Below are 72,089 nucleotides of genomic sequence, written 5' to 3' on the forward strand. Positions count from 1 at the left end.
ATGTACTCCGGTGTTCATTGTAGCACTATTTGCAATAGCCAAGACATGGAAACAACCTAAATGTCCATCGACAGAGGAGGGGATCAAGAAGATGTGGTACATATACACAATGGAATATTACTCAGCCATTAAAAGGAAAGAAATAACGGCATTTGCAGCAACATGGATGGACCTAGAAATTATCATGCTGAGTACAGTCAGACAATGAGACACCAACATAAATGCTATCACTTACACGTGGAATCTAAAACAGGGACACAATGAACTTCTTTGCAGAATAGACAGTGACTCACAGATTTTGAAAAACTATGGTTTCTAAATGAGACAGGTTGGGGGCTGGAGGGATGCGCTGGGGGTTTGGGATGGAAATCCTATAAAATTGGGCTGTTTTGATCATTGTACAACTATAAATGTAATAAAATTCATTGAGTAATTAAAAAAATAGATTTCAAGTGCATGGAATGCAATTAATAAAAAGTCTTGGTTCATGGCATGCTTGCATCACTGTTCCCTGCATGGCCTTGCTTTACTTTGTTTTTTTGGCACAGTGTGCAACAGCTTGAAGTGGGATCTCCGTTTCCAGACCAGGGACTGAACCTGGGCTACAGCAGTGAAAGCGCCAAATCCTAACCACTAAACCACCAGGGAACTCCCCTTACTTTGTTACTTTTATTTGCCAATGAACACCTGCTGAAACCAATGCCCAACCAGGAAATTAACCATCACCACCATTTTCCCTTGACCTAAGGGCATCCTTTCTATCCTAAGCCTCTGCCTCTCACAGGGATTCCTCTTCTCCTAAATTTGGTGTTTGTCATTTTTTTTGCTTTTTAAAATGAATTTTACCAAATACATCATACACCTAAAAAATGTAGGGTTGGGTTTGCCTGGTGAACAAAATAGGTATCACATTATATTTCTTCCCTGGCCTGTTCGTTTTACTCAACATTGTTTCTGAGACATCCATGTGGTTAGCAAAACTGTCGTTCTTTATTTTCATCTCTGTGTTACAGTCCCCTGTGCGACTCTACCGAGTTCTATTCATGTTTTCTCCTGCCCACAGATATTTGGGTTGTCTTTATTTCTTTTTCTAAAACAAGCCTTCCTGCTATGAACATTCTCCTATTTCATATTACGCAGGTGCTAATGTTTCCTTTGGGTATATATCTAGCTGTGGTTCTTAAAGCATGAACAGTTTTACAAGATAATGAAGCATTATTTTCCAAAGTGGTTATATTAATTTACTCGTCAACCAGCAATGTGATCACATTGATTCCCATTCCCTTCAAACTTGATATGTTAGACTTCTTAACTAGTATTGGTAATTGTAAAATGGTAGCTCTGTGTGCTTTTCATGTACTTTTCCCTGACAATGAGGTTGAGCAGTGCTTCATGTTAATTCGCTCTATTTCCTTTTTTTGTGAAATGCCTATTTAAATCTTTTGTGCAGTTTTTTAATTAGGCTATTTTTCTTGTTTGTTTGTAGAAATCTTTATATATTCTGTATGGTAATTCTTTGTGTTGTAAGAATGTCTCCCATTTGTAGCTTTTATTTTCTTCATAGTATCTTTTGATGACACGTTTTGATGGCTCATTTTAATGTGTCTGAATTTGTTAATATCATCTTTTATGATGAGCATATTTCTATCTGGTTTAGAAAATTATTCCTTATCTTAATATCAGAAAGATATTCACTTACATTTTCTTCTAAAAGTTAAAGTTTGGCTTAGGTGTTTATTTATTTATTTATTTTTGGTCTTTTTTTTTTTTTTCTTTTTAGATCGACACCCACGGCACATGGAGGTTCCCAGGCTAGGGGTCTAATCAGAGCTGTAGCTGCCCGCCTACACCACAGCCACAGCAACTCGGATCCGAGCCTTGTGTGCAACCTACACCACAGCTCAAGGCGATGCCAGATCCTTAACCCACTGAGCAAGGCCAGTGATCAAACCTGCATCCTCACAGTCGTGTTCGTTAACCACTGAGCCATGACGGGAGCTCCCTGTTTTAGATATTCAAGCTCAGTGATTCTAAGCTGGACTTTTGTATGTGGTGTGAAGTAAGATCCGATCTGAATTTTTTTGGTTTCATTTGTTTTTAGTGTTTTTTTTCCCCACTTTTCTACTTTCAGTGTGTTTTAAAATTTCAAATATGAGCAGGTTTGATTCTGGGCTTTCTATTCTATCCACTGGTCAATTCATTGGTGCAGTACCACAAAATTTTAACTACCATAACTTTATAATAAGTCATTATATCTGCTAGGCTACGTTTTCCTCATTATTTTCCTTCTTCAGTAATATCCTGGCTATTGTTGGTATTTGGCTCTAAAATTTTAATTTTTCTATGTTTAAATTTTGCACATCTTCTGTTAGATTTCCTCCCCTATAACTTTTTGGCTTTTATGGTATGATAAATCAATAATATCAATATTTAAAATTTTTTTTCCTTGCGTATGGTATATAGAAATGGAAATGAATTTTTTATATTCATTATATGGAAGTCTTCTATTATGTCTAATTTTTTTTTCTTTTTTAGGGCCACACCTGAGGCATACGGAAGTTCCCAGGCTAGGGGTCGAATTGAAGCTATAGCAGCCAGCCACAGCCAGAGCAACACTGGATCCAAGCCGCATCTACCACCTATACCACAGCTCACAGCAATGCTGGATTCTTAACCCACTGAGCAGGGCCAGGGATGAAACCAGTGTTCTCATGGACACTAGTCGGGTTTGTAAGCTGCTGCCACAATGGAAACTCCCTAATCATTTATTTTTAGATTCTCTGGGGGAATTTCGATGTAGACAATCATATCATCTGCAAATAATGACAGTTCTTCCTTTCCTCAACAAATTTCAATAAATTTAAACACTTTCATCAAGTGTTTAAATTTATTTTTCTTGACTTACTGTGCTGTATAGGGTCTCTATAAAGTGCTAAACAGAAGTGATAAGAGTAGGTACCTTTGCTTTTTTTCCTGATTTTCAAAAGAAAACTTCCAATGTTTTCCTATTTAGCATGATTTCTGTTGTAGTGGTTTTTATTTAAGATTGGATTCTAATGAAATATTTGAAGTCTCCCACAACATTCAGTTTTCATTTCATTGTCCAGAACTTAGCCATTGCAATACTCATTGCTAAAAGGGAGTTGGGAAATACAGTCTGTTAGCAGGGCAAATGGAGTTCTGTTAATTTGAGATAGAAAGTTAGAATGGATATTTGGTTGGTAATGAGTTGGCCATATCTTCCAGGTGTTACCCAGAAACCAAGATGGGCCATGAGACTAGTGTCACTCAGATTTCTTGCTAGATTTAAAAATATCCTAGGCCTTTATGTGAAATTATAAAAACAAACAATAACATTACAAAAAAGCTGGAAGTTACTTCCTTAACCCTCAACCTCACATACTCCCTGATCTCATAGCTCCATGCTGGGCCAAACCCAAGATCTCTTGTCAGGGGTGAAGCATAGAAATCCCACTTAAAATATCATTTCTTTAAAGATGCTCAAAATGGAATTACCAAGACCAGAAAACATTTACAGTAGAATGCAAATGTAAAGTCTGAACCGGCTGTAATCTCCAGTGCCTTCTGTTGCCCCACCACCTCTGCATTTTTACATAACTGACTCTAGAGTGAGAAAATACTTTCCGTTTGGCAATTTCGGGACTCTAGGTCCATAATGTGAAATAGCCTAGCAGAAGATGGGCTCCTCAACTGCAGGGACATTATATCCATTACATTTGTATCCCCAGTATCTAGCAGATGTCCAGCACTTAGCAGACATGTAATCAATATTTGTTGGATGAAACTGTTTCCCAGAAAGTTATTAGCCATTTTGTGTTTCAATTTTAAATGTTATGCATTTACTTATTTAATCTATTTGAAATTTATCTGGGGGAATAATGTTGAGAATCTCACTTGCTTTTCCCCTTAACGTCTGATTTTCTCAGTGCTGGTTATTGAATGATGGTTCCATTATCCTTTGATTTCTGACATTTCCTTTTATTCTGAGTTTTTATTTACAAGATAGTATAAATAGCTATGGCTATCTATTTTACTGATGTGTAATTAATAAACTGCTTAATTATTCCTTTTAAAAGTCACAATTACTCCTCACCTCAAAACCTGCAAAGGGTCTTTATTTAACTAACGGTGAAAGCCCAACTCCTTACAGTGGCCTATGAATCCTTATGACCTGAACCTCAAAATACATCTCTGACCTCATCCCTCACTGCTTCCCCCCATGTAACCCCAGTCTGGCAACACTGGCCTCCTTACTCTTCCTCCTTGTGATTTTAAAGTTAACTTGGTGAAGCAGGAACGACAGGTCACGGAATCCCCCTTTCCTCCTCTTGGTGAGAAAACTTGGTGTGAGGTTTGGAAGGCAGCAATGCAGCAGCAGCCAGTGTCCCATGCAGGTGGGTGCAGGGTGCGCGTGGTCACTGACTGCTGGCTCATTTTGTGGACTCCACCAGTTGCTGCCAGATATCCTCCATCCTGAGTCCTGGGTCAGGCGCGTGCAACAATGAGGTGAAAGGCAAGGGTGCTTCTGCAGTTCACAGGCACTGTGGAAGCAGCCACTAGAGAGACAGGGTGGGTCCCAGTTTGGCTTCCCAGATTCCAGCAGTGCTCCTGTTTGTTGTCCCCCTCATTAAGTGGTCAGCTTTTCTTCCTGACCGCTCGTCCTGCTGGTCTACCATGACTTCATTTCTACCACCAGACACAGAGGTGATCTCTGCGCATAGGCTTTTTCACTGGGTCTCGAGACTGCATAAAGCCCAATTCTTTTAATTAATGCCTTATTCCATATCACTTACAGTGGTTCTGCCTTCCTGACCGATGTACTTAGGCACAGCAGACAGGTTTCCACCTCAGCATTCTTGCCCTGACTCTTCCCTCAGCCTGGACACTCTTCTCTTAGACAGCCTCATGACCAACACCTCAGTGCCCTTAAGTGTTCACTCCACCTTTTCAAAGAGGCTTGCCTTAACCATCTCTTTAAAATTCCACATTGAGAATTATGTCTAGATACTTATATCACAACAGAACAAAGGGTGGGAAAAAAATTAAAATAAAAAAATAAAAATATATATAAAATTCCAGTCTTGGAATTTCCATTGTGGCACAGCAGAAACTACTCTGACTAGTAACCATGAGGTTGCTGGTTTGATCCCTGGCCTCGCTCAGTGGGTTAAGGACCCAGAGTTGCCGTGAGTGTAGGTCAGTGGCTACAGCTCCGATTTGACCCCCAGCCTAGGAACCTTCATATTCCACAGGTGTGGCCCTAAAAACAAAAAATAAAGTAAAATTCTAATCTCTTCTCCATACCTCCCTCGGGCTCTTGAATCTTTGTCTCTTGTCTTTTTTCCTGTCACAAAAAATTTTTTGGTAACACACATTTTTTTTAATTTACTGAGAGTATGTGTATTCTTTGCTGTCTTTCTCTCCCACTAGAATGTAAGGACCACTAGGTGCTCTTCTAGGTTTTTTTGTTTGTTTGTTTTTTCTTTTTAGGGCTGCATCCGTGGCATATGGAAGTTCCCAGGCTAGGGGTCAAATCGGGGCTACAACGGCTGGCCTACACCACAGCCACAGCCATACAGGGTCCACACCACATCTGCGACCTACACCACAGCTCACACATGGCAATGCCAGATCCTTAATCCACTGAGAGAGGCCAGAGATTGAACCCTCGTGCTCATGGATACTAGTCAGGTTTGTTACTGCTGAGCCACAACAGGAACTCCCAGCTTTTGAATATTATTATATTCAGTTATCTTTCTAAGCTCATTAATTCTAGTACTTCTTAGATGATTTTGGATTTTTTTATGTGGACACATAAAATATTAATAATACTTTAGTGTCTTGCTTTCTAATATTTACAATTCTTTTCATGTCTTATTGTGTTGGCTAGGACCCCCAGTACAGTATTATTTCATTCTTATGCATTCCATTTCATATGCTCTCTCCATTCAAACCTCTATACCTCCTCTCTACTCTTTCTCAGTTGATGGCCTTGCTTATTTCACAGAGAAAACAAGTGTAATCAAAGAGAACTCCTCAGTCTAATTATCATCAGATCTACAAAAACCTTAAAATTGTTTTTTTCTTCTAATGAAATGGATGAACTGTGTTTGCTTCCACCAAGATCACCTCTTTGGGGGGCACCAGATCCCTTCCTCTCTCACATTCTTAAAGACCCAGTTCTGCAATCCTCCCTCCTCTTCTTGCATCATCAATTTTTTTATGTCCTAAAGTAATTCAATCCTCTGTTTAGAAACATGCTGTTATAAGCTTAAATCTTGAGCACACAAAAATGCCTTCTTTGACCCCACATCTTCCTTCAGCTTTTCCAATTTTCCACTCCCCATTATAGCAAAAAAAAGTCATCCATACCTGCTAGTCTCCACTCTCTCACCTCAAATCATTCCACTGGACTACTCAAGTCAGGCTGTTGTTCCCACAATTCCACTGAAATAGATCTTGTCAAGGACAATAGAGTCCACATTGTCAAATGCGATGGTTGGTTCTCAGTTATTTTACTTGATCTCAGCATTTGACAAAGCTGATTGTGTGAGTGTGTGTGTGTGTGTGTGTGTGTGTGTGTGAAATGTAAGTACATGGGGTTTGTGCATTTATTAATTTATTTTTTCAAAGAGGTAAAGCATTTAGCTACCTAATACAGATAATCCTCTACCTAAACCACTTTTTTTCTGTAATTTGCAACCCAGTGCATTCCATGCTGATTTATAAGTTATAGAATCTTCTTAAAAACCCCAATCCCTTCTTAATAACCCCTGTTATTAGACACAACAATGTACAGTTGGGTGGGGGGGACTAATTGAGAATCCATTGGGACTAGAATTGATGCTATTTCTGCTTTCAAGCTTGGCATACTTCAGTTCCCATTTATAAAATGAGTGAGTTATATCTCTAATGCAATAATTTTTAAAATCTCCAATTATTTCCTCTCAGATTGTGGGTAAAATCAGAAGCATGGACACAATCTGATTTAAAGTGGAATTATACAATAACTATTTTGGTTTGAGTTCCTGAAGAAGGGAAAATTTGTGTCACAACTATTTCCACATTTTGATGATTATTCTAGCACCTCTAGTCATTGTGCTAAGTGGAGGAAAACAAAGACAAAGATAGGGATAACCATATATTTCTCTACTAAGTCCTCCCTCCCCTCACTGACTAAAAATGTGGTTTGGCAAATAAGGAAAAAAGATTTCTGCTTCCCCAAAAAATGGAGTAGATATACTTAACCTTATTTCTCTTGCTAAGTACAAGTGAAACCTGGGACATTATATAAAAAACAAATCAGGGAGTTCCCGTCATGGCGCAGTGGTTAAAGAATCCGACTAGGAACCATGAGGTTGCGGGTTCGGTCCCTGCCTAAGAAATAGCTAAAAAGACAAAACAAACAAACAAACAAACAAAAAAAAAAAACAAATCAAGTTTCTGAAAGGTGAAAAGATGACAAAAGACTGGCTAGGGACCAAGGGACCCAAGGAACACAAGGAACTCACAGCTTAGTGGTGAGGTCTCTGGATTTTCTCTTTACTTCACAAAGCTAAGACTTGAGCTGAAGAAGCTGGCAATCTGAAAATACCAACAGGTGCAAACAGGAGGAGGGGGAAAAAAAGGCCCAGAGAAAAGCTGACTACAGCCAAAAGACAAGAAAAGGGCAGCCTAGCATAACAGGAAACTTTCAGACAATAACCACTCTACTCCAGCCAATCATTACAAAAATACGCATGGCCCCACCCACCTATACTCACACCAGCAAAGGCCTATGAGGAGCCTAGAGTTCCACGCATATCAGGCTATAAAGATTCAGTCTTCCCTTTCTCTCCTGGAGTGGAGTCAGAGGAGGCTTGCTAAAACAAATGCCAAGTAGATCCAAGGCTCACAATACCCAAAAAGTCCAGGATTAAAGTGAAAATCACTCATCATACCAAGAACCAGTCAGATGTCCAACTGAATGAAAAAAGACAACATAGATGACAATACTGAGATGACAGAGATGTTAGAGTTAGCGGACAAAGATTTTGAAGCAGTCATGATAGAAATGCTTCAAAAAGTCAGAGGAGTTCCTGTCGTGGTTTAGTGGTTAACGAATCCGACAAGGAACCATGAGGTTGAGGGTTTGATCCCTGGCCTCACTCAGTGGGTTAAGGATCTGGTGTTGCCCTGAGCTGTGGTGTAGGTCACAGACGTGGCTCAGATCTGGCGTTGCTGTGGCTGTGCTGTAGGCCGGCAGCTATAGCTCCGATTAGACCCCTAGTCTGGGAACCTCCACATGCCATGGGTGCAGCCCTAGAAGAGACAAAAAAAAGTCATTAGAAGCGAATTAAAAAACAGCAAAGAAACAGATCTCAGTAAATAAAGAGCCAAATGGAAATTTTACAACTGAAAAATACAATAACCAAAAACTCAATGGACAGACTCAACAGCAAGATAGAAGACACAGAGGAAATAATCAGTGATTTGCAAGACAGAATAGCTATTACCCAATTTCTAGAGAGAATATGGACTATAAAAAGGAAAATATGTCTTGAGGCCTGTGGGAGTATTAAAAAAAAATTAACATTTGTGTCATTAGGGTTCCACAAGTGGTAAGAAACAGGATGGGGCTGAAGAAAGTACTGGAATAGATAATGACTGAAAACTCAAATTTGGCAAATGATATAAGCCTATAGATTTAAAAAGCTGAGCAAATCTTTACCTCATATATCTTTTTGTCATTGTTTCATTTATTTTTCGGTGGCATCCACAGCAGTCAAAAGGTACCAGGCCACCAGAGATTGAACTTGCACCACAGTGATGATGACACCAGATCCTTAACTCACCAGACCACCATGGAACTCCTTTTCCCCCACTATTTTTAGTGTTTTGTATCTTTATTTTACATGTGCTTCACTTAACATATAGAAGATTTAAACAATAGGAGTTCCCGTTGTGTCGCAGTGGTTAACGAATCCGACTAGGAACCATGAGGTTGTGGGTTCGATCCCTGGCCTTGCTCAGTGGGTTAAGGATCTAGCGTTGCTGTGAGCTGTAGTGTAGGTCATAGACTCGGCTCGGATCCCGAGCTGTGGTGGCTCTGGCGTAGGCCAGCAGCAATAGCTCTGATTAGACTCCTAGCCTGGGAACCTCCCTATGCCGCAGGAGCAGCCCTATAAAAGGCAAAAAGACACACACAAAAAAGATTTAAACAATAACATTAATAACCTGATAGAGAGGGAAAACATAGAGCACAACACTCAATAGATAATAAATTCTTTTATTCTTTTTTAAAAATTTTTATTCAATTTTCTACCATACAGCAAGGAGACCCAGTCACACATACACATAAACATTCCTTTTTCTCACATTATCATGTTCCATCACAAGTGATTAGATATAGTTACCAGTGCTATACAGCAGGATCTCATTGCTTATCCATTCGAAAGGCAATAGTTTCCATCTATTAACTCCAAATTCCCTCCCCGTTCCAGAATATAAATTCTTTCAAGCACATGAAACAGTTACAAACTGTGAGCATAAACTAGGCCAAAAGCAAGCAAGTCAAAACCTATGTCAAAGGAGTGACTATTGCAGAGACCACATGTGATTACCTTAGAATTCAATTAAAAAAAAGGAAAAGAATTAGAGCTCAACATTACTAATTATTAGAGAAATGCAAATTAAAAGTACAATGAGGTACCACCTGACACCAGTCAGAATGGCCATCATTAACAAGCCTACAAATAACAAATGCTAGAGAGGGTGTGGAGAAAAGGGAACCCTCCTTCACTGTTGGTGGGAAGGTAAATTGGTATAACCACTATGGACAATGCTATGGAGGCACCTCAGAAAACTAAATATAGAACTATCATATGATCCAGCGACCCCACTCCTGGGCATATATCAAGACAAAGCTTTCATTGAAAAATATACAGGCACCCCACGTTTATTTCAGCACTATTCACAATAGCCAAGACATGGAAACAACCTAAATGTCCATTGACAGATGAATGGATTAAGAAGATGTGGTTACATATATACAATGGAATACTACTCAACCATCAAAAAGAACAAAATAATTCCATTTACAGCAATATGGATGCAACTGGAAACGCTCATACTAAGTGAAGTAAGTCAGAAAGAGAAAGATAAACACCACATGATATCCCTTTTATCTGGAATCTAATATAGAGCACAAATGAATCTATCTACAGAACAGAAACAGACTCACCGACATAGAGAACAGCTGGCAGATGCCAAGGGGGAGGGGGTGGAAATGGGACAGACTGGGAGTTTGGGGTTAGTAGATGCAAACTATTACATTTAGAATGCATAAGCAATGAGGACCTACTGTACAGCACAGGGAACTATATACAATTTCTTGGGATAGAACATGATGGAAGATAGTATGAGAAAAAATATACATATATATACATATATATATATATATATATATATATATATATGACTGGGTCACTAAGCTGTATGGCAGAAATTGAAACAACACTGTAAATCAATTTAGGAAGAATTAGAAAATCCCACACGTTTGGAAACATATTACCAGAGAATCCACGGATAAAAGAAGTCAGGTGGAAATTTTGAATACATCTAGCACTCAAATGATAAAAATACTACATTTTGAAAACTTGTGGGACAAAGCTAAAGCAGTGGATAGTAGAAAATATAAAATCTTAAATGTCTGTATTTAAAAAAACAGGTTGAAAAATTAATGAGTTAGGTACCCATTTCGAGTTAAGAAAAAATACCACCCAGCAAAAACAAACCCCAAATGAGTAGAAGGGAAGAGTTAATGAAGGCAAGAGCAGAAATTAAAGGAAACAAACCAGTAAGGATCAATAAAGTAAAAACCTGATCCTCTGAAAAGATGGATCAAATCAACAAATCTCTGACAATATGGATCCAAAAACGGAGGACACAAAAATAATAGGATGAAAGGATATAACAGTGGGTACTACAGATATTTGACATGTAATTAAGTTATTATGAACTTATGCTAATAAATTTGAAAACAGATGAAATGGAAATGTCTTTGAAAATAATACTGATTAAAGAAAAATTTGAAATCCTAATAGCCTTATAATCACAAATGTGACTGAGTGAGCAATTTAAAATAATCTTCCCACAAAGAAAATTCTAGCATATTAACTATAATTTTAAAAAAATGAATTCCAGGCTCCAATGATATTACTGGTAAATTCTATCAATATTCAAGGAATGAAAAATTCTAATCCTATACAAATTATTTCAGAGGATAGAATAAGGGCAAATAGTTTTCATTTTATAGGCCTGGGAAAAGACATTTGTGACAGGTATAACCAAAAGGGACAGTATCCAGAATATTAAAAAAACTATGATAAATCAGTAAGAGAAAAAGTAGAAACCACCAAAACCAGTAATTTCACAGAAAGAATATGAACATTAAGAAGTGATGTTTAACTTCACTCATAATCAGCGATATTAAAACTACTGTGAAATATTTCACACTCATCAAATTGGCAAAAATCAAAGTGAAGCACTTCCAAGTATTATGAAGACAAACAAGGGGCTCTCTCACCTACCAGTGAAGAGAATGTAAAGTGGTATAACCACTTGAAAAAGGGCATTTCCTAAATTGAACAGGCATATGAGCTATAACCGAGCAACTCCATTGTGTTACTAATGGCAAAAACTTCAAACAATCTCAAAGTCCGTCAATGGGTTGGATACACAAACTATGGTATATTTATACAATGAAACTGCATCAAGGAAGATGAATAAACCAAGCTAAATTCATCAACATGGATACATTTCAAAAATGTTGAAGATAGTAAGCAAAAAACACCATGATTTTATTTTTATAAATTTCAAAAGCAGACAATCAACACTACAAATTACCTAAAATATAAAATTGCGCCAGGAAGAGACTGGAACAATATTTAGAACTGCAGATCCAATTGGGGAAGGAGAGTAAGAGGACTTTGAGGGGCACTGGAATATTCTGTTTCTTGCTTGGACAGCTATACATTTTCATGTACTTTTGTATAGATGCTGTATTTCATAACAGAATTATTTTTGAATGGTATAGTAAGTTAAATGTCAAATCTGAATCCTTGGGGTTTCTAAATGTTACCTTGGAAGAAGGGTGTTTGTAGTTGTGGTTAAGAATCTTGAGTTCTCATCGTAGCTCAGCAGAAACAAATCTGACTAGGATCCATGAGGACTAAGGTTCAACCCCTGGCCTTGCTCAGTGGGTTAAGGATCCCAAGCTGCCATGAACTGTAGTGTAGTTCACAGACACAGCTCGGATCTGGTGTCGCGGTGGCTGTGGTGTAGGCCAGTAGCTACAGCTCTGATTGGACCTCTAGCCTGGGACCTTCCATATGCGGCCCTAAAATGGAAAAAGATAAAAAGGAAATTACTCTGGATCTTCAATGTCATCACAGTTTTCCTTCTGAGAGGAAGAGGGAGACTCCACATGGACACATAACAGAGGGCAAGGTGAAGACAGAGGCAGAGATTGGAGTGATGTGGCCACAAGTCAGGAAAGCTAGCAACCACCAGATCAAAGAGGCAAGGAGTGGATTGTTCCCCAGAGCCTCTGGAGGGAGTATGGCCCTGCTGACATCTTCATTTCGCAGATGAGAACGGATTTTGGACTTGTAGTCTCCAGAACTGTGAGAGAATAAATTTTTGTGTCAAGCCATCATGTTTGCAGTAATTTGTCATAGAAGCTTCAGGAAATGCATACAAATAGTGAAGAATGGGAGAGCTGCCTAGGAGGGGTTGCTAAGGAGACCCAGCAAAATCCCATTTTATAGTTAGATCAATCTGCATGGCTGAAGGTTTCTTCCCAGCAATATTCAAGAGTCTTAATGTAGAGAGAGAGAAAGCTGAAAGAATGGTCTGTGCTTGGGGTTCTGCTGGGCAAGGAAGTAACATTGGTATGAGAGTAGGGCAGCCATGCAGGCAAGAAAATGAAACCGGAAGAGAGATCCAGAATGTAGGGAGACACAGAGCCATCCTGATAAGATCAAAGAACAGATGCAGTGAGAATTACTAGAATGAGAGGATTATAAAGCTGGCTGGTTGTGGTAAGAGATTTCAGAGGAGGAGCAGTCAGGGTAAAGAGATCTAGTATGTGTTTATGGAGCTGAGTGAATAAAATGTAATGGAGACAAGGAAAAGCAGAGCACTCCTCAGGCCCTTGAGAATGACACTGTGATTAACGCCCTATTCACTCATCTGAGATCTCTCTACTAGGGTCGCATAGCTACCTGCTCAGTTCTGATGATAGATCAATACATGTTGTAAAAAGACTTCAACTTAATGTAAATTGATTTCTCTAGGTCTTAAAACAGTCTAGGAGTGGTCAGAGTAGATTTTACATTCTTCCTATGGGATAATGACTTGAGACTCCTTTCTGTAAATCATCAACAAATCTAGTTTTTCAGATCTGTCCAGAAGTAAAGGTACTTTTCATGAATAGGAAATGATGCTACTCAAACTTTAATATTCCCACAAAATCACTGGAGGAACGTGTAAAAATGCAGATTATGGTTCAGCAGGTCTGAGGGTACCTGAAATTCTGCATTTCTCCTCGCTCCAAAGTGATGCTGATGCTGCTAATCAGTGTACAAATTAGATTAAATATTTTCGTCTTTAAAAAGGCGATCCTTAAGTGCATGGCCCATTTGTAAGTGATCTTCCCATGAAGGAAATGAAGCTTCAGCAGAACCAATGACGAATTTGTCACTTCAGTCCCCTGGGATCATGATGATGGCTAAAGGTATGGTGAACGCCCAAAGACCATCAGGTTGTGACAGGGAATCGAACTATATCTTGGAAACATATGAGATTGTTCATACCCATTAGAATAAATGAATTTAGCAAGGCTGCAGCATATAAAATCAATATCGCAAAAATAAATTATACTTCTATGTAAAAATATTGACTACTTAGGGATAAATCTGGCAAAACATGTACAGAACCTATACAGTGAAAACTAGAAAACACTGCTGAGAAAAATTAAAGACTATATAAAATGGAGGGTCGTAGCATGAGCATGAGTTGGAAGACAATATTAAGATGTCAATTCTTCCTACATTGATCTACGAATCAATGTGATGCCAATCAAAATTCCAGTGGGCCATTTTTTTTTTTTTTGGTAGAAATTAACAGGCTGATGCTAAAATTCATAAGAAAATGCAGAAAATCTCAAACAGCCAAAATAACTGGGGAAAAAAAAAAGAAATGAAGTAGTCTGCAGCACTAAGACTGCCTGATTTCAAGACTTATTATAAAGCTACAGTAATCAAGCCTGTGGTATCTGCATCAGGAAAGACAAATGAATGGGTCAGTGGACCAAAATATAGTGATAATTTGATCCACATACATATGAACAACTTTTTTTTTTTTTTTTGCTTTTTTAGGGCCACACCCTCAGCCTCGCTGGATCCAAGCCATGTCTGCAATCTACACCACAGCTCACAGCAATGCTGGATCCTTAACCCACTGAGCAAGGCCAGGGATCAAACACAAGTCCTCATGGATACTAGTCGGGTTCATTAACTGCTGAGCCAGCTTATTTATTTATTTTTTATAACGGTACAAAGGCAATTTGGTGGAGAAAGCATGGCTTTTCAATAAACTTGGCTGGAATCAGTGGATGTCCATATGCCAAAAAATTAAAATTAAAAATTTTAAAACAAGGAACTTTGATCAATACCTTGCATCACTTATAAAAATCAACTCAAAAAGAACCATAGTCTAAAATCTAAAACTTCCACAGAAAAAAAGAGAAGGTATTTATAACTTTCGGTTATACAAAGATTTTATGAACATAACACCAAGAGCACAATCCGTGAGAAAAACGTAATACATTTGAATTCATCAAAATTAAAAACTGCTCTCTGAGTGACTGGGAATGAAACGACACATCCAATAATGTACTTCTATCTAGACTATCTAACGAACTCTCAAAGGTCAGTAAGAAAAACCAAACAGAAGCGGGCAAAAGTTCTGAATAGGTATTTCATCGAAGATCCACAAATGACAAATAAGCACAGGAAATGCAAATCAGAACCACAAAGAGCACAACTGAATGGCTAAAATTAAAGACTGACCATATCAAGCGCTGACAAAGATATGAAGTAAGTGAACTCTCACACACTGCTGATGGGAATTTAAAATAGCACAACATGGAGTTCTTTGTGGTTCAGTGGTAAACAAACCTGACTAGAATCCATGAGGATGTGGGTTCGATCCCTGGCCTTACTCAGGGGGTCGGGGATCTGGCATTATCCTGATCTGTGGTGTAGGTCGTAGATGTGGCTCGGATCCTGCATTGCTGTGGCTGTGGCTGAGGCCAGCGACTGAAGCTCCTATTTGACGCCTAGCCAGGTGCGGCCCTAAAAACCAAAAAAAAAAAAAAAAAATTGCAATATTTTGGGCAGTTAAATCAGGAGCTCATTAAAAAAAAAACAAACAAACCCAAAATCCACTTTGGGCAGTTTAAAAAGTTAAACATTTTCACCGTATTATTCTACTATCCCACCCACTCCTAGCTATTTACCCAAGGGAAGCAAATGTTCATACAAAGACTTTTATATGAATAGCAACTTTATTTGTATTGGCCCCAAACTGGAAATAGCCCAAATATCTACCAGGAGGTGAATGTATAAACCATATGTGGTACATCCACACAATGGAATAACATTCAGCTATAAAAAGGAACGAGCTGTTGATATATGCAATACAGATCTCAAAATAATTACGCTGAATGAAAGAAGTCCAAAAAGCAGCATACATATTGTATTAATCCAAACGCAAGGAAACGCAAACTAACAGTACCAATGATCACTGGTTGCTGGGAAGTATGTGGGATGAATGGGTGAGAGGGATGAGAAAATTTGAGGGTTCATTATTTTGATGTGGTGATAGTTTCATACATACTTATTACGTTGTATTCTTTATATATGTGTTGTTTATTGTACTGCAACTATATCTGAATAAAACTATTTTAAAAAATCTAACCAGCTGTATTTTTCAAACTTGACTAGCAAGCAAGGCTTCATTTGTAACTATTATTCTTGCACAAGCAAAATCCAAATCATAAGAAATAGACTCCCAGAGTTCCCCTTATGGCTCAGTAGTTAATGAACCCGACTAATATCCACGAGGATTCGGGTTCGATCCCTGACCTAGCTCAGTGGGTTAAGGATCCCGAGTGGCAGTGGCTGTGGTGCAGGCGGGCAGCTACAGCTCCGATTTGACCCTTAGCCTGGAAACCTCCATTTGCCATGGGTGCTACCCTGAAAAGACAAAAAACAAAAAACGAAACAAAACAAAAAGAAATAGACTCTGTATGACAATACTATAAAAATATAAGACTATTATCCTATTTTGATCAGTTTAATTTAACTGATAAAATTTCCCATTTGTTCTATTACATAAGAACTGTTGTTACTGATCAACTTTTACATATTACTAGAATGACCAATATACAATATGGTGTAAATTTGTGCTTAAGTTTACTACACTGAAACAATATTGCAGCTATTGTATTTTCAAGTAAGTATATATTTTTTATTTTTCTTGGATTCCAATGACAAGTACAATGTAACTCTAATTAGAGAAAGGTAATAGGAGAAAAAAAGGTTTATTCTAATTTCCAAACAGAATGAAGAAACAAAAACTATAATTTTTTGCAGATGATATAATTATCCACATAAAAAAGTAGGGCAACCTACAAATGACAAAATTACCAAGAGCCACAGAAAAACTGCCTTGCAGAAAATCAGCAGGTAAAAATCAGAGATGTCCCGTACTCCAGCAATAAAATAACTATTTAATTTAGAATATCATTCAAGTGTTACTAAGTACAATAGTAAGAAAGGCTACAGGAAACAAATGTAAACCTAAATCTTTATGCAAAAAATCAGAACTTTACTGAAGAACATAAAAGACACAAATGGAGCGATACACTCTGTTCATAAACACAAAGCCTTGATATTATAAATATGACAATTCTCCCTAATTGATCTACAAATTCAGTGTAACTCTTTTCAACTGAAACCCCAAAGGTTTTTAGGAACTTGACCAGGTGATCCTAAAATTCATACAAAAGGGTACAGGGGTCAAAAGAGCCAAGACGGCTGTAGGTAACAATAATGACAGTACTCTGGCATGTATCCTCTCAGACAGCAATTCTTCCTGTAAAGTTACAGATAATTAGGGCTAAATACAGTATTGGTATAGAACATAAAAAGCCATAGATAACATGGAAACGATATACAGCAGAGAGGACAAAGAGATAAGAGATGAACTTTTATATAAAGGATACTACGAAAATTGGCTGAGTATTGAAAATTACAAAAATGAGATCTCCCCCTCAAACTATATACAAAAATATACTCCCACTGGAGACCTAAAAGTGAAACAAAACTAACATATTCAGAAGCAAACAAGGTGAATAATCTTTATGACATTGAGAAGGACTTCTTAAAACACGAAAAGCACAAACCATGAAAGAAGATCGTTGCATCAGTATTAAGATAAACTTCTGTATAAGAAAAATCACAAAGTGAAAATACAAGCTATGGACAGCAAGAAATCTGCAACCTATGTAAACATTAATGGATTAGTATTTAGAATAGAGAGCACCTCAAATCAATAGGAAAAAGATCAACAAAATAGAAAAATTGGCAAACGATATGAACAAGCAATATAGAGTAGGAGAAACCTAGGTGGCCAGTAAATGCAGAAAAAGATCACCAATCTCAATAGCAATCTAAGAAACAAATTTAAAAACATCAAAGACACTACCTCAAACCCATCAGATTGGCAATAATCCAATAATATCAAGCACTGGCAAGAATACAGGGTATTGAGGACTCTTAGATACTGTTAGTGGGAGACTAAAGTGATACAAGCACCTTACTGAACAATTCTGTAATACCCAGCATACAACCGAAAATGTGAACATCTCACATTCCAACAGTTCTACTTCTAGTGGTATGTCCTTGAGAACCTTTCACACATTTTGCAAAAATATTTATTTCAGCGTCATTTGTAATAGTGAAAGGTGAGAAAAATCTACTTTAATAAGGAAAAGCCATTTTCCTTTAGTAAGGAAAATATTATCTGCAATCTTTTATTTCCTTAAAAAGACAAAACCAAATCTGATACAACAAAATGTTAACATCTGTTTACTTCAGTAGTGGAAACTCGACTATATATTACTTCTTATACTTATTTATCGTAAATGCTACATAATTTAAAAATTTTAAATTTAGTGTGAAACAAAGTATATAACAAGCAATACTGACCTTATTTATAGCAGGTTAAAGATTTCTTGCTTTGTTAATCAATTCCATTTTGCATTGCTCATGCCTTTAAGATGAAGGTTTCTTTGTAATATAACAATCAGTGCACTTTTTCTTTTAACTTCTTTATTAAGCCAGTTGCATAAAAGATATACATTCTCATATAGACAATTCTTGTCATGAACAAAAGCAACAAAAATAAGGCAATAGTGAGATATGCTTCACATATAAACAATCAAGTGGTAATAGGAAATCTGGCCCTGTACAACAAAAAGATTAGGAAGCAAAAGGTGAAAGAGTCCTGTGTTCAGAAGATACCCAAATGTGTGTGCAAAGACAGTGCACCCATAATAGAGCTCACTTAGATTCCTTGTTTACGATGCATAATTCCTTAATTATTCATTTGTAAAATAAGAGTAATAAACATGAAGAAAACATGAAATCTGAATTGCACTGATTTTCACAATATCAATATCAATGCTGAACTCAAAATAGCAACTTCATTGAAAGTAAATGTTTAAAATATTTCAAAAGTAAAAGGCAATCTTAATTTTTTTTTAACCCTATGAATAGGGCCTATAAAAAATGGAGATTATTTTATTCTACCTGCAAGGAGATTAGGTCTCCACTTGCACTGAGGGAGCATGAGCAACAAAGGGCAGCAAACAAATATCACTAGGAGTAATGCCTGCACATATCAAAATAGCTAGCTGAACCATGTTCTACTTATACAGCAAATCTATTAAATAACCAGCATAATGGAAGCATAAACCTCATGCGAGAGAATTACTAAATTAACTATACACATGTTAGAGGTTTCTAAACCCCAAACCCAAAACAATTTTAGTACACCTATCAAGTACTGTAGGTCATTTAGAAAAACAGAAATAAAACACACACGGTCTTTGTAATTAAAATTTTTTCATAACATATAAACAATGTTCAGATATAAACCATGAACTGTTTTTTTCTAAATATGATTTATGTAATCAAGACTTTCTTAAACAAAGAGAGGTCCTAGGAATATGATCTGTACAAACTTACAGTAGTGTATATTCCAATAGAGATATTATTCCTATTATGATATGACAATATAACTCTTTTCTGAGTGAAGATATATGTTAAGGCTTAAAGTGTAAACACTTTGGAAGGCAAACAACTTAGCGAAGAAATTACCGTTCATTTGAAAATGTGTATCATCTCATAATAGGCCCCTGAATTTTCAAATTCACATGTGAGAATACATTTACATCTTAAATTTCTAAGAAAGGCATAAGCTTTATGTAAAAAAGCAGTACAATTTTAATCCCACTAATTTATTGAAAAAGCCATTACTTTTATTAGAAACAAAAATGCTTCTCAAGATGTTGGCAACAGGTCATAGTATAGACATCTATTCATACAGAGTACTTCTTCTCCCTTCAACTATATTCCAGCTGGGGGAGGAACACCTCCTTGGCTATGGGAAGTAGAAGTATTTGATGGACTGTGTAAGCTGGTCTCCTTGTACACAAACCATGCATTTCCTCCCCAAAGTATCATATTCAGAAAGCCAAAGATCTAAGAAAGAGAAAAATAAACATGAAAATCTAGTACCTGCTTACAATTTCATCCCTATCTTAGTTTTCCTGTAAATACTTAATATTTCCAGGTAGTATACCATTATTTCATTTAAAGTTTAAACTACATATAAAGTGGAATAAAAAAGGAAGACTTTGCAGTTCAATGCCAGATTTGGATAGATAACTTACTCTCAATGAAATCTCTAAATGCATAACATGTACAATCATGACAAAAGAAATCTTATTTTTGTATGCTCATTACCAAAATGATGGAACTAAATTTGAGAAAAATAACTAAAACCTTCCTTTTATTACTTTGTAGCTTGAATATAGTGCTTGCAAGTAAAGAGGAACAAGAGAAATCCAGAGTTTCTTCTTTGGGGGTGGGGGGGGTCTTCACTTTTCTCCCATCTGAATGGTTAGAGGTGTCCTTTCTGCATCTTTTCCTACTTCCCTACTTTACGCCCTTACTACCATCTCCCTTGCTTCAACAGTGGCTGCCAGAAGAGAAAAGGAATCACAGAAGAACTTTACTTCGCAACTGCATTAGTCAATCTAAAAAAATTTAGCCTTCCTAAGTATAAATCTGACAAGATGAAAGTCTCAGAGATGAATAAATTGAAGACACCCTATTTTCAGGTGTGTGTGTGTTTTATATAAATGTAAGAATAATAATGACTCATGGGCTAAGAGTGGGGTAAAAAGCTTGAGACTACCATCAAATTACTGAAGGCCAACTGCTTTTCTCTTTTTGTATATTTGAATATAAAAACATTTCTGGAGTTTTCATTGTGGTGCAGTGGGAATGAATCCGAATAATATCCATAGGGATGTGGGTTCAATCCCTGGCCTCACTCAGTAGACTGGGGAATCTGGCGTTGCCATAAGCTCTGGTGTAGATTGCAAATGTGGCTCGGGCCCCACATTTCTGTGGCTGTGGCGTAAAACCTGCAGCTACAGCTCTGATTTGACCCCTATTCTGGGAACTTCCATATGCTGCAGGCGTGGCCTTAAAAAGACAAAAAAAAAAAAATCTGAAACTGTCCATCTCAGATCACTGTCAAAATATATGAAAAAAGAAAAAAAAATACTTTTAAATTACAAAATTATAGGAGTTTCCATAGTGGCTCAGTGGAAACAAATCTGACTAGTATCCATAAGGACGAAGTTCTACCCTTGGCCGCGCTCGGTGGGTTAAGGATCTGGCGTTCCTATGAGCTGTGGTATATATACAGGTTGCAGATGCACCTCACATCTGGCACTGCTGTGGCTGTGATATAGGCCAGCGGCTGCAGCTCCGATTTGACCTGCAGCCTGGGAACCTCCATATGTGGCAGGTGCAGCCCTAAAAAGACAAAAGACAAAAGACAAAAGACAAAAAAAAAAAAAAAACAAAAAAAAACAAAAATTTGGCCAAATTGCTTTATAAGGCAGGAACTGCCTTTATTCACCAGAAAAAATTTTCTTGAAAAGACACAAAACCTCCCTAAAAGTAATACCCTCATTATATTAATATTTAATAATATATCTGTACTTCAATAAAAAAATCAGACAAAATAATAGTTAAATTTACACAGACTAAAATTTTATGATTATTTAAGAAACTATAAAGGCAAAGGCATTATTTTCATAGACCCAGAGCAAATTAGATTAGATAAGGGGCTCTAAAGTCAGATCTGGTTCAAATCTTGGCTTTGCCAACTTATTAGTTGTGTCACCTTGGGTGAATTAACATATGAGCTACATTTTTTTCCTAGTTGTAGAATGAAGATAGCAATGTCACTTCTCACATTCCTCTTAGGATTGCTGGATAACATAAATAAAATATGAGTGTAATGACCTTAGCACACAGTCTTAATAAATGTTGGTGACTATAATTATTGCCTTGCAAGTCAAAGTCGTGCCTAGTCAATGTTAATAAAAATAAAGACTCAACCATGACCTTGTTCAAATCTGTTTACAAGCAATTTTCTTCACAAACTTTTCTTTGTTGTTATAAAGGTAAAGACTATATGATAACTAGGATTCTGACAAGCTTGGTAAAAATAAAACCAATGTATTCATCTAGAGATTTACTACAAAGCCTTGTTTCCTTAAATCACTGGTAAGGTTTTTCTACTAAGTGAAATAAAATATTTTATAAACACTGCATACATACCACAGATACATTTAGGGATCCCATACTAGTCACGGAGAGAAAATGACATGTCACTCCTTGTTGATTACAAGGCATAAGTTCCTGGACAATACTGGGACCAGTGGCTATTTTAATATCTGTAAGAGCCTTAGCCCAGGCTGAAGTGCTCACCAACCACAAAAAAGTGGCAACAAGAGTAACAACAAAGTCCTAAAGCAAAAATAAATATGTTAGCAATGAACAGTTAATTTAAAAATACAAAATTTCAAATCCATGGTGAAGAACTGAGATCATATTGAACCTTACTACACTGAGATACAGCTTTCATGACATACTTTATAAAATAGGTCACAGTCAACATAGCAAACATTGCTGTTTACTATTTCTAGGCCAGTGCAACAAGACCCAGCCATACCTGTAGGAGCCTAAGATTTTTGCACGGAGAAGCCAAAGTAGCCCTCACTACAATTTTAACTAAGCCTCTCCCTCCCAGGATCATTACACCCTGTTATCCTTCCATTATCTGTCTTAATCACCTCCTCTCTGATATCACCTCTCCTTCTAGCTCATTCCCCTTGGCACCCCAACCTTAAAAATCCTTTGACCCCACTTAGACCTACAATCTGATCTTCATTCCCCTTCTGAATTTATATTCTGAGGTCCTACATTATAATTCTTTGCATATACTCTCAACTCTCTTCTCTTGTTTTCTCATGCAGTTCTGACAAAACTCTTTAACTTTTGTTAAATATAATTCTCCATGATATGGATAATGAAATAGTGGAAAGCACACATCCAGGATGCCTTGTCGCTTTTAAAATTCACAACTACAAAATTTTTGGAATGCTTATTTTATATTAAGAAAAGAAAAGAACAAAATCTCTCAAGACACCCTGTCACTGCCAGTTCTCTACTAAAGCCTTTGCTACTTAATACATTTCCAAGGATAAAAGTGAAGTTTTTAATATTTTATTTTATTTATTATTATTATTTTTTGTTTTTTGGGGCTGCACCCATGGCATGTGGACATTTCCAGGCTGGGGGTCTAATAGGAGCTACAGCTGCCGGCCTATACCACAGCCACAACAATGCAGGATCCAAGTCACCTCTGCAACCTACACCACAGCTCACAGCAAGGCTGGCTGGATCCTTAACTCACTGAGCGAGGCCAGGGATTGAACCCACATTCTCATGGATACTAGTCAGGTTCGTTATTACTGAGCCACAATGGGAACTTCCATTAATATTTTAGAGAATTTCCTATTGAATTAATAAGATGGAAAAAGAAAAAAAAATTATTTCCCTTAATCTATTCTGCTGGGGAACTAGAATTTTGTCAACTAGTATTGACAATAAGCATCTATGTAACACTTTTAAAGTATACATTTGTATAGTATAAAGCATAAGTTCCACCTTTTTTGGTCTCCTTTACACTGACAACCAAAGTGGGAGCAATGTAAAATTTCTATCTTTAATGCAACCTCGTCTAACCACCCAGGTATGCTCAAGACTATGAGTTCTTACACATCTGCAGCAAAAATCTCTCCAAGTTCAGAAATGGGTTTTGAAGCTTATCATAGAATTGCTTTTTTAAATAAATGTAGTTAGTTTTAAATTACTTTTGCCAATGAGCTTTTTCAGTCATTTGTCAGATAAACACCAGTGATAACTTATGAAATATAGAAACTGTGCTGTATATAGCTTCTCCACCTGGTCAAAATGGCAATGAATAAACGGTCTGATTAGAAAATCAAAACAATGACTAATTTTACAAATATGGTGGTAACAGTGTATTTGCATTTTGCATTTGAGCTCTCCACTGTTACTGGTCCTCTTAAAAAATGTAGATCAAAGAGCAAAGAATAGAAACATTACAGCTTAAATATCTTGCACTGTGGGAGTACTCCTGTTTTGCTGCTCTCTGCTGTACTTTGTGCTACAGGTAAATGTTTTCTAAATATCTGTTAGAAATACAATGCCTTTTGGAAAACTGAAAGTAAGTACGAGGTTATCACATGTTAAACAAGTTCATTCTGGGCTAAAGTTCATAGCTTTGACCAACATATGTTAAATCCTCTTTATTTTCAGGTTTCTTCCTTTCAAATTTCTATTTAAAAAACACACTCTTTTTTTTTTTTTTGCTCTTTAGGGCTGCACCCACTGACTACGGAAGTTCCCAGGCCAGAGGTCGAATCAGCTGCCGGCCTACGCCACAGCCACTACAACGCAGGATCCAAGCCACATCTCTGACCTACACCACAGCTCACGGCAATGCCAGATCCTTAACCCACTGAGCGAGGCCAAGGATCAAACCTGTACCCTCATGGATCCTAGTCAGGTTTGTTACTGCTGAACCATGATGGGAGCTCCTGTTTTTTTCTGATTATGCTCTTTACGTCTACATCATTGACGGCTTTAAGGTATGACATTTTAGTATTTCAAAACCAGGTACTTTTCTGAAAATGATACACGAAATAACCTTGGGGTGAGGGGAGGTGAGAGAAATGTGGGTTTCTGAAGACAGTCTGTCTGACTCAGGTCTCCAGTTAGTTCAGTGTGAACAGTGCCATCTGGAATTCTGCAGTGTACAACCTGCAGCTGCCTGTGGCAGCCCTAATCCTACCAATAAGTTAGGATCTGATTCATAATAGATCTTTAGGATCTGAGATAGCCTATCTTTGTCTGGTTTCATTTTACGGTATTCATGATTCTCCATACAGCCTAGAACCCTTAAACTTCTGCTGCTTAACACACAAAAAAGTGCTTCATTTGTTTAAAAAGTAAAGTTGATTTTAAAATGTCACGATTGAAATGCTCCTAGAAATACCCTAGCAGAGAATTGAGAACATTGCTAAAAGAGCATACCTTCACTAACAAATAGTAATTAAAAAAAAAAAATCAATGTCATATTTGGCTATAGTTAAAAATTCAAGGGAGTTCCCATCATGGCTCAGTGGAAACGAATTCGACTAGTATCCATGAGGACGCAGGTTCAATCCCTGGCCTCACTCACTGGGTTAAGGATCCAGCATTGCCCCAAGCTGAGGTACAGGTCACAGACGTGGCTTGGATCCTGAGTTGCTATGGCTGTGGTGTAGGCTGGTGGCTGTGGCTCCGATTTGATGCCTAGCCTGGGAACCTCCATATGCTGCAAGTGCAGCCCTAAAAATCTTAGATCAAAAAAAAAAAAAAAAATTCAGGTACCACAAAAAGACTTTTTTACATTTATATGGTTAAAGGTAGAATTCAAAATTTAATTTAGAGGCCGAACTTTTATAAACAAGAAATATTCATCATATATTATATCAACAACAAAAAAACTATTTAAGAAACTAATTCTGGAGTTCCCACTGTGGCACAGTGACTGGGAACCATGAGGTTACAGGTTCAATCCCTGGTCTTGCTCAGTGCATCAAGGATATGGCATTGCCATGAGCTGTGGTATACGTTGCAGATATGGCTCAGATCTGGCATTGCTGTGACTGTGGTGTAGGTTGGTGGCTACAGATTAGATTAGACCTCTAGCCTGGGAACCTCCATACACCCACACGTGCGGCCCTAAAAAGACAAAAAAAAAAAGAAACTAATTCTGGGTTATTTTTCTATATGATCATGCTGAGGTGGAAAATTACTTTTGACTTTCTGAATGTCACAATCTGATCAGTTTTATAGTTCTATTAGGTAGAAAAGCCATCTCTGAAAATAGATTTGTATAAATAAGAATTTTTTTTTTTTTTTGCTTCTCTTCTACAAACAAATTAAGAGACAAACTAGCAAACTGTCTGTACCCAACTGCAGCCCTTGGGTGTCAAAAAGAGCCTTGAATGCTGCTTTCAAAAGTGTCATATTTTTAAAGCTTACTAAACAAAATATGAGAAATAAAAGGCTCATTGCTAGATTTAACTTAAAAATTTCCTGGGATAATGACAAAATGGCAAGAAACATCTTCATTCAGAACTTCAACTATAAAGAATTTTACCAACAGTAATATCTATATGATCACCATTGTTCTCTTTTAAATAAGGCTAGAAAAGTCTACAGAAGGTATAGATTACTAATATGTACTTTCTGTTGATTAAGCACTACAAATTTCAACAGTTGACTGATGTCCATCTTTTTGAAAGGCATCTTATCCAAGATAAATTTTATTAAAATGTCAGTTTGAGAATTTCTTCGCAGATATATGAAGGACAAAATATCATTTTATTACTTACTTACCATTTGCATTCTTATGATCCAGGCAGCAAAAATTAAAAATAAGTAAATAATTAAAACCTGGTTATTTTATCCGATAGTTTGGCATTCTCTTTAAAGTCACTTCACCAATAAGAAGCAGATGTCAGTAGTCGGTGTTTCCTCAACACATAAATGACCACTTTCCTGAAAACCCCTCTGTTGTTCCTTCGGGTCAGTAACACTGTGACTGACTGTGGAGTTGTTCTTTGGTAGTGGAGGACCACTTTAAAACCACAGCTTATCTCTGGATTGCCACCAATAATCCAGGGCAGATACTGCTAACTAAATCTCAGATAATATTTTTATTTCTAGCTCAGTAGACTCTGAAGCCAAGAAAGGTATTAGGACTTCAAATCCAAATCTTTAGTTGTCATCTCAAAGATTCAAAATTAGCTCATGAATGCTACTAATGACGAACTCTGTAGTTCTCATAGTCAGATTTTTTAATTAAAGAATTTGGAGGAGTTGCCATTGTGGCTCAGCAGAAATGAATCCGACTGGGAACCATGAGATTGTGGGTTCGATCCCTGGTCCTGCTCAGTGGGTTGAGGATCCGGTGTTGTCGTGAGCTGTGGTGTAGGTTGCAAACATGGCTTTGATCTGGCGTTGCTGTGGCTGTGGTGTAGGCTGGCAGCTCCAGCTCCGATTGGACCCCTAGCCTGGGAGCCTCCATGTGCAGCAAGTATGGCCCTAAAAAGACAAAAAAAAAAAAAAAAAAGAATTTGGAAACACAGATCAGGAGTCAGCAAACTTTGCGAAAACAGGGCCAGACAGTGATTTTTGTTTGTTTATTTTGGCTGTGCCCAAAGCATGTGGAAGCTCCCAGGCCAGGGATCCAACCAGCATCACAGCAGCAACCAGAGCCACTGTAGTGACAAGCCGGATCCTTAATCTGCTGGGTCACAAGAGAACTCCAATATTTTTTATCTCTGTCAAATTACTTAACTCTGCCACTAGAGCATGAAAGCGTAGACGATATGTAAACAATTGGGTATGGCTCTTTTCCAAAAAAACTTTGTTAAAAAAAAAAAAAAAAAGCAATCAGTCATGAAACTAGAGATTATAATACTAAGTGAGGTAAATCAGAAAGAGAAAGACAAATACCATATGAATCACTTATATGTGGAAGCTAAAATATGGCACAAATGAACCTATCTACAAAACAGAAGCAGACTCACAGACAGAGAACAGATTTGTGGTTGCCAAGGAGGAGAGGGGAGGGACTGGGAGTTCAGGGTAGTAGATGCAAACTGGATAAACAACACGGTCCTACTGTACAGCACAGGAACTACATCCAAACTCCCGGGATAGACCTGATAGAAAATAATTCAAAAAAAGGAGTGTGGAGTTCCCATTGTGGCACAACAGAAATGAAACCTACTAGGAACCATGAGGTTGCAGGTTTGATCTCTGGTCTTGTTCAGCAGGTTAAGGATCCGGCGTTGCCATGAGCTGTGGTGTAGGTTGCAGATGTGGCTCAGATCCTGCATTGCTGTGGCTGTGGCTGTGGCCAGTGCCTACAGCTCCGATTAGACCCCTTGCCTGGCAACCTCCATATGCTGCAGGTGTGGCCCTAAAAAGACCAAAAAAAAAAAAGAGTGTGTGTGTACATGTATATGACTGAGTCCCTTTGCTGTACAGCAAGAATTGGCACAACATTGTAAATTGACTACATTTTTAATTTACAAAAAGAAAAAAAATAACCTTAAAAAATGAAACAAAAAAACCCCAATGAGTCAGATTTGACTTGTGGGCAATAGTTTGCTGATTCCTGATATAGACTATTAAGTTCAATAAACACTGGAGAGGCATAAAGAGGGTCTCTGAGAAAAAAGATAAGAAATAGGAACACAGTTACGAGATTGCTAGCATGGTCAGCAATTCTTCTAATCAAAAGCATTAATTTCTACTTAATTTCTCTGCTACTTGCAACCTAATATGCTCTATCACATATATGACTTCTTTCCAGGTTAAAACAGAGTTAGAAACAAACATATAAACCTCTGTACTCTTGGGATTACAGAGAAGTGCTGTAAACAGGCTAAAAGAATTGGGCTAAACATGACAAGGAGAGGAGTTTCCTTCGTGGCTCAGGGGTTAACGAACTTGACTAGGATCCATGAGGATGTGGGTTCAATCCCTGGCCTGGCTCAGTGGGTGAAGGATCTGGTGTTGCCATGAGCTGTGGTGTATGTTGCAGACACGGCTCAGATCCCAAGTTGCTGTGGCTGTGGCTGTGGCTGTGGCGTAGGCCGGCAGCTGTAGCTCCATTTCGACCCCTAGCCTGGGAACCTCCATATGCCGTGGGTGCGACCCTAAAATGACAAAACAAAACAAAACATGACAAGGAGAGCAAGCTCAACCTCATGGCAAACACAGGTCAAAATATGTTGAATGCCGAGAATTTTTTATGCCAAGAATTTTTTTCCATTGTAAGAAAATCCATATTTAAATTCAAATATAATATATACTTATACAAATTATTTTTGTATAAAAAGAAAGTGATTACTTACAGCCATGGGAAGTTTTCGACTATCACGATACAGGTTCGTGTAACCAACATAGAGCAGAAGAGCAGCAATGCAGTATAGGAAGACAAAGACTGCAAAAGTAACATAGAATTGCGCAGAAGAAGAGTAATCTCCAATAAGGACATAACTTTTCCAATCTACTTCACACACATTACCACCTGGAGGTGCCTGAAATGATGCTTCATTCAACCTATTAAAAAAAGGCTCAAATAAATTTATGAATTACTTGGACTCTCCCAAGAGACAGAAATACAGAGGCAAAATATTGAAAAGACATTTCAAAAAAAAAAAATACTCCCCAAGTATATTAAAAACATATTGCTTTTTTGTAAAAAGGGAAAAATTCAAATAATTAAAATTTTCATAAGAAATGTGAATAAATTACAACTGGTAATTGGTATATGATAGATTAAACATAGACTAAATTAAACATTTTCACACCTAGATACTGTCTTCCTGTAATAAAAATTTAGCAGATTAAGAACGCTAATCTGGTTTACAATTCAAGACATGATATTCCATTCTTAGAGGCAGAGTCTGTGTAACTAGCACCATTATAACAATTCACATCTTAACCCGCATTAATTGGCTAACTCCACGATGTCTTTAATTTTCCCTATGCATAAATCAAAGAACACATCACTGAAGATGTTTTAACAGTTCCTTGTATAGGAACTTTATACGAAAAGGATTAAGACCAAGAGGCAATGATTGATTACCAAGTACTTGCTATCTGACATATCTTTAATGTAAGATATTGCTTAATAATCAGAATGACCTTAAAAGATTTAAACTTATTGCAAAGAAAAATTGAGTCCTAGAGAGCTCAAGAAAGTAGTTAGTAAGTGGCAAAAGATTCACACCCTGGCTTAAACAGGGCACATTCAATAAACTTTTCAATGCGTACTGAGGTCAAATGGAAGAACTCAGAAACAAAATATTCATTTTAATGAGAGTAAGAAAATAATGTTTTATGCTAAAGAAACATAGGAACTCTTCGTTTTATATAAATACATGTCTTAAAGCTCTATAACACACATTATTATTTAGGAGTTAGAAATACATGAGAAATTTGGATTTCCATTAGTTGTGTTTGCTTTCACAATATGACTTCTCAAATGAAGGTGATAGAGCAGTCTTTTAAAATTTCCAATCCACTATGGGATGACAGAATAAAGTTTCAAGGCAACATCAATCACATAAAAGTTTCTAAATGCTTACTGTCATTTGTGTGTGTGCGTATGTATGCATTTCATTACAGACCAGGAAAATAGTCTGTAGTTACTCGTACCACACGTTTAGTGACAATGATCACTACATACAAATGAGCATGCAATTAAAAAATTTCTGCCCTCTAAGATCAGTCAGTTGTTGGAAATTCAAAAGAGTTAAAAGAGTTGTTAAGCCATAAAAACAAACAAATAACTCACCTGAATGGATAACCAAAAGCAGCTGTAATTGTTTTATTATCAGGAACCTTAGAAGGACAAGACACTTGAAATTCTGTTTTGCCCTTAAAACCTCCACAGGTGGCAAAAGCAAAGATAGAAGCAATCTACACAAAATTAGACCAAAAAAAGAAAAAGAAAGAAACATTATTGTACCCAAACATATGTCATTAAAATCTTAAATACAGTGATTATTAAAAACTGACTAACATTCTTGGGAGAAAATAGTTTCAAATGATGCAACTGACAAGGGCTTAATCTCTAAAATATACAAATAACTTATACAACACAACAGCAAAAAAACTGACAACAGAGTTGAAAAATGGGCAGAAGACCTGAACAGACATTTCTCCAAAGAAGATACACATATGGCCAACAGGAACATGAAAAAATGCTCAACATTACTAATTATCAGAGAAATGCAAATCAAAACTACAGTGAAGTATCATCTCACACCAGTCAGAATGGCCATCATTAACAAGTCAACAAATAACAAAGGCTAGAGAGGGTGTGGAGAAAAGGGAACCCTCCTACACTGTTGGTGGGAATGTAACTTGGTACAACAACTATGGAGTTACCTCAGAAAACTAAATATAGAACTACCATATGATCCAGTAATCCCACTCCTGAGCATATAGCCAGACAAAGCTTTCCTTGAAAAAGACACATGCATCCCTATGTTTATTGCAACACTATTCACAATAGCCAAGATACGAAAACAAGCTAAACGTCCACTGACAGATGAATGGATTAAGACGATGTGGTACATACACACAATGGAATACTAGTCAGCCATAAAGGAGAACAAAATATTGCCATTTGCAGCAACATGGATGGAACTAGATAGAGACTCTCATACTATGTGGAGTAAGCCACAAACAGAAAGAGAAATACTGTGTGATATTACTTATATCTGGAATCTAATATATGGCACAAATGAACCTAACTACAGAAAAGAAACAAACTCATGGACATGGAGAACAGACTTGTGGTTGCCAAGGAGCAGGGAGTGGGATGGACTGGGAGCTTGGGGTTAGTAGATGCAAACTATTGCATCCGGAGTAGAAAGGCAATGAGACCCTGTTGTATAGCACAGAAAACTCTATCTAGCCACTTGTGTTGGAACATGATGGAGAATAATGCGAGAAAAAGAATGTATGTATATACATACGTATGTATGACTGGGTCACTTTGCTGTACAGCAGACATTGACGGAACATTGTAAATTAACTATAATAAAAAATTTTAAGGAATTCCCGTCGTGGCTCAGTGGTTAATGAATCTGACTAGCATCCTTAAGGATGCAGGTTCGATCCCTGGCCTTGCTCAGTGGGTTAAGGATCCAGCATTGCAGCGAGCTGTGGTGCAGGTCGAAGACGTGCCTCAGATCCCATGTTGCTGCGGCTGTGGCGTCGGCTGGTGGCTACAGCTCCGAACTTCCATATGCTGTGGGTGCAGCCCCTAGAAGACAAATAAATAAAAAATAAAAAACTAACATTCTTAGATTTCTTATTTGTCAATTAAGATGGTGAAAAACATTTTCCCCTGAGTATAATACAGAAATTAGTATTAACAGCCCATTTAACAATTCTCTTGCTCATACTACAGTGGCCCTACTATGCATTAGTACGAAATTCAAAGGAAGTCTTATATAGTACCAAAATCAAAAAGGGGGTGAACTGGAGATATTTTATTTAGAACTCAAGGGTTACTGTAAAGCCAAGAAACTCTAAGCAGAGATGTTATTTCATGAGCTTGCAAGGGCTCACTTGTGGTTATTTCCAGGTCTCAAAAAGTAATTGGAAATTTGTTTTCTAGATCATACCCATACTTTAATAAAGTAATGATGTTCTCTCAAATGCTATCCAAACAGTTTAAAAAAAAAAAAAGGGAAAGCATCTTTTTTTTGTCTTTTTTTTTGCTATTTCGTGGGCCGCTCTCGAGGCATATGGAGGTTCCCAGGCTAGGGGTCTAATCAGAGCTGTAGCTGCCAGCCTACGCCAGAGCCACAACAGTGCAGGATCCGAGCCACATCTGCGACCTACACCACAGCTCACGGCAACGCCGGATCATTAACCCACTGAGCAAGGGCAGGGATCGAACCCGCAACCTCATGGTTCCTAGTCGGATTCGTTAACCACTGCGCCACGATGGGAACTCCGGGAAAGCATCTTTATATTGATAGGGAATCAAACTGTAACACATTCACAAAAAGGAACATTATGCAGTCATTAAAATGTTGAAGAATATTTAATGATATTTAAAAAGGTTCATTACATACAAAATTTATTTAAATAATACATTGTGCATGAGTCTATACTTACGCACATACACAGAACAAAAACTAAAAATGCATCAAAATTTTAAGTGGTCACTTCTGAACAGAGACAAATGATAATTCCCTTTTCTATTTGTATCTTCTAAATTTTCTACAAAACAAACAAACAAAAAACAGATACAGCATAGGGACCAAGAGCTCAATCCTTCAGCAAATGCTGATGACTCTATTTATAAAGTACACTTAGAATCTGATCACTTTTTATCACCACCATTGCAACATCCTGATCCAAACCACTATTACTTCTTGCCTAAATTACATGCTAATAGCCTTCTAAAGTGACCCTCTTACTTCTGTCCCTGCCCCTGCTTCAATCTATTGTCAACACATCAGCCAGGGTAATCTTTTAAAAATATAAGTCGGAAAACTACCCTCTGCTCAAAATTCTCCAATGGCTTCTGAGTTCTCTCCAAATAAGATCAATGTTCATATAATGGCCTACACATCCTTTCCTCCCTTGATATATATATATATATATTTTTTTTTTTTGTCTTTTTGCCTTTGCTAGGGCCGCTTCCACGGCATATGGAGGTTCCCAGGCTAGGGGTCGAATCGGAGCCGTAGCCACCGGCCTACGCCAGAGCCACAGCAACGCAGGATCCGAGCCGCATCTGCAACCTTCACCACAGCTCACAGCAATGCCAGGTCCTTAACCCACTGAGCAAGGCCAGGGATCGAACCCGCAACCTCATGGTTCTTAGTCGGATTCGTTAACCACTGCACCACAACAGGAACTCCTCCTCCCTTGATATTTTTGATCTCATGGTGCTACTTGTCCCCTTGCCAAATCTCCTTATACAAATGGTCTCCTTCCTATTCCTTAAAGACATGAGAAAAATTCCTCCTATAGAACCTTTGCATTGACTATTCCTTTTGCCTGGAATACACAGTTAACTTAGTACTTCACAGCTCCCTGTTCCAATGTGACTTTATCATTGAGGTCATGCCTTTCCCTAAACACACTATATTAAATAACAGTGCCCCTCCCACCCTATCTGTTCTCTTTATTTGTACTGCTCTATTTTCCCCCCCATTTTAACTACCTGACAATACTTAATTATTTGTTTGTCCGTTTTTCCCTAGAGTGTAAACTAAAAGAGGGCAGGGGCTTTGTTTTGCTCAAGGTCACATACATCCAGCAAAGGTAAAATTCAAAGCAGATCTGGCATCAAAGACTACACTGTTCAACACTGATATAAGGCATCCCATGGATTAATCCAGGATCTTGAATCAGGCAATAATCAAGATCACAACTATCCATGGAATTTTTTTTTCTATGAAGACGATATATATAAAAGGGAATCTGGTTAGAGAAATGAAGAGTCTGATATAATGTCTGCACGTTTGAAATCTTCAGTTAAGAGTTAAAGAGGTAAGAATAGATACTATCTCAGCATAAATGTGCTTGAATACAGAGAGTTAAAACAGAAGGCCAGGAAGTGAATCTTAAGCATATATCCACATTTAGAATTAGAAAAAAGAAAAGAGGATACACAAATTGAACTAATGGAATACATTAAAGAGGCCAGAAATTAGGAGTTCCCATTGTGGCACAGCAGAAGAGAATTCAACTAGTATCCATGAGGATGTGGGTTCAATTCCTGGCCTCACTCAGTGGGTTAAGGATCTGGCATCACCATGAGCTGTGGTGTAGGTCACAGATGATGCTCGGATCCCGCACTGCTGTGGCTGTGGCTGCGGTGTAGGCTGGCAGCTGTGGCTTGGGTTTGACCTCTAGCCTGGGAACTTCTATATGCTGTGAGTGCAGCCCTAGAAAGCAAAAAAAAAAAAAAAAAAGAGGGGGAGGGGCAGAAACAGACATGGATATAGAGACAAATTATATCTAACAGAGCTGGCATTGCAGGTCACTAAGGAAAGGAGAGTGAATGTTGGTTTTAAAGATAGGTATACAAACTCCTCAATACTTTTCCCCTCAAGAGGTAGAGATTATTTCCCCCCCCCTTATATGTGGACTGGACATAGTGACTTGGTTCTAGCAAACAGAATATGGTAGAAGGAATGGAATGTCCTTTCTGATATTAGGTAAGAAAGAGTCTACAGTTTCTATCTTCATTTCTCACTCTCTTGAATCACCAGCTCTGGAGGAAGACAGCCACCATGTTGAGAGGATACTCAGGGAACTTATAGACTCTGGGGATGAGGAACCACATGAAGGACCTTGAAAGTATATTTGTCTGAAGCTTGCCAACAGTCATGTTCGTGATGTGGCGCAGGGCTTGAGACAACTGAAACTCAAGGCAACAGCTTGAATGAAACCTCACGGGAGATCCTGAGCTAGAATCACTCAGCTAAGCCACTCCCAGATTCCTGAACTACAGAAACTGTGAAATAATAAACTGTCTGTAGTTTAGTGTGATTTGTTATAATGATATACTTAATACAAGAAGGACTGCTCAATAAATGGTCCAGATGGGATAAAGTTTTAAATGTAAATAAAAAATGAGTCTTTAAAAATTTTAAAGACAATATAAAAGAAAACTTGTGATCACAGAGAAGGGAAGAATTTTTTAAGCTTAAAAAGAAAGCTAACCATTGGAGCTCTCGCTGTGGTGCAACTGGATCAGCAGCATCTTGGGAGCTCTGGGACACAGGTTCAATCCCCAGCCCAGCACAGTGGTTTAAGGTTCTGGTGCTGTAGCAGCAGCTTAGGTTGCAACTATGGCTCAGATCTGACCCCTGGCCCAGGAACTCCATATTAGAGGGGCAGCCAAAGAAAAAGTTGTTAACCATAGAGACTGTTAAACTCAACTACAGAAAAGGTGGGGTTTTTTTGTTTTGTTTTGGGTTTTTGTTTTTTTGTTTTTGGGTTTTAGGGCTGAACCTGCAGTATGTGGGAGTTTCCAGGCTAGGGGTCGAATTGGAGTTGTAGTTGCCGGCCTACCACAACAAAGCAACTAGGGATCATAGTTGAGTCTGCAACCTACACCAGAGCTCCCAGCAAATACCGGCTCCTTAACCACTGATCAAGGCCAGGGATCCAAACCACATCCTCAAGGATACTAGTCGGGTTCATAACCCACTGAGCCACAATGGGAACTCCCAAGAAAAAGGTTTTTAAAATCAAGGCAGCTTTTTACAAAATAAGCTAGAAACTAGGAGAAAGTATTTGCAATAATGTCGCAGAAGATTAGTATCTAAGAATCTTGCTCATTCACATTATATGACATCCCCAAGAATATTCAGAGTATCACTATTTATGTTATCAAAATATGAGGAGAGAAGGAAAACAGCAGGAAAGTAGATAAAATACAGTGGTATACAGCACTTAACAGTGGGAAGTTACACAGCAATAAAGATGTACAAATTACAGCTACCTACCTCAACAAGATGAATTGAAACCTAATGCTGAATGGAAAAAAAAAAAAGCTGCTTTAGACTACACTGGGTACACCATTCTTTTAATAGCTGTTACTCAGCTACACCATTTTCGCCACTATCTCTGTTCAGACCCTCACTATTTTCCCCTGGGACTAACACAACAGACTCTTACTTTCACTTCTAAAACTCATTCTCAATACCATTTGTCTTTTACATACTGTGGGTTCTAGAGCTGCAGTGTCCAGTAAGGTGCCAAAAGTCATATTTGGCTACTGAGCACTTTTAAAATGGCTAGTTAGTATAAAATATATAATGGTTTATGAAGATTTAGTATGAAAAAAAAGAATATAAAATAGCTCATCAATTACTGTTTTTTTGTGGGGTTTTTTTTTTTTTTTTTTTGGTCTCTTTCAGGGCCATACCCATGGCATATGGAGGTTTCCAGGCTGGGGGTCTCAGAGCTGTGGACACCAGCCTACGCCACAGCTAAAGCAACTCAGGATCTGAGTCACATGTGCAACCTATACCACAGCTCACGACAACACCCCAACCCACTGAGCGAGGCCAGGGATAGAACCCGAGTCCTCATGGATGCTAGTCAGGTTCGTTAACCACTGAGCCACTACGGGAATTCTTTTTTTTTTTCCCAATTACTGTTTATTGATTACTTGTTGAAAAAACATTTTGGATATCCTGGGTTAAGTAAAATGAATTATTAAAATTCATTTCACCCGTTTCTTTTCAATATTTTTACTGTGGTTAGCAGAACACTTAAAATTTCTGCATGGCCTGCACTGTGCATATAGTTTGTATACTATATAGTTTACAATGTGTTCCCATCAGAGCTGTTTAGAGTGATGTCACATTGATATGAAATAAAAATCTGGTCATGTCACTCTCCTGTTTAACAGGATTTCCCTCTATTGAAAGCTATTGCTTTCAGACCTAAGATAAAGATAAAAAAATTTTTCTTTTTAAGCCCAAGCTTCTTAATTTGGCATAAAATGCAGGGATATAGTAGCTACAATTTTATCTTCCTCGATTTACACACTATATGCCTTTCCGGGTCCCATACAACGTTGTCACAGTGCACTATATACTTACTGCTCCTGAAACACACCATGGATTTATGCCTTGGATATATGGGTTTATTCTGCCAGGATTTTTCCCCCTCCATCCCCACCCCAGTTCTCTAACAAGCTCATCCATTAAGGCCCTGCCCAATTCCCTGTGGTAGAACTATTCTGTCTTCTGAGCTTCATTTTTGGGCTCACTGCTTCTATTACAGGCATTTTTCTTGTGTACCTTGCCTTATTAAAAAAAAAAAAAAAAAAAAAAAAGCAAAAATAATAAAAACTAGTTTCCAGAGTTCCCATTGTGGCTCAGCAGTAATGAACATGACTAGTATCCATGAGGACACGGGTTCAATCCCTGGGTTCACTCAATGGGTTAAGGATCCGGCACTGCTGTGAGCTATGGTGTAGGTTGAAGACGTGGCTTGGATCTGGTGTCACTGTGGCTGTGGTGTAGGCCGGCAGCTACAGCTCCAATTGGACCCCTGGCTTGGGAACTTCCATTTGCCTCGAGTGCAGCACCACCCCCCACCAAAAAACACCTAGTTTTCCAAATTTTTTTTTTTTTTTTTGGTCTTTTCGCCTTTTCTAGTGCTGCTCCCGCAGCATATGGAGGTTCCCAGGCTAGGAGTTGAATCAGAGCTGTAGCCACCAGCCTACGTCAGAGTCACAGCAACTCGGGATCCGAGCCTCGTCTGCAACCTACACACAGCTCACGGCAACGTCGGATCCTTAACCCACTGAGCAAGGCCAGGGATCAAACCCACAACCTCATGGTTCCTAGTCGGAGTCATTAACCACTGAGCCACGACGGGAACACCTAGTTTTCCATTTAATACAAAAATTAGTACATAAACAGCATTCTGTACCACAGCTTACTGCTTTTAAGATTAATGCCTTTACCTCTTCCTTTGCATTTGCTCTTATTCAGGATTTTCAGTGCCTCCCTACCTAGCAGAAGGCCTGACAGATACCAAATGCTCACTAAATGACTGCTTAATTAAAGGGAAAAAATGTCCAATAATCTACAAATAAAACCAATTTTGAGTCTTACGTACCCACATTTTAGGTCTGTCTTTTTGTTATGAGGATAAGTAATGTCATGTTTGCTATCTTAGTCTTTATCTTACAGGAAGAAAGGAATACGGTACACACTTTTTAATAATGAAGTACAAACAATCTGAGGGTAAACTATCCAACCATGTTCCCTCTCCTTATATTCTTCTAATATTCTGATTCATATTACAAGTTATATACTGGCAGCCCATGGGTGAAACCTGGCCTGAAGACGGATTTGTAGTCTTCCAGGTATTCATGAAAAATGTGAATCTGTCGTCAATTTTTTTTTTTTTTTAGGGCCACACGTGCAGCATATGGAAGTTCCCCAGGTTAGGGGTCAAACTGTAGCTGCAGCTGCCAGCCTGCATCACAGCCACAGCAATGCATGATCCAAGCTGCACCTGTGACCTACACCACAGCTCACAACAATGCGGGATCCTTAACCCACTGAGCAAGGCCTGGGATTGAACCTACATTCTCATGTATGGTAGTCAAGATTCGTTTCTGCTGAGCCACGATGGGAACTCCTGTAGTCAATATTTTAATAATGGCAAAATGAACATAAAAAAAAATTTCAGATTTCTTGCTTGTCCTGCATTGGTGTGGGGAAACTAAAGATACTACATCAGACCCATATTCCTGAAAAGTAATAATCACAAAGAATTGTGACAGGTGACATCCAAGTATGTGCTTTGAAGATTACTGTCACTCTCTATTGTTGTAACAACCCTCAGGATGAGTGCTAGTTACCAGTAATCAGTGAACTTATACTATTTTTCTTTTTTCTTCCAAATAGCTTAACTCATTTACTCTATGAGGGGATCCTAGGAGCACTTCAGCTTGTACGCCTACTTTAAAATGAGGTGTATTGCTATGCTGATTTATCGCTCCTTGCCACCTGTGAAATTAATTTTCCCCTCTCTCTGTATCCTATAAAGAATGACTGAAGCTGCTAATATGAAATTCCACCTGTAGAATAACTAGGAAGAACCCAAGAATAAGATGATGGCGAGCTTCTGATCAGGTCAAAAAGGCTCCGTATTTATTATGACAAGTTCCACTTACCTCTCTGCCCACTGGGCCCATACTAGAGACACAAAAGATCCCTCACTAATTTAGAGATCTGTTAACTCTGGGGTTGATATCACAGCCTGGTTCTCTAGATTACTACTCTCTAAAATAGATGAGAGTGTTCAACTAATTGGTGTACAAGAAGGAAATATGGGAGTTCCCGTCGTGGTGCAGTGGTTAACGAATCTGACTAGGAACCATGAGGTCGCGGGTTCGGTCCCTGCCCTTGCTCAGTGGGTTGACGATCCGGCGTTGCCGTGAGCTGTGGTGTAGGTTGCAGACGCGGCTTGGATCCCACGTTGCTGTGGCTCTGGCGTAGGCCGGTGGCTACAGCTCCGATTCAACCCCTAGCCTGCGAACCTCCATATGCCGCGGGAGCGGCCCAAGAAATAGCAACAACAACAACAACAAAAAAAAGACAAAAGACAAAAAAAAGGAAGGAAATATGTCTATTGATACCTACTTTTAGACTTAAGGAACTAAAGCTTTATTCAAATTAACAGACTGCTGAAACCCATGCTGGACCTGTATGTCACAGTCAGATGGCAGTATAGTGTGCTGGGTATCCTAAAAGGTAAGGGAATCCCATACATGGAAGGACAGACAGGGAAACCTTCACCTATATCTTCCACTTTTAGAGTTCAGGCATTACAACGTCAGTGTGCCTAGCTATGTAAGTTTATGGAATAAATTATCTAGTTTTAATCAACTAAACTTCACAAAATGGACTGGTGGCTTAAAACTGTCTTCAGAGAGGAGTTCTCGTCGTGGCACAGCGCAAACATATCCGACTAGGAACCATGAGGTTGCAGTTTCAATCCCTGGCCTGGCTCAGTTAGGGATCCGGCGGTGCTGTGAGCTGTGGTGTAGGTCACTGACACAGCTTGGATTTGGCGTGACTGTGGCTGTGGCAAAGGCCACCAACCGTAGCTCCAATTAGACCTCTAGCCTAGGAACCTCCATATGCCATGGGCGCAGCCCTCTAAAAAAAAAAAAAAAAAGTCTTCAGAGAAACTACTGAGTGATGACACAAAAACTCATATCCTTTATTAATAAAAAAATAACAAAAAATATATATGTTGAAAACATCTTTATGTCACATTTATTCTTAAACAACTGTTAAAGTGAGTTGCTAAGAAACTCCAAGGTGTTAAGAAATCTCCAAGGAACCTAAATACACTTATTTTAAAATCATTTCAGACTGTTCTATTATTATTATGTCTTTTGAGGACAAATCAATATCCTAATTTATGATCTGATGGCTGTCTTGAAGTAAGTTTGTCACATCACAGAAAACTGATAGTATTTGTTTCCACTAACATATTTGAATTTTAGGCAAAAATTAGTTTTCCTTATGTGTTTTAGGATATTTCATATAGGCTCAACTTGAGAGTATGTTTTTTCCCCTTTTCTCTCTTGGTTTTAGTAGTTTTATAAATCATCTTTTTATAAGTTTTATGTCATTTCTACCAGGCCTTCTTAATCCTACTCCTACTCTTGGTCCTATTCTACTTACGACAGGACTCCCAAACTACAAGCAAGGAGAATGTTCAAGATACCACAAACCCAGACCTAAAGTAGGCAGACTGGTTGATTCAGGTCTTTGATAGGGGGCTATTTATCTCTCCTTCTACTTCTTTAAGTACTCTGCTCCATGGAAGCCATCAATCCAAACTATAGGTTAAAGCTTTTCCCCAGGTTTATTTCCCAGATCCAGGAACAGTCTTTCACCCACCCATATTTCTGGTCCATTACTGATCTTTGATGTTTAATCCTGTATTAGAAAAGCAATTCTCAACGTTTGGTCTGTGAACCCCTAAGAGTAGCCAAGACCCTTTCAGGGAGTCCATGAGGACAAAAAAATATTTCCATAATGTTATAAAAACGTTATTTGCTTTTCATAGTATGTTGACATTTGCACTAATTTGCGTAAAAGCATTGGTGGGTAAAACTGCTGGGCTTTAGTAAGAATCAGAAAAAGCATAAAACTGTTATTTCACTGCCATGTACTTGTATTAAAAAAAAAAAAAAAACCTGCCAGTGTCACTTAAGAATGTCTTTGATGAATCAGAAAAATTATTATTTTTATTAAATCCTGACCCTTGTGTCTTAACTTTCTGTGTGATGAAATAGAATTTGCAAATATTTTCACTGCTGAAAGGACAACATACTGACTGGAAGAAAATATCTGTAAACAATGAGACCAACGAGGACTTAATTTCCAAAATGTACAAACAGCTCAAGCAACTCACTAACATAAAAACAACCCAATCAAAAAATGGGCAGAAGACCTATATGAATATTTCTCCAAAGGTGTAGAGATAGCCAATAGGCACATGAAAAGATGCTCAATTTTGCTAATTATCAAAGAAATGCAAATCAAAACAACAATGAAGGGAGTTCCCCAGTGGCACAGCAGGTTAGGAATCCAACGTTGTCACTGCTGTGGCTTGGATTGCTGCAGTGGCATGGGTTCAATGTCTGGCCCAGGAACCTATCTATGCATGCCATGGGTGCAGCCAAAAACAAAGCAACACAGCAATGAAGTATCACCTCAGAATGGCCATCATTAAAAAGTTTATAAATAACAAATGCTAGAGAGGGTGTGGAGAAAAGGGAACCCTCTTACACTGTTGGTGAGAATGTAAATTGGTATGACTACTACGGAAAACAATATGGAGGTTCCTCAGAAAACTAAATAGAGAACTAACTACCACATGATCCAGCAATCCCAATCCTGGGCACATATCTAGAAAAAACTTTTTTTTTTTTTTGTCTTTTTGCCTTTTCTAGGGCCACTTCCACGGCATGTGGAGGTTCCCAGGCTAGGGGTCTAATCGGAGCCGTAGCCACCGGTCTATGCCAGAGCCACAGCAATGCAGGATCTGAGCTGCGTCTGCAACCTACACCATTGAGCCACGACAGGAACTCCTAGAAAAAACTCTTAATTCAAAAAGATACATGCACCCCAACATTCATATCAGCACTACAATAACCAAGACATGGAAACCACCTAAATGTCTATCAACAGATGAATAGATAAAGAAGATGTGGTTTATATATACAATGGAATAATACTCAGTCATAAAAAAGAATGAAATAATACCATTTGCAGCAACATAGATGGACCAAGAGATTATCATACTAAGTGAAATCAAAAAAAGACAAAAATTGTATCACTTATATGTGGATCTAAAATATGATATAAATGAACTTATTTACAAAACAGAAATAGACTCACAGATACAGAAAACAAACTCATGATTACCAAAGGGGAAAGGGGGGAAGGGAAGGATAAGTTAGCAGTTTGGGATTAGCAGATACAAATTACTACATATAAAATAAACACGGTTCTGGAGTTCCTGTCGTGGCTCAGTGGTTAACGAACCCGACTAGGAACCATGAGGTTGCAGGTTCGATCCCTAGCCTTGCTCAGTGGGTTAAGGATCCAGCATTGCTGTGAGCTGTGGTGTGGGTTGCAGACACGGCTCAGATCCCGAGTTGCTATGGCTCTGGCGTAGGCCGGTGGCTACGGCTCCGATTAGACCCCTAGCCTGGGAACCTCCACGTGCTGCGGGAGCAGCCCTAGAAAAGGCAAAAAACAAACAAACAAACAAACAAAGGTCCTACTGTAGAGCACAGGGAACTATATTCAATATTGTGTAATAAACCATAATAGAAAAGAACATATATAGAAAAGAACCATAATAGAAAAGAGCAAAATGATATATACACACCAGGAACTAACACAACAATGTAAATCAAATACCTAAAAAAAAAGATTTACTGTATACCCCAATACAACGGTTAACTCCAGGGAAAGCATTTAAACAACTATCAGAAACAGTAATGCCAGATCCAAGCCACATCTGCAACCTATACTGTAGCTTGAAGGAACACTGGATCCTTAACTCACTAAGCAAGGCCAGGGATTGAACCCACATCCTCATGAATACTAGTCGGGTTCTTAACCCACTGAGCCACAATGGGAACTCCATGTCAGATCTTCTTGAAAAAAGAATAAAATGAACTTTCACTTCAAGGAAAACTGGCAGCATCTGTTGCCATTGATGCAGTCAAACTTTCAAGTGATTAATTATTCTTATTTTAAAATAAGTGTCTTTAAAATGTCTTGGCTTAATTTTTTTTTTTCCTTTTTATGGCTACACCTGCCCCATATGGAAATTCCCAGGGTAAGGGCTGAATCAGAGCTACAGCTGCAGGCCTATGCCATAGCCATGGCAACACCAGATCCGAGTCGCATCTGTGACCTATGCTGCAGATGGTGGCAACGCCAGACCCTTAACTCACTGAGTGAGGTGAGAGATTGAACTCGCATCCTCAAGGAGAAAACACTGGGTCTTTAACCCACTGAGCCACATTGGGAACTCCTCAGCTTAAATTTCTAATACCGTAAATACTGTCAGATACAACCCACATAAACATAGTTCTTTGCAGTGCTCAACATTAAGGAGTATATAGGGGCTTCTGAGACCAAAGTGTTTGAGATCCATTGTATTAAACACTGCTCTATTATCTTAATTTTCCCTTCAATGTTTCATCAGAGATGGCTATTCGTATGTGTGAAGGGTGTATACATACGTGTTTGTGCACTCTAAAAGCACTGACAACATATATATGTTGTATATGAAAAAAAAACATCTAGTCTACTGCATGATAACGCTTAAATACTGAGAGGATTCCAGGTAGAAGAAACAGAGCAAAGGCACAGAGGAAGATAAGTCTATTACAAGCTTTACATGTATAAAGAGCCCTGGTAGATACAAAATGCCATTTGAAATCCTTTTCCCTTTTCCATAATAGGGGGAAAAAGTGAACACAAATGGAGAAATTAAGAGAAAAATAAGTTTCCTAAAAAGTAGTCTGTGCCATAGACTGATAGCCTAAAAATGTAAGAATTATGCAAATGGATGAAATAAACAACCATCACTAAGTATGCCTCATCTCCTGCACTATGCAATACTATTTGTATTTTCTGGGGTGCTCCCCTGGGCTATATTATGAACCACAAAATTAGAATAAAACATGGAACCTATCTGCAAAACTCTTATAATCTACTTGGGACGACTAAACTTTAAGTATTTTATAAACTACTATGTATTTCTGAAAGTTTCTTGTTTAAACAAATTGGTATGTGTAATGCTTAAATGGTTACAGGTTTTCTTATTCATTGTTTTTTTCACACTAATTTTCCTGGATAATAATTTACTCCAAAGCAATGTTTTTAAACGTTCTTTTGAATTTTCTCATTAATTATAAAATAAGAAAAAATTTCAACCTTGATAAATAAATCAAGAAAACCCTACTTGTTTTTACCTTCTAAGATCTTTTTTAAAACATGCATGTAACAACAACAACAAAAAAATACGCATGTAACAAGAAAAAAATTACTTTAGGTATCTTTCGTTTTTGTTTCTTGAGCTTGAAATTTTTGGTATAATCTTTTCATTAATTTCTTAAAAGACCAACAGAAACACAAAGGTAAGTCACTGGAAAGAGTAAGAACAAACTGTTTGAGTCCTGGATGCAGTCATCATAATCATGGGATAATGGGTAAATTACTTAATTTCTCTAAGCCTCAGTAACATGGAGACAACAACCAGTAACATGTATTATGGAGAGAAACATCCTCGCAGGTTGTCAGAAAATTAAACGGGAAAATACAGACAAAGCCTTAGCACATTTATTACACTAAATAAATATCTCCTGTTAATACTGAGAATAAGTTTGACCAGCACAGACAAAAATACTCAGATGGGAGTTCCCACCGTGGCACAGTGGGTTAAGAATCTGGTGTTGTCTTACTGCGGCTGCAGCTTGGATCTGATCCTGGGCCCAGGAACTTCCGTGTTGCTGCAGGTGCAGCAAAAGAAAAAAAAAAATTCAGATGGTTAACAATTCTAAAATTCAACCTAATTAGTCTATAATTTCTCATATACTTCCAAAGAGTATTTCTTCCACAATTTTGTGTGTGTGGAATTAGGAAAACATATAACTTAGATTTATTAAGAGCTGAACATTTAACCAGTGTCCACCCTAAGTAGTAAGAAAGTCTGGAACAGTGTTCAGTATTAAAAAGCAATCACTCACGATGACTGACTATAAAGTAAGAACCAAGTTAAAATTTATCAGAAAAATATTAAAGAACTGAAAAAAAACTGCTCTGATTAAATTAACCCCTGTCTTTTATTCGTGTGTTCAACTCCGACACATGGGGCATCTGCTCTTAACCAAATTTTATCTTGTAATCTTGATAGAATGTTAAAGGCAGGAAAACACACAGACAAATGAAAAATCTACAATATACCATTTCTAAAGTTTAAAATATGTAATAGAGAACTTAGTGATGTTGAAACACCAGGAGATATGTATGTCAGTCGTACAGGGCTCAAATTCTACCCACTGTCTGGATCTAGTCTTCCTGGAAACACAGTATTTCAGTCCTTTAAGAACCTACTACTGTTCGCATATATTATCATCATTCACATATTACATACTTAGTCATTCCAACAGCCCTGTGAAGTACCCATATAAGTACAACAAAAGTTCAACCTTTACTGAATACTTAATTACACAAGAGAACCAAGCAGTGTCACTGCCAGGCACTGTAACTAAGGGCTAGACAAAGATTAAACACACATGCACACAGAAATGTGGTGGCTGCAGTTTAGAAGCAAAGTAGAAATGCTTCTGCTCTGGCAATTCTATTTTTATTCTGTCAATAATAACCCCTTGAAATTTATATTATATCTTAGTCTAACATCGTCTAGAACCTTGCTGAAGATAAGCTGATTTGTGAAATTATTTTCGTAGTTAAATGGATAGTAAACACCTTTCTTCTAGGTTTTAGATTTGTTTGTAAACTTTTTTTTTTTTCGGTCTTTTTGCTATTTCTTGGGTCGCTCCCGAGGCATATGGAGGTTCCCAGGCTAGGGGTCGAATCGGAGCTGTAGCCACAGGCCTACGCCAGAGCCACAGCAACGCAGGATCCAAGCCGCGTCTGCAACCTACACCACAGCTCACGGCAACGCCAGATCGTTAACCCACTGAGCAAGGGCAGGGATCGAACCCGCAACCTCATGGTTCCTAGTCGGATTCATTAACCACTGCACCTTTGACGGGACTCCTGTAAACTTATTTATTGACTATTTTTAGAGGTAACACCATACATCTCAATGAATACCTTATGAAACTTGAACAATTCACTCAGAACACAATTTAAAATTTAAAAATTCTACTACAGGCCTTTCTCCTCTAGATGCCTGGTTTATCATTCATCCGCTCTCTGCCTATTTTTAACTTCCAACAATTCTATTCATGAGTCTCTTCTCTATAGCTCATATACACATTCAGTCTTTCCTACATTAAAATGGGTTACCGTCTCTCCCATCTTCAAAGAGTGATTTACTCTGTCTTCTCTTTCTTATCATACATCTATGTGGCCTATTACTATATGGCTCCTGATTTTACCAAAACTGCTCTTACTAAAGTCACCAGCAGCCTCTTCATTACCAAAATCAAGAGGTGCATTTTAGTAATTATTTTCCTTAACCCACTGCATCTAATATTGCTAAGTACTCTTTTCTTGAAGTATCTCTAATATTGATGCTAAGATGTTATTTCTTTCCATCTTCCTAACCACCCCTTTCTCCTTTGCTGCTAAACATCTGCTGAATTTCCAGCCCATACTTGTCTTTAAAATTCTAGATCCATGTATCTAACTGCCTACAGGATACTTCCACTTGTGTGATCTCAAGAGACCACAAACTCAATACATTCAAAACCTTACTGACCTTCCACCAAAAATCTGCTGCTTCTCCTCTGTCTTAGATAGATGGGCCACTACTAATTCAAGTCAGAAATATGGCAGTCATCTTTGAGCCCTCACTTTTCTTTACCCTCCAAACACAGTCTAATTTTTAAACCTTCCTTTTCTAGCCCCACTGCAATTAATTTTAGGCCTTCATAATGTTTCAAACAACAGATCGCCTGTCCTCCAGTTATGATCTTTCCTTTCCAATGCATCCCCTACATGGCTAACAAAATTTTTAAAAGGCAAAACTAATGATATTACACACTTGTTTATTTACTTTTGAATGTGTGTTCACCCCACACAGTAGGAATTCTGGGCTTAAATGGAAGCTGTCCAATAAACAACCTAAAATTCTATACCTGCACAAGTGCATTTCCCTCAGGAAAGGGCCCACATTATCAAAGGTTAACCCAAAGGGTGAAGAACAATTGTTCCATGAGATAAACTCCAAACTATTCTTCCAGCCCTTTGAAACCTTTCAGAAACATCTCAAACTCCTTCCTGGTGTATGTTCCAGTCAACCCCAATTACTTTAAATTCTCAAACAGGGCTATATGCTGCTTCAACTTTTCATATTACTGTACATAAGATTTTCTTTGACTGGAAAGTCATGCCCCACGCATTCCCCAAATACTCATCCTTCAAGTGTTCTTTCATCTATGAAATCCTCTCTAGCACCGCCAAGCAACTAATTTCTCCTTCCTTTCACCTATTACATTTTGCCTATACCTTTGCTATAATATCTACCATATGGCATATTCCTATTTGTTTTCAGGTCTTTCTTTCTTATTAGGTCATAAGGAAAAGACCGTTACCTTTGTATGCTAGTGCTTATTAGCACAGCACCGGTATATGATACATACTCAAATATTTGTTGAATAAATATTCTGTATATCATTAACAATGAATACTCTTTTCATAAAAGATTCTCCTGTGTAATAAGTTGTTCAAACTGAAAGGAGTATTTCTTTAAGCTTAAAAAGGATATTTTAAAAAATATATCAGACCAATGATCACTAATCAACTTATCACTAGTGTTTTAAAATATTAATGAAAAAAGTTAAGTCTATTTTAAAAAAAAGATTGACAAATAGCGGACATATCAACAACTGAAATATGAAAAACTAAAAGCAGAGCTACCACACAATCGAGCAATCCTACTCCTAGGCATCTATCTGGAAAAAATGAAAAATCTAATTCAAAAAGACAACTGCACCCCAATGTTCAAAGTAGCACTATTTAGAACAGCCAAGACATATAAGCAATCTTAAATGTCTACCAACAGATGAATGGATAAAGAAGATGCAGTACATATATACAATGGAGTATTACTGAGCCATAAAAAAGAATGAAATTATGCCATTTGTAACAACATGGATGGACCTAAAGATTATCATACAAAGTGAAGTTAGATGGTGAAAGACAAATATCATGATATCACTTGTATGTGGAATTTTAAAAAAAAAATATAAATGAATTTATTTGCAGAACAGAAACAGACTCACAGACTTTGAAAACAAACTTATGGTTACCAAAGAGGGCAGGTGTTGGGGGGGAAATGAATAGACTGGGGGTTTGGGACTGGCATATGTACATATGACTAGCAACATGGACCTATGGTATAGCACAGGGAACTCTACCCAATACTGTGATAATCTATATGGGAAAAGAATCTGAAAAAGAAGGGATATATATATATATGTATAACTGAATCACTCTGTTGGACAACAGAAATTACCCTGACATTGTAAATCAAAAATACTTGAATAAAACTTTAAAAAATGAAAAAGTGTAGTATATATGTATGTGTGTGTGTGTGTATACACACACACACATACATATACACACAATGTAATACTACTCAGCCATAAAAAGAATGAAATGCATTTACAGCAACATGGTGGACCTAGAGATTACCATACTAAGTGAAGGAAGCTGGAGAGAGAAAGACAAACATCCTGTATGGCTTACATGCGGAATCTTTTAAAAAAAAAAAAAAGGTATACATGAACTTATGTACAAAACAAACCCCACAGACACAGAAAATAATCTTACCATTTACCAAAGGGGAAAGAGAGGGAGAGGGATAAATTAGGAGTTGGGATTAACATATACATGCTAGTATATATAAAATAGATAACCAACAAGGATCTACTGGAGAGCACAGGGAACTCTACTCAATATTTTGTAATACCCTATAAAGAAAAAGAATCTGAAAAAAGACATATATATCTATGTACAACTGACTCACTCTGCTATACTCCTGAAACTAACACAACACTGTGGATCAACTATACCTCAATTAAAAAAAAAAAAAGATTGACAAATAATATAAGCAGAAATATAAACAACTGCCTTTTCATTTAAGTGAAATTTTAAATTAATTATAAATTTAATTATAGTCCTCAATGAGAATAAACTATAATGTATAAGATTTCTCTTAAACTTGATATTTGATTAGCCCAGTTTTGTTTTTCCTCCTGCAACTAAAATTTTTATAGAGTCAAATAAGCATTTCCTTTATATTTAAATCTGGACCTAGGTTTATAGAACCCTAAATATATATGTATGTGTGTCTTTAAAGTAAACATCTGTGAGAAATTAGCACAATTCGGTGTTCAGAAGACACCAAGTAAAAACTGGGGGGAAACATAGGAAACTTTGGGTAGGAAGGAGATCAGACTGAGTACCCAATTAGAAAAGTTGAGTTTCCGTGTTAAAGAAACATCCTCGGCAGGTTATTTAAAACGGGGAATCAGAAGTTCTTACCCTTCACCAGTTTATCACTAAAATATGGGGTTGAAGAGTTACGGACGTAAATACAGCTAGCTGTAAAAGCAACTTGCCTGCACGCTGTACAGACGCCAGCTGCCTATTAATACAGGCCTAAAAACCAGCCCTGGAACACGGGCTAGGCCACGAAGTCTGAAGGTAATGTGCAGTGCCTGGTGCATTCACTAACTCCTCCACAGTGACTGATCATTACCAAGGTCGAAGTAATAAATCTCCTTTAATGTTAATGATTGAGAGTGTTCCCTGACTGCAGGATGTTGCTGGGAAATACCCCAAATAAATGTGATGGCGATTCCTAACTTGTGTTTAAGTGGATCAGACTATCAACACGTTTTGTTCAAAGACCCTCTCCCCTACTCCCCTACCCCCGTCCGCTTCCCTGACCCACAGTTTACTTTTATCCATATTTAACTTAGAGGCAATCTTAAAAGCAAATTAACTGAGAGCTCGTCAAATCACTTTGGGAAGGCGCACCAGCTTTCGAAGGAGCGTGGCCTCAAGTTAGCCCAGGGCAGCAACACACAGGCTGACCCTTTCCACCCGGGTACAGAGGCACCGCCGGCCGCAAAGCGACTTCGGCCCGTCGGGTTTCGGTTAGACCGCAACAGGAAGTTTTCTCTTCCCTTGCGGGAAGCAGTGAAGCCAAAGAGAAATTTGAAGCACCACTCCCCCCGGGACACCGAGGTGAGCTTGGGTGTGGGAGGGCGGCTTCCCCCGGCCGGACGCAGCCGAGGCACCCGTGATTCGTCGCGACAGCATCGTCCCCGCCCCGCGCGGGCCCAGGCCGCGGCCACCGTCCCCTCCCCGTGCGTCCAGTCCCGACCCTTCCCGTCTCGTCCCGGGGACGACGGCAGCTTAGGGGTCCGCCCGGGCAGGGCGGCGTCTGGGATCCCGGGGCGCCGCCCCGCCCCCGCCACCTCCCAGCCGAGGGCGCTGGCCGGGCTGTAGTGGCAGCAGGAGCGGGCGCGGAGGCGCGATTCCCCGCCTCGCCGGCGCGGGCTGCACTCACCAATTCGAGGACTTTGATGAAGCCGAGCGGCTCCTTGAGCGGGTTGAGGTTGAGCTGGAAGGAGGACATCCTCTGAGGGAAGGAGGGAAAGAGAGTCAGGACGGCGGACAGGAGGAGGAGGGGGACGGTCGAGACCAGCAGCCAGGCCGCGAGGAAGGGCAGGCGGGGCGGGCTCGGGAGGCGGGCCTGGGAGGCGGACCTGGGAGGCGGACCTGGAGGCGGACCTGGGAGGCGGACCTGGGAGGCCGCGGGGCGGGGCGGCGGCGGTTGAGTCGCTGGCCGAAGCGCTGGGGCGGAGAGAAGGAGGGGCGGCCGCGGGAGGCGAGGGCGGGGCAGGGGCAGGGAAGGGGCGGTGCCTCCCTGGGCCTCACCTGGCCCAGCCGGCTGATCCTCTGGCGAACCAAGTAGATGTTGGACGCCATGCTGCTTGCGCCGCGCCCCCTTCTCTCAAGTCCTGCCCCCGGCGTTCGGGTTTCTGTCGCGCATGCGTGCCCCCACCCTGCGCCTGCGTAGCGGGGGCCGTTACCTCGCGCCCAGCCCAAGTTTCCGCTTCGTGGTTTCACCACCTCGCCGTACGAAGTTCTTTTCCTCCGGCTTACCGCCACAGTTCCCAACTTTTAGGTGGATTTAAAAAAATATTGACACAGATGAAGCCGCATTTCAAGGCTGGTGTTAGGGACCTGTTGTCAAACTGGTGGAAAGTTATTGCAGAACAATGGACTTTGAGCGACCGAAGTGTAGGGTATCTCTGTCAGAAGCGTCATTCACCAAATATTCTTATGGAAATTAACTTTGTCAAAGTCATCTTCGGAGTTAGGCTTGAGAGATGTAGGAGAAAGGTTATACCTACCAGAAAATGGCTTACCCACCTGTCCTACCCTGTCCATTAAGTTCTCCGCGTGGGAAGCTCTTGGAGTCTTTCTACGGAAGACTAATTCCTGCTTTCCCTTCAAGAGTCGCCTTGGGTGACACTTCCTGGCATCCAGTTATCCGAGCCCCGAAGTAATGATCTCCTTACTGCCTTCCCCCAAATCTAGGAAGATTGGAGAGCTGGAATGCTGGCGGCTTGGCGTGTATGGTAAGATGGCTAACACCATGTAGCAATACATGGAGAAGAAAGGAATTTAGCACAGTAGAATCTCCTACCAACGTCTGAGCAGTGACCTATGAATTAGCAGGTTCCTTGCGATTGAAGTCATTCCGCTCTTATTGACTGTCTTTCTAGGAAGCTAATCCTTTCTCATCTGAGACTGGTTTACCTACTTACTTGTTTTCCAGAGAGTGCAAAGAATGTATTTCAATTTTCTGGTCCACACTCTTACTCTTTTTATCCTGACTTCCACTTCTCAGTCCTCAGCACAGCCTTATTTATGTTCAGTGGGCACCTAGTGAATGATTGCAGATTTCTCTTTCTAAACAAAAAGGCATCAGAGATGCCCCTCAAGGCAGAATCAGTGGAAAGTAACATACATTGGTACCCAGTGCATCTGAGACCACTGGTAAGTGATAATCTAAGTTTTTCTGCTTACTCTTTTATTTATTTTTTTTAATTTTGTTTCTGCACCTTTTCTTCCTGCACCCCGGTTATGGGATCCCCAAGGTAGTGATCTCCTTAACAACTTCCTTGCTGCTCTTCTTTTTGTATCCTCTTTAGTCTGTTTTCCTAAACTCTTAACCCTGTTCTGTTGAGGCTTTTGGGTTGGCATCTGGGGGTGGATTGTGGATAGTAGTGCTACTTGCTTAGGCTTCATATTCACTGAGATTCAAATTAGACTTTCATGTTATTTCCAAATGAGATATACACCAACAGAGCAGAACATTATTCACTTTGCAACTTTATTAACTTAAAACTTGAAAACACACTGTTTTGAGGTAACCCAATTTTGGTATCTCTCCATTTTTTTTTTTTTTTTGAAGGTCTTAGAAACGAATTGACCAGGCCCTTTCTCAATTTCTGAGTTTAACTTTAGGTTTCCTCTCTTCTGCCTCTTTTTGCTTTCTCTCCTGCTTCTGGATCACACCCACCAGTGGAAGGTATAGTTGTTTCTCTTCAGGATACCATTAGTGCTAGAAGATGCACCTTGAAGGTTAAGAAGTTCTCTTTTCCTTGTCCATGTGCTACTAGATTTTAAAAGATAAGAGACCACTTAAGGAAGCAGAAGAAAAGTGTCTGGTCCCCTATCAGAACTCACTCACAGGCTCTGACTGGGCAGAAGAAAACAGGAGTGAGCTACTACTGTTACCCTCAGTTATGTATACCCCAGAGCTGCTTCTGCCAGTCAGCAGAGCTCAGAGGAGCTCCTCCTTTCCTGAGAAGGAGCTGGTAGTGGCTGGCAGAGTAAGTGAGATCTGATTAGGCAACCAGATTCTTGTGAATTTTTTGAATGCTGGAAAAACAAGAGTGTCTAAACAATAGCATCTCATCGAAGGCACAACTGTTCAAAATCTGGGAAGAACGTTCAGATGACTGTATCACATTGACTGCAGCATTACTCATTTTCTGATTTGCTCTAACAATCTGAAGAAAGAGCCAGAAGCACTCGGCACAACATGTTCTACTCTCTACCAGGGCCATCATGGAAAATAATGCTTGTAATGCAGAATTGCCCTATCTGAGGTAGTATAATTGAGCCCTATCTATGATAGTATAATTATGGCTAAGTTACCTACATAATTTGTTATTGTTTGACTATTTCTTTGCTATTTATAAAACATATGCCCAGTTATATTGGGATTTAAGGATATGCAAGAGGTCAGGAGAAAGCTTTGTTTAGGGAAATCATATCATTGGCTAACTATAACATTTTTTGGCATTTCTTGATGACAATACAGAGGTTTATTGGAAAGATGAGATTTTGTAACTCATTCTCAACAAATATTTGCCCTTTTTTTTTTTAAAAAAAAGATAGTGTTTAATTCCAAGATAGAGTTCAAAATCTGGGTTTTGCCTATGAACGCAGTTCTTTTCGTTTCACTGATGAATTCAACAATCATTTTAGAAAAATCAAAAAACACTCTATTTAAATTTTATGATAGACTGACTCAATGGACTCAGTAAATTAATCTCAAAATAATTAAAAGGAGGTCTTTCTATAATTTAATTTTTTTGGCTTTTCGTTTTGTTTTTGGCCAAGCCTGCCTGCAGCATGCAGAGGTTCCTGGGCCAGGGATCATAACTGAACCAAAGTAACAACCCAAGCCACCCAACCCAAGACAAAGCCAGATCCTTAACCTGCTGAGCCACCAGGGAACGCTGAGGTGTTTTTAATTTTAAAGATAATTTTAGACTTACAGAAAATTTGCAAAATACAGAGGGTTCCTGTATACATTTCAGTCAGTTTCCCCTCATGCTAACATCGTCTATAACCAAGATGCATTTGTCAAAACCAAAGTTAACATTGATATATTACTGTTGTCTAAACTACAGAATTTTGCAAACACCAGTTGCCCACTAATGTCTTTAATGCTTCAGGATCCAATCTGGAATACCACATTTAACCTAATGAGATCTTTTTGAAGGGGTGTTCAAGAGTGGAGGGAAATATGTAAGACAACATCATTTTCCATTCTGTTGAAAACTGAACAAAATGCATGAGAAGGTTTCAGTATATGACAAGTTGCCTTGACCCCAGTAGCCCCCTGGTCTGTGGTTGCTGCCTGGTTGTTTAGTACCTTCCCCACCTTGGCTCTCTTAGGTGTTGGTGTCCAAACTTGTGGCCACGACCTACTGCATATGACTGGTTCAGGAACATGCCTGAAGCCTGGTGTCCACTCTCACGGTCCTGGGCTCTCACCACCCATTGCACTAAGTATAAGTTTCTGGAGAGCAAGGGAACCCTCCTGTTGCTCTGCAGTCCCTGAAGTTGTGGTCAAATTCAGTGGTTAGCAGCAGGGCTGTGTTCTCAGACTCTGGCTTTAAACTCCTCCTCTACTTTGTGATTTTCAGCAAGGGGTTTAACTTACCTGAGTTTCCATTTTCTCATTTTTCCTTTTCCTATCTTTTCACTCTTATTTTGTAGAGAGGAAACAAAAGTTGTGGTGAGGTTTAAATTTTATAGTCTTGAGAGATCAAATAGAGGAACGCCTGGTACAGAGTTAGCACTTAGTAAATGTTACCTGTTGTTATCACTATGTTCCAGAAACAGTAGGTGGACCAGTCTCCCAACTGGGTGGTTAAGAAGCACACTCATGCTAGAGCAAAAGTCATTTTAGGAAATCAAACTTTTTTTTTTTATTAGCTAAGAGATTAGAGTTCTAAGGGAAACTATTTGGTTGATGAAATATAAAAGTTGGGACTAGAATTCTAGAAAGCAGAGAAATGCAGTTTTTCCCTCCTGAAAATCATGTAGGGCAAAGGTCACACAAATCCTCTCTAGATGGGTCCAATTTTAATCTCTTTGTAGCCGAAGGGAGCACAGTTCTTTTCAACTTTTTTTTTTTTTGGCTTTTTGGCATTTTCTGGGGCCGCTCCCGAGGCACATGGAGGTTCCCAGGCTAGGGGTCGAATCAGAGACATAGCCATTGGCCTACGCCAGAGCCACAGCAACGCAGGATCCGAGCCGCGTCTGCGACCTACACCACAGCTCATGGCAACGCTGGATCCTTAACCCACTGAGCAAGGCCAGGGATCAGACCCACAACCTCATGGTTCCTAGTTGGATTCGTCAACCACTGAGCCACGACGGGAACTCCATCTTTTCACCATTTTAAGTTTATTTCACGTTTAAGCAGTGAATAAACAGAAAAATTCTATTTTGTAGGGGCTAATTTCATAATAATCATGACAAGTACTGTAAACAGTTTTCTAAAGAAAAAAGATTTATCGTTTAATAACATAACCTAGAGTTATGACTGTTCATGGTTATTTTTCTCATGTGATCTTTGAGCTAAGAGAGGGTATAGGAATTATGATCCACATTTGCTGAGAGGGAAGCTCACAGGGTGGAAAGCCTGTTGTGAAAGGCCTCATAGAAGAAGTGATGCAGCACTGAAGCTTAAGGGATGGGAAGGGGTTCAGCAGGTAGATGAGGGGGTTCCCTGCAGAAGTGGAACAGAAGGTAGGGCATGGTGACAGAGGAGAGGGGTGTTCTCTTGGGGCACCATGTGCCTCAGTATGTCTGATGCCCTTGGTAAGGGAGCAGCATGGAGGTAGGGGATTTATATGTCAGGCTAGGAGTTTATTCTCTGGCAGTGAGTTGCTGGGGTGCAAAGGAGGGAAACACAATCAGATTTCAGTTTAGGAAGATCACTATGGCAAAAGTATAGAAGATGAACTCAAAAGATCTTTAGTGGCCAGGTTCAAGAGAGCTGATGGTTTCATGAGCACTCAGGTCCCAGATGTGGTGATAATAAGCAAGAGTAGACAGGCTGCTGGCACCAGTAGCGCAATACTACCTGCATAAAGGCACAAGATTTAGATGCAGAAACCACTGGTTCCCACCCTGGCTTTGTCAGATCTAAGAATTTTCCTCTACTGTCACCATTTGATTTCCTTGGCCTTACTTCTGTCTAATGGGAGTATTTGTAAGGCACCAACTTTGCATATGTTGATCCACATCGATAGAGTACTGCTGACAACAAATCAGGACTTGGGAATGGAGGCAAATGTGAAGATGTCATAGGCTGGTCCCAGAATCATACCCCGAGGTGGAGTGGTGAGCAGGACCCCTAAGCTGTGGAGCACAGTGGTTATGGAGATTTTAGAGTCCAATTCTGAGCCATTTTCATCATAATTATATATCTGAAAAACCTCCATGTTTTATTATTATCTCCCTAGAAAGCAGAGTGCACCAAAGATTTATACAGAGATTTCAAGTTTAATATTGTATTTTACCCACTGCTCTCTCTTGAAATCAGGTTAAGAAACAGCCCCCAAAAGTCCACTAGCTGTGTATGGATGGTTTGTTTGTTTTGTTTGCAAGCGCAGAGTACTGACTTCCTGCCAGGGAGAGAACAGGGTGTGATAGACGTGGGGCCCGTAAACTGAGCAGATGGAGTGCTTTGTTTTTAGCATGCTGGACAGGCTCTCCTGGGGATCTGAACTTCCTGTAGCTAACATAGGAAACCCAAAGTAGTACCTGGGGCCCTCCCCTCCTGATTCTGATTTTTGTATTAGGACCACCATGACCTTCTGACAACATTGTAGCACTTATTAAGAGAGAACAGATGACAGAATGACCACTTTCAATATTGACCAGTCACATGCCCAGGAAGTCTGTTATCTTACCAGCAACAAAAACCAGTTTTCTCACATGTTACAAAAGGGGAAATAAAGGCCCAAGTAGGGGCTGAGCGGGAAAATTCTGATGCCAGTAGAATAATGGCATTGCAAGTTTGTTTATAATTTGTCTTGGAGGCAGAAGAAAGTATTTTATACAGTAGCTTGTTTTCTAGAAAGGTAACTGTAAATGGCATTTTTGCGGCATGTGGAAGTTCCCAGGCTAGTGGTCGAATTGGAGCTGTAGCTGCCGGCCTACAATGCCTCAGACACAGCAATGTGGGGTTCGAGCCATGTCTTCGACCTACATCACAGCCCAGGGTAACACCAGATCCCCAATCCACTGAGCAAGGCCAGGGATTGAACCCACATCCTTATGGATACTAGTCGGATTCATTACACTGTGCCACAACAGGAACTCGCGGAATTTTACTTTAAATACACTTTAGGAGTTGGCTTTTTAAGGGATTCTTTTGGAGACCTCTTTGTGATAATTCTTTATGGTTCATAGGTTTGTATTTTTGATGCTTTTCATCCATCCCAGTTTTTTAAAGCAACAATCATTTTAATTTTCTTACAAGCTAAATAAATTGCTCTTTGCTCTCTGAAACAATTTTTTTGATCTTTGTTACTTTCCTTGAGGAAAAACAAGGTTTTTTTGTTTGTTTTTAGTTAAACATTTTTGCTTCCTTGTCTTCATTTCTTTTTATTTCCTAGAGTGACCAAATGATGAGAAGACTAGGAATTTATTGATTTTTGACTTCATTATCAAGGCACAATCCTGAGAAAATTAGGAAAGCCCCAGCCACCCCACCCTGGAGAATTACTGTATTAAATGGTCTATTACAGCATAACATTATCTGATTATTTTTCTCTTGTCAGTGAGAAAAAATGTGTGTTTTAATGGGAGTATAGGAAAGAAGGAGTAATCTTGGAATCTGGGGCACCCAGGCGGATGGTCTTAACAAAAGGAAAAAGTTCCAAGCTGCCAAGAAGTTGCAGAAGGGATTCTGAATATCTGGGAAGTATGTTGGAGAAGCTACTCTGTGTTGAAGAAAAGGAAAATGGGAAGGGAGAAATAAAGCAAACTTGGATTCCTGCACAATTTAGTTTAGGAAAGACTGAATTTTCTTAGCATATTTAATTTCAGTGGTTGCCAGTCATTTGAGAAGAAAGAGAGACCCAAAAAGAGACCTCTTCCTTCCAATAATTGTTGATCATTCATAGGGACCAGGGACTTTGCTAATTTTCAGCCATACAAAGCGTAACAAGAAATTCTTGTCCTCAAAGAGTTTACACTCTAAAAGAAAGAGGCCAAAGGGAGAAAAAAAAGATAAAATAGATTTCCAAGTTGTGGTATATGCAATGAATGACACAAAATATACACTTTTTATATTTTTTGTTTTCTGTTTTCTACAATTTAACTGCCCTGTAAAATCCGTGGTAAAATGACAGCCATCTCCATAATTTATATAATCAACTACTGTTGGCTTAGATCCTATGTAAGAAATTCTAGGAGTTCCCGTCCTGGCTCGGTGGAAACAAATCCATCTAGGAACCATGAGGTTGCGGGTTCGATCCCTGGCCTCGCTCAGTGGGTTGAGGATCTGGCGTTGCCGTGAGCTGTGGTGTAGTTTGCAGATGTGGTGTATGTTGCTGTGGCTATGGCATAGGTCAGCAACTTTCACTCTGATTAGATCCCTAGCCTGGGAACCTCCATATGCCACGGGTGTGGCCCTAAATTAAAGCAAAAAAAAAAAAAAAAAAAAATCCTACATAGGATTTCTAGTGATTGATTACCTTATGACAATCTTCAGAATCTTTTTATTTATTTATTATTATTTATTTTATTTTATTTTATTTTCCCACTGTACAGCAAGGGTATCAAGTTATCCTTACATGTATACATTACAATTACATTTTTTTCCCCCATCCTTTGTTCTGTTGCAACATGAGTATCTAGACAAAGTTCTCAATGCTACTCAGCAGGATCTCCTTGTAAATCTATTCTAAGTTCTGTCTGCAGAATCTTTTGAAATTCTGTAGACCTAGCGTATTAAACACTGAGGAGGTCTTCAGAGCCAATTCTAGTAACTAAGTCAGTGAGGTTGACTGCTGCCTGTGAGGTTTCTGTTAAGATCTCCTTTCTGTTTGCTAGCCCTACCTCCAACACAATGCCCATCCACTGGCTACATATCCAGAAATTCCAGGGTTGAGAATTTTAAGAGACTGGCCTAAGAGGAAAACAGCAAGAGGTGATTAGTCATAGAGCTGCTAGTGACAAGAAAGAGAGGAATAAGGAATATACACAGAGCCCACCCCCCAAAAAAAAAACAAACAAGAAAACTGGCTGAAAATATTCCATGTAGGAGAGTGAACTCACAGCATTTCCAGATCACAGTAGTAACCCACGTAAACAGGCAGGGTGGGGAAGAGAATTTATCCTAAATTGAAGGATAGAGTGTGGGATGCCACTGGAGGTCCCAATTATATGGTAGGCTTCAGGCACAGTCCTGAACATTCTTTTAGGCATGTGATTACAAAGCCATTAGAAGTAGGAAGTCAAGTAGATGACTTATTCTTATATTACAAGGATAATGGTGCTGTAGTTGCTAGAACACTGAGAGACAATGTAAAAATCTATTAATGCCTTGTTCTTACATACCTACTACTGAAAGAGGCAAGAGTAATGAACTAGAACAATCAAGTAAAATGACTCTTCTTGAGCCATTTTATGTGTGTCCATCAGCCTTTCAGGGAAACTCATCCTCCACCCTGTTCCAAAGTATTCCTGGTCAGGTGGTTTGATCCAAGGATGAGTATGTGATTTAGGCTCAGCCAATGAGAGTATTTTATCTTCCTAATCACTGTGATTTGCTCATGAAAGAGTGTGGGATATAAGGTGTACCAGTCAGAAGTCTCTCTGGGTATCTTACCAGCTATCCGGAAAAACCCCCTTTCTCTAGGATCACAGACTCTAAGAACTGTAGAGGTATCGGACAGACAGAGTCCATCTTGCTGCCTCAGAGTCAACTTGAAGGTGGAGCCAAGAAGAGGCAAACAGTAGCTAGGGAGTAGGGGAAAAGAGAGCCTAGCTGATACTATATCCATTCTAAGGATCCTTGTGTGGATGAAGATGAGTAGAAGGACAGCTGTCTACCCATCTCTGAGGATAGAGCAATCATGGCCATGACTGACTATAAACCAGTTGTCAGGAGCAAATAACCAGCATAGGACCATTTGAGGCTGCTTGTCTTTGGCTGACTTCAAGATTAGTGTATACCAGTTCATTCTCCTTGAAGCGTTACTGTGCACCCCACTGCCTGATGTCAACCAGAATCATCCCATTCACCCAGGAAAATGTGTGAAGGAGAAATAGGAAGACCAATATAGCATCCAAGTCCAATATAATTGGTCTACTTGTCTTTCTCACACATCGGACTTTAAGATGTTTGAAGGCAGGTCCTGTCTCTCCCACCACTGGATCTTCAGACCTAGTACAGCCCCAGAATTCAGTTATTTCAATGAAGCATTGAATGAGTGAATCCGATCAAACATACAGAGATGGAGGCCCTGAAATATTCAGCCAGATAAATTATTTGCTTTGGATTAAAGCACTCCCTCTCCAAACATCCTCTGAAAAAATGCAAATATTCAAAGGAGACATGAGGTATTTCCCTCTTAACCAGCAATTCTCATTTTTGGCAGCTATTAGAACAAGGGGAACTATAAAAACTGGATTTTAGAGAACATTCTTAGTGTGATAGAAAGGGTACATATTTATGTAACTAATGTGAAAAATGCATTGGCATTATCTCCTAAAGTTGAACATTTGTATACATGTGACCCAACAATTAATTCACTCTGAGGGATGGACCCAAGGGAAACTCAAGCAGATACAGGAGACGTGGAAGAATGTTCATAGCTGCAATGATCACAATGCAAAAACCTGGAAGCAACTCAAATGCCCATCAACAGGAGAGTGGATGGATAAATTGTGATGTATTCACACAACTGAGTATTATATGGCAGTAAAAATGATGAATAACACTAATTCACAACAATGCGTATGAATGCTAGCAATGAAACCAAAGCTAAGTGAAGAAAGTAAATGCTCAAAATGTGTACAATATGATATTTTTATAGAGTTGAGGACAACAATATAAAACTATACTTCATAGAAATATATAGATTTAATAAAATATATATTTTAAAAAGCAAAGGAATTGTGGATCATGGTTTCATTGTGTGGGGAAAAATGGGGAATGGGATGGGGAACCACATGGTTAGATGAAGGTTATGTCAAGGGTCTAGCATTTGTTTTGAATGCCAGGCTTGGAGCTACTTATCACATTATTAAGAATAATGAAATAGGAGTTCCCGTTGTGGCGCAGTGGTTAACGAATCTGACTGGGAATCATGAGGTTGCAGGTTCGGTCCCTGCCCTTGCTCAGTGGGTTAATGATCTGGCGTTGCCGTGAGCTGTGGTGTAGGTTGCAGACGCGGCTCAGATCCTGCGTTGCTGTGGCTCTGGCGTAGGCTGGTGGCTACAGCTCCGATTAGACCCCTAGCCTGGGAACCTCCATATGCCGCGGGAGCGGCCCAAGAAATAGCAAAAAGACAAAAATTTAAAAAATTTAAAAAAAAGAATGAAATAAATACACAGTAAAGTGGAAAGAAAATCAGAAAGACTTGGTTCCCTAGGAAACAGTCTGAAGTTGGTGCTTTACTTAGAAAGTGCAAGTCTCAGAGCAGAGAGGGGAAAGTGACAGAAGGATGGAAAGTAATGCCAGGGGTGCTTTAGCTTTGCTTCACAAACTCTCTAAAGATGAGGCTGGTGAGTCCACAGGTGTGTCTGTTTAGCTACACGAAAGTCTTCAGGGATGTCCGGAGAGACTGTGTCTTGGAGCAGCCCTTGCGAGGGAGGAGGAAGAGGAAAATTATTGCCCTGGGTATTTCCGATGGGAAGGTAACTTCCCCTAGGCACCACTTCTGGGTTGCTTCTCTGGCCCCTGTCGGTGGCTGTTAGGGAAACCAGATATCACAGCCTGTATTTTAGCTAAGTCCAAAAGTGGTGGGAGAAGCCAAAATCTCAGGCCTTGTGGTTTCCTGGCCCAGTTGCCCAACAAGGGGCAGGTCCTGATCCTCCAGGCAAGACTCTGGTTGGTTCCAGGTGAAGTGAGTTCCTGGGCTGTAGAGGCAACTGAGCCAAAGCTGGTGACCAAGGGTCTAGGCCAGAATGGCACAGAGGGAGTCTAAAAGGGGCTAAGACCTGTCCAGTATGCGCAAGGCCTTGAGAGTCAGATCCAGGTTTGAATCGCTGTGTGAATTTGAATAAATTCCTTAACTTCCCTTGAACCTCATATGGAATATGGGAATAGTGGTAACTACTTCCAAGATCGTTGTGATTCAAGAAGATAATGTATATAATGCCACAGCAGAATCTTTGGCACCTAATAAGACCTGAAAAGATGATACTCCCTTTGGTCCTGTCCCATGGCATCAAGCATAGTTGAGACAGTGCTAGGTGCAGGAGCAGACCTGGCTTCATTGCCCTTCACTTCTCCTCGTCCCACCTCACCCTTTCCTGACTCTAGGCAGCCCAAGGGTATTGGGCACCTGTGTGACAGGATGAGGGAGAACAGACAGCCTCACCCCCTTCTCAACATCAAGAGTCCTGGTGCCGTACCTCTCCTCTGCGCTCTTGGTTTGAAACACTATTGGGTTTAAAGAAGCATCCCAAATAATGATGGATGCTTCAAGCAAGCAAACAATTTGCCACCCTCTTAGAATGATATTCTTCAAATGTTTGTCCAACATTTGCTTCAGCTGAAGGCAGAGCTGGCCACAGAAGTTTGAAGGCATCTTTTACCAGTGTGGCAAGAACTGAGCATATGGACCAAGGGCAGATTTCCAACACCTTTCGGGGATGAATGCCTTTATGACTTGCTCCCCTGGCCACCTTTCCACCTCATTCCTTTACATGTCTAGGACCCCTCAAAGGGGGACTAGGTCAGCCTTGATAACTGATGGACATCATTTGAATTCAGGATCCCATTGGTCAGTAGTCATTTGAGTATATCCACTCCCTGATTTGCCTGCCTCACACAAGAAAGTGCCAGTACCTTTCTTAACACCTCCATAGGTTCTTGTGTTTGACTACTTGTCACTGACTAAAATAAACACACATTGCTTTTTAACTGGTGAAATGTAATATTGCAGAAGTGGAAGTTTTAATTTTATAGGCTTTAGTGACTTAAAAATTTCCTTTCCTTTTCTTTTTTTCTTTTTCTGCTCTTTTTAGGGCTGCTCTCACAGCATACGGAGGTTTCCAGGCTAGAAGTCTAATCAGAGCTACAGCTTCTGGCCTACACCACATCCACGGCCACGCAGGATCCGAGCCACATCTGCAACCTATACCACAGCTCACAACAACACCGGATCCTAACTCCACTGAGCGAAGCCAGGGATAGAACCCTCAACCTCATGGTTCCTAGTCGGATTTGATTCTGCTGTGCCACGATGGGAACTCTGTTCTTCTTAATTTCTTTTCTCATTTGTGGGTAAAATGAAGTTACTTGAGGGCTGAAAGAAGGTCTCAAAAGAGGCTCTCCTAATCAGTGCATATTTTACACACTTTCCAACTCTGAGACACTCCTCAGAGCCTTTTTGAAGACAGAGAACATTCCTAATCTAATCGCTAGGTTACCTCTCTACCGTTGTAGTTCACCTGGTGACCTCCACAAACATGTCAAAAATTCTGGAGGAGTGGCACTCTTGAACGCTCTCTGCAGATCTCCTCAGGCCTCCTGCTCCTGGCTCCCATCCTATATCCACACACCCAGGTGGCCCCAATTTCTCTCCAGTGGGCAGTGGGTAAGGGAGCAGGTAGTAATTTAAAGACTTTACACCCCCTGACCACAGTATTATTGGAGAAACTACTACTGCCTGTTCCTGTAATACCTCTCGGGCCCTTAAGAGCTAAGCCTGGGGTTTTATGACTGGAACTTCTTTCCCTTGGCTGAATTTTGTTGTTCCACACCGGAGGACTGCTTTGGTAGCAGCCATCAGGGCCTGTTCCAGGTGGCAACATACATTTAGACCTTAAATTCCCCCTCTGTTGCTGGCGTAGCTGCTCCCTGCCTTTAACTTTTAGATGAGAAATGTTAATTTATGGTAGCTGTGGAAACTAGTGTAGGTTAGCGGAGTTGGGAGAAGTGGGAGAACCCCCCCAAAATAAAATATTAGAAAAGTGTCACTCAGAAAGCAATATTTTAAAAAAAAGTTAAGCATAAAAAAACCCTCAGAGGAGTTCCTGTTGTGGCTCAGCAGTAACAAACCTGACAAGCATCCATGAGGATACAGGTTCGATCCCTGGCCTCACTCACTGGGTTAAGGATCCGGCTTGCTTAATGCAGGTTCAGATCCTGCATTGCTGTGGCTATGGCATAGACTGTCAGCTGCAGCTCCAATTTGATCCCTAGCCTGGGAACTTACATATGCCGCACGTGCAGCCCTGAAAAGCAACAAACAAACAGACAAAAAACACAAAATCCCTCAGAGCCAGGAAAAAGTCTTCTCAAGGGAAGAAACATACATGATGCTATTTTCTGCCTTCTCTTTTGGTTTTTGCCCCGTGGTGTTATCCCATCTTTTGTAAAGATATGAGGTAATATGGTAAGTAAACAGCAGGCAGTTGCGGAATCAAAGGAAGGGCTCACTCAGGAATGAAACTAGCCCAGCACAGGAGCTCCTTTTAATCAGACTCCTCACTCTGGGGCCCACCCTTTGGTCTGGACTTTACTAAGGCCTGAGGGTTGAGCCTCATTTTCTTCCATTTCTAATCTTAGACAATCCATTTATTCCTTTTGTCAACTGTCAGGACTAAACCCAGAAGATGTTAAGGATTGGGTGTGGATAATAATTACTGATATTATATGGCTCCTTGTAGTTTGCAAAGCACATCTACACACATTATTGCATTTAGTCCTTTCAATCACTGTGAAGTAAGTATTACTTTTGTATTACTATGATCACAATTTTGCAACTGGGGAAACCGAAGCTTAACAAGGTGATGTGACATCTAAAATCATAGAGAAAGGGAATGGGTCTACACTCAGGTTTTCTCACCCCAAGTCCTGTTGCTCCACAATTCAATTGATTCTGGGGAAATGCCACATGTCTGCCATGCACCCTTCATTCCTAATTAATGACAGTGGTAATGGTGGCTGACATTTGGGGTAGTCACAGCACGCCAGGTGCATCTCATCTAATCCTTGCACCAGTCCTATGATACAGAGCTTATAACTAGACTTACTTTACAGTTGAGTGAACCGAGGCTCAGAGAGGTTAGGTATGTTATCCCGGGGTGCACAGCTAGGAAGTGATGGAGACAGGCTTCACCCCCCAGGCCTGTTTGATTCCCCAGCTCTTAATCACTCCACTCTATGGCCCTGCTGTGTCCTTTGCTTTCTCTTTCAAGGCTTCCAGGTCCTTCCAAAAGATCCACTCAACAGAGCGAAAGCACACAGGGTGCCTTCAGGGGCAAAGAACTGAACTACAGGCGGCAGGAGGAGACAGAGTGAACAATGGCTCCTCCAGGACTTGTTCTGGTGGGAAACATAACTGCCTTAAGCACAGCTACAATGTGGATGTGTTAGTCAGGAGGGGCTTGGAGCCTGGTGCAGGGACAGGAAAAACGGGGCTGACCAATGCACATGGAGGCAGTCAGTCCCCCACTAAGGGACCTACTATGGAGCTTCTACCCTGAATCAGTACTGTTGGGAGATGGGATGCTTAGCGCCCAGGCATCCCTTACTAATGACCTATGGCACAGCAGTGGGTGTGGCGTCACCAGTCACATGTGCCTGTTCTGAAAACAGCAGCACAGACTGTGGACTGTCAGATCCTCTGATTGGATACAAATGCTCCTGTGCTGAGTAAACCCTTAATGATAAACTTCTTGGAGGTAAAGTCCGTAATACCTTGAAGCACTACTTCGGGGTTTGCCTCAATGAAAAACCACCATGCACTCCTGGTTGCCTTTTCAAGATACTTAGCTCATTCCCTTGCTGGCCTATGCTGGTAGAGGGGTGGGGGAAGTCGGTGTGAGAAGGTCTGGGGACGAAACAATCTGTCCAACCCTGTGAAAGGAAACCCTCTGCAGATCTGGAGGAGGTGAGTGCCCCCACATCCAAGTGGGCTTATTCCTGGGGACAGCAGGAGAGGCTCTGCCTCCTCTTCATGGTTCCTGGGTCTCAGTCCCAGCTATACATTGGGATCACCTGGTGGGCTTTTACCATCCACGCGTGCCCGGGATCCACCACCCAGTAATCTCTGGTATTGTAATCCCAGGTACTTGTAATTCTTATAAACTCCCCAGCTGATGGTGAAGCAGAGTATTGCTGCTCTAGAATTTCACACTCAGAAACAAATGCCACAAGCATCCAATTTACCTCTCCACCATTTTGGTGAGTTTGAAAGGAAAAGAGGCATTACAGACTGATTTTAACGAGGGGAAGAGAGGTGCAGAAAGGAGAAGCAATTTGCTGAGGCCAGAGGGCTGCTCAGGGCAGGGTTGGGGTAGGAAGCAGCCTCCTTTTGATTCTCCTGCATCCTTTTTTCTGGCAGTATATACAGTATTGACTGTTCTGATGGCTTAGTTTGACATGCACTCAGGCAAGAGATGTCTACTCCTTTATTGGGGCAGCCTTTCCAATTAGACCTACACTACTGTTTCAGTGTGTTTCTGGTGCAGAAGCCCAAATCTTCTTTTTGTAATTCTTAGCTCTTTGCTGGCCTGAGCAGTGGGTCATGAGACCCCCGCCTCTATTTAGAGGGAGCCAGGGACCGACCATGTTTGGTGTGTTCTGTACAGAACATAACACATGCATGTACAGCGAAAACATACTTTAGTGTGGGTAGAACTGAGACCTAACTCAGTCTCAGCTTTCAAGCCTCTGGATCAACAGCAGTTAATTCTCTTAAAACATAGAGCTAAATCTCTGAGGAGGCCTGGCCTGGAGAGGCCACCTGAATTGCTGCCTGCTTAAAGGTGCACTCATGTTTCTTGATTTAACTGAGTCAGTACCTCTGTTTATTTTTGCCATTTGACTTCAGGGTAGGGCTGGTTTCCGTGTGCTGGCAATTCCCAGTGAGTACAGGCTCTGAGTGACAGGGGCAGGTGTTCAGGAATCCCCAGTGACTATTATTTCATTTTGTTCCTCCCCCAGCCTCACGGTTTATGTATGAGCTGTTAGGTGACCGAGTTCTATTTTTAACTGCAAACATGTTCTTTTCAACTGGAATCATATTCTTTAGACACTGCATTATGCAAGCTGGCTCCAAAGTTTGCCAGCAGTGCTAAACTCAGCTGACAATTCCCAGCCACTGTCACTGAGCCCGCTACAGTGAAGCAAACAGCACGCTTACTTGCTGCAAGATAGAGCTGCTGTTGTGTTTAATAACTTTGCTACCTGAGGAGAAAGCTATGTCTGGCCACTCCAATCAGCTACCCTCCTCTTGTCTCCTGTCTAATCCCAGAAAAAATCCTCTGGGCCTTGGGGGATGGCATTAAAAAGGCTTCTGTTGAGGAAGGTTAAACTTGAAATTAGTCATAATGAGGTACAAGCTATGTAATGCTCATTGTGGTGTATCTTCTCAGGCTATAAGCAGGAGAGAAGATGGTTTCAATGGAGGGCCTCAAGTTGAGAAGTCATTCTGATGAAGTGTTCCTGCTGAGCCATTCATTATTCTAAAGTGAGAAACTTAGACAAGCCCAGTGGTTGGTTCTCATGTTTTTCTGTGGGATAATCACAGAGAAGTGTCTTTCCAGAATGGCACAGAGCTGGGATCTTTCCCCATGATTTCTCCTAGAGGACTGGCATCTGGCTTATCCAAAATGAACCAGAGAAGAGACCGAGTTAGCCTTCTCTGAAGGGAGAATGTTAGTATCACAAGGTTCTTTGATGGCAAGCAACAGAAACCAACTCTTTAATAAGAATTCACCTACTTAAGAACAATTGTTAGAAAATAAGTTCCATGAAAGCAGGGGCTAGCTTTTTACTGCTGTTTCTCCAGTAGGACAATACCTTGAATATACAATACGCATTGACTACTGAGTATATTGAGTCAAGGTTTGCAGACTAAAAGAAGTTATACATAGGGTGGATTGAAGAATTGTTAGGAAGACTGAGAACCAATTTCAGAAAAGGCTAAGAATGAGAGCATCTCTGGACGGGAAAGGTAGCAGGAACTTGGTCCCTGACAGATCCATCAGGAATGAATACGCTCTAACTAGTCATATTTTTGAGTGTCTGTCCTCATGCATCAAAATCCAGAGGGAGGAGTTCCCGTCGTGGCTCAGTGGTTAACGAATCTGAGTAGGAACCATGAGGTTTCGGGTTTGATCCCTGGCCTTGCTCAGTGGGTTAAGGATCCGGCGTTGCCGTGAGCTGTGGTGTAGGTCGCAGACGTGGCTCTGATCCCGAGTTGCTGTGGCTCTGGCATAGGCTGGTGGCTACAGCTCCGATTCGACCCCTAGCCTGGGGACCTCCATATGCTGTGGGAGCGGCCCAAGAAATGGCAAAAGAAAAAGAAAAAAAAAATCCAGAGGGAGATGTATTAGAGTTTTCTAGAAGAAAACAGAACCAATAGGATCTATCTATCTAGTGAGAGACAGAGAGAGAGAGATTGATTGATGATAAGAAATTGGCTCACATGATTATGGAGGCTAGCAACCCCAATCTGCAGGGTGGGTTGGCAGGTTGGAGTTGGAGACATAGGGAGAGCCAGCGTTCTAGTTCAAGGGCTGTCAGGAAGGAAGGGTGACATTGCAGATGAAGCCTAAAGGCGGTGTGCTGAAGAATTCTCTCAACTCAGGGAGGGTAGGTCTTTCTGTTCTGTTCTGTTCTATTCAGGAGGAGGCTCACCCACTTGTGGAGAGCAAGCTGCTTTACTCCAATTGACTGAAATGTTGATCTCATCCAAAAAGACCCTTGCAGAAATACCCAGAATAATGTTTGGCCAACTATCTGGGCACCCCATGGCCCAGGCAAGTTGACATTTACTTGCTACGGAGAGGGCCAGAGAGACACAACTGGCCTAGCTGGAGTCATGTGACCATCCCTCTGCCCAGTACAAGGCAGGGTATTTTGTTGGGCAAGTCCAGAAACTTTGCGTGAGGGGCAAGCACTTATTTCCCAAAGGGGCAGTGGGATCTGTTACCAGGAGAAAGGGGAAGGGATACTAGGGAGTTGCAAGACAGCAACTGGCTCTGCTCTCTGGAGAGTCTCACTTTGTTACTTGCTTCTGTGGAGGTTAACATCAAGACACAGCTCTCTGCTTTGGCTGCCTCTTGTAGCTCCTCTCCTCTGTGTGAAAAGAGAACAGCTAGCTAATTTCTGTGCCTTTGGCCCTTCCCCTCCAGCCATGGGTAGAGGTGACTATCTGAGGGTAGATTGTGAGCTCCGGGCCCTTACTTTTAGAGGCTTGTGCTCATGATTCAGCACTCAAATGCTGGCTCACTCTCAAAAGTCCCCCTACACTGTAAGTGCTGTTCATAAGATACTTATACCTCAGAAGGGTTTGAATCTATTATGCTCTGTGTATTCCTCTTCTCCATTCTTTGCCTACGAGAGGTCTTATATAGCTGTGACTTCTGCTAACCTATGCAGTGCCTATGTGGAATTAACATGGCATCCCTTCTTCAAGATACTTTACATCCATTGGTTGGAAAGTGTCATAATGTACTGATTTTGTTTGAACAAGTTGCTGCCATATACCAGAACACTGACATGATAAATACATCTAGTATATTTATAATGTGATTGATGCCTCCTTAGATATGACCATCTTGTGCAGTGTACAACCTGTCTACCTGTACCTGGAAGGTCTGACTACCATGGGAGAGGGAGACCACCAAAGGCCAGGGAAGCACAACTTGTTCAATGTTCTGGTGAATGGTATGAGAGTACGTGCAGGGGCGGGGGTGATGGTGTGTTCCTTTTCTCTGGGTTCTGATCAAAAGCTGAGCAGTTGATCTGATTCAAGACTGTGAGCCCAAGATTCCTCTAGAATGGTAAGTCTGTCATACTCCCCAAAGAAACTGCCTTCTAGGCATTAGGAACCATAGCTCTCATCTTGGGTGAATTCCTGGGAGACATGCATAGCTCAGATTAGACCAGCGGGAGAGGCAATGGGCATATCTGCTGTGACATTCTCTTCAGAGATTTGTAAGCCTGACTTCTGATTTGCACATTAGATAGAAGAACTGACTCACTGCAAATTCCCTAGATCCGTGGTGATGTAGACAAGATTAGTAGTCCAACATGAAAACAGATAAGATAAACAGAAATTCTGATTTTTTCTTGCATAACTCAGTGGGTCGTGTTGGATAAATCCTGGGGTGAGCACAGCCCATTTGGTGGACCACTGATTTAGAACCTGTTACTCCCCTTATAGCACCTGTGCAGACAAGGCTAATTGATTCCAATCCTCTCCCTGAACCTGGAGGCATCTATGAACTGTTACAACACAATGGTCAGTGGCTGCTAGATGGGAGGCAGGCTGGCAAACTATGGCCTGAAGGTCTTATCTTGACTGATGACTATTTTTATAAATAAAGTTTTATTGGAACACAGCCACTTTCACTTGATTATGTATAGTCTGTGGCCACTTTCCTGCTCCAGTGGCAGACCTCAGTAAGTGCCACAGAGATGACACAGTCCAAAAGCCTATAATACTTATTATCTGACCATTAAGAAATGCAGGAAAGCCAGTCCCTGCTCTAGGCAGCCAGTGTTGACTGACTGCTGTGTGCTGGTAATGAAAGGTACATCCACTGGCCCACTCCTATTCTAGAGTTAGGCTAGAATTTGGAGAATAGCTCACTGAGCTACTAAGGCCAAGCTTGGCCTTGCTCTCTGTTGCCGGTACTTAATCTTCACTAGCTTTCTTAGAAATCTAATCCATTAGATTAGATTAGATTAGAAATCTTATCCATTGGTTACATGGACACAGAGAAGCAAACATGGATGAAAGCAGTCACCCAAAGTCTGCATACTACATGGTATATAGTCAGCAGGGTTGACTCCACCCTCAGCCCATCTGCTACCTGCCTCCAGGCAGATTTGTGCCCCTCAGCACAGATGACACCAACAGGCCCCAAGGCCTCTAGCGTTAGACCACCTCAGAGACCCTGCACACCACCTCGAGGCTGTGAGAATCTGCCGAAATGTTTAAATTTCTCAAGAGGAATTCTTTAAAGTCAAGATTTGAGGTGGAAGCTGGGAAAGCAACTGAAATGGTTTGTTTCCACTCCTCCCGACAGTTCCCAACTCTGACCACACTTCCATACCCCTCCCTTCCTCTTTGGCTTCAGTAGGAAAGAGAAAAGGGAATCAGTAGGAGCTGATAAAGAGAAAAGGAAGTCAGAGTAAGAGACATAATTATGTTCTGAAATATTAAAAGTGTTTATATACACTAACGTGGCTGATTTTAAACCTAAATAAAGTTCACCCCCGTCAAAGTTTGGACTTAGGTACCAGCCTGAGTTCTTACCTCGAGGCTAAGAAATCCCCCACCCCCACCCCCACCCCCACCCCCACCCCCATCCCCGTCCCCTGGGCAGAGAAAAACTTCCTCAGCAAAGCATGCAGCAAGGGCGCTTTGGCCAGGTGAGACCACTCAGTTAGTGCAGAGGGTGGGCCCCTTGGAGCCGAGGCCTGGGCGGTGGTGAGGGTGGGGAGGGCTCCTGCCCCTCCCTCGTCCTCCGCTCCGCCCCTGTCCTGAGGCCCCGCCCTCCACCAGCCCTGCCCCTACCACGCAACGTGTGTGGATTCAACTTGGAGATGAGAGAGGCCCAGAGAATTGGAAGTAAAATCTGCCCCTTCCCCTTGAAAGCCGTCCTACCCTGGATAATAAGAATGCTCTTTTGGTTTCGTCTAGGGGACAAAGAAAAAGGCAGGTGCTTCCCCTTCCCTGGGTGGGCACCTGTGGCTTCACACATCACGTTTGAGCACATCAGAGACCTTCTGGCTGCTGCTCCTCTGGGGCCCCAGGAGACAGCAGCAAGGCCATTTACGCAGCTTAGGAGAAGCAAAGGGCTT

The 72,089-nt window shown here is 40.1% G+C and overlaps 1 protein-coding gene across 1 annotated transcript; it reads right to left on the reverse strand.

The window, feature by feature from the left end:
• Positions 1-18,444: 18,444 nt before the first annotated feature.
• On the reverse strand, positions 18,445-50,955 carry SYPL1 (synaptophysin like 1). The gene is made up of 5 exons (XM_047752577.1): positions 50,766-50,955; positions 30,232-30,356; positions 28,784-28,991; positions 22,056-22,244; positions 18,445-19,895 (listed from the first exon to the last, which is right to left on the reverse strand). Exons 1-5 carry the CDS (start codon positions 50,832-50,834, stop codon positions 19,761-19,763), a joined length of 726 nt encoding a protein of 241 aa, XP_047608533.1. The 5' UTR covers positions 50,835-50,955; the 3' UTR covers positions 18,445-19,760.
• Positions 50,956-72,089: the final 21,134 nt, after the last annotated feature.

Source organism: Phacochoerus africanus, chromosome 11 (genome assembly GCF_016906955.1).
Source record: "Phacochoerus africanus isolate WHEZ1 chromosome 11, ROS_Pafr_v1, whole genome shotgun sequence".
Taxonomy (NCBI): domain Eukaryota; kingdom Metazoa; phylum Chordata; class Mammalia; order Artiodactyla; family Suidae; genus Phacochoerus; species Phacochoerus africanus.

Coding starts and splice junctions, on each gene's coding strand:
- SYPL1 (XM_047752577.1), bottom strand. CDS start 50,834: ATGTCCTCCTTCCAGCTCAACCTCAACCCGCTCAAGGAGCCGCTCGGC. Junction 30,357..50,765: donor TCATCAAAGTCCTCGAATTG/GTGAGTGCAGCC, acceptor AATTTTGTGTAG/ATTGCTTCTATCTTTGCTTT. Junction 28,992..30,231: donor GCTTTTGGTTATCCATTCAG/GTGAGTTATTTG, acceptor TTTTTTTAATAG/GTTGAATGAAGCATCATTTC.